Below are 72089 nucleotides of genomic sequence, written 5' to 3'. Positions count from 1 at the left end.
GAACAGAACCAGTTCTGTTCGAAGAGATCCATCATGGCATTCTGTAAAAGGAAAAAGTTAAGTATGTGGAGGACAGAACAAGCTTGCTCTCTGCCCTCCCAAAGTTTACCGCTGCGCATGTGTGGCATTGTTTCTTTCTGCCACTACAATAACCCATCTCAGGATAGTTAGCCAAAATCATCCATGGCCGTTAATTTATTGGGCATATTTTCTTCTCCTCCTGTCGGGTCATATTTTACCCTGTGGTCATATTTTAACCTGTGGGCCCACTTAATAAATTTAGATACAGCTGTTTTGATTGACATTTTATTGTCTTTGTGTTTCTCAGAACACCTTTCACACAACCCTCTCTGGCCAGAGAATCATACCTTTTTGTCTGCCATAGTAGTTTATGAACTGAATGGGGAATATATATATATATACACAGTAGATACTCAACCAGAATACCTATTACCGCTGTGCCAGCTGCCGTGGCAAATCCACTGCGATAAAAATAAACCGGTCGCATTTCAAAGTCGTTCGCGAAATGACCGCCAGATGACGCAAAGGGACATTTAGCAAAACAGCAGCAATTGCGCATTTTGAAACTTAAGTGGGGCTAATGTCAATTAAAAGTAAGGATGAAACATTACAACTATGGTAATTTCCAAATAAGCCTACAACAAACATGAAAAATTAAAACAAGAGATATTGACATTTGCTGTACAATAATGAAACAAAGATTTGGTGGAGTTGAAACTGCATGTAATAATTGTATTATTAATTAAAGAAAGACAATTTGGTTAATGTTATTTAAACAAACGATCTTACAATTTATAGTATACATAGTATACATGTAATATACTTTTATTTGTACAAACAGTAAACTACTATATATCTCTGTTTGTAGGCTATCTGTTTATTAAAAAACACAGCAAAAAGGTCTTGTAAAAAAAAACAAGTCATGGTCGAGTGGTAGAACTTAGGTTTCAATAATTTCGATGACATGGGTTCAAATTCCGAATAAACATGGAATTAATAAAATAAAATGACCATGTATTTCCATTTTACACTAAGGAACAAATCTTATCCAACAGATTGACTGAATTTACGTCTTCAAAAGCAGTTATGTTAAAAAAAAATAGAAAATAAAACTTTATGGGGTTCCATATAGGCTACAGAAAGAGTTTTTAAAAACATGGTTGTAACCTAAGCAAGGTTATTTGCCGGTGGGGGATTTCCCCTCTCCACAGTAATCAATGCTATAGCCTAAATAGACCATATCAAATATATATATATTTTTGAATATGCAAATCGTATTCGAGCTTTGTGACATGGTGCATTATCCTGCTGGAAGTAGCCATCAGAGGATGGGCCCATGGTGGCCATAAAGGGAAGGACATGGTCAGAAACAATGCTCAGGTAGGCCGTGGCATTTAAAAGATGCCCAATTGGCACTAAGGGGCCTAAAGTGTGCCAAGAAAACATCCCCCACACCATTACACCAGCACCACCAGCCTGCACAGTGGTAACAAGGCATGATGGATCCATGTTCTCATTTTTGCACTGTTTACGCCAAATTCTGACTCCACCATCTGAATGTCTCAACAGAAATCGAGACTCATCAGACCAGGCAACATTTTTCCAGTCTTCAACTGTCCAATTTTGGTGAGCTCTTGCAAATTGTAGCCTCTTTTCCCTATTTGTAGTGGAGATGAGTGGTACCCGGTGGGGTCTTCTGCTGTTGTAGCTGTCGTGGAAATTCTTTTATAGACCTTAAATAACAATTGAAAGACAACTGGAGATCTCGAAAATCATAAGTACTTTATTTCTTGCAAGAAAGGCAGTTCACACACAGACAGAGTCTGACATGAGAAGGGCAAAGGTCTTCTCACTTTGCACAGTTTATATACAAAAGAACATCCCCAAAAACATACTCCTCCCTTGCTTATCTTTGTTCAAGAGCTCATCTTTTCTCCTAGCCTGACGCCGCTTGCACGTACACATTTCTTAGTTCCCCATATTCTAACACTTCTTATCTAAGTATATACACACACATGTCATTTCAAAAACAATCTCTTAAAATCAACTAAATACGAATATGTTTTGCTCTTGGTGCAAGCAGGCTTATCTATTTTTGAGAAGAACAGAACTTACTGTTCTTCTGCACACGTCCTTTTGACCCGTTTTTCTACTGTATAGAAGATGATGCAACTTGCAGTTTCTTTAAACACATCTATATTCTTAAGAACACATCTAATATTATATCTAAAATAAAAATTTCTCTTACATAGCCCATCCAAGGTTGTGCGTGTTGTGGCTTCACAAATGCTTTGCTGCATACCTCTGTTGTAACGATTGGTTATTTCAGTCAAAGTTGCTCTTCTATCAGCTTGAATCAGTCGGCTCATTCTCCTCTGACCTCTAGCATCAATAAGGCATTTTCGCCCACAGGACTGCCGCATACTGGACGTTTTTCCCTTTTCACACCATTCTTTGTAAACCCTAGAAATGGTTGTGCGTGAAAATCCCAGTAACTGAGCAGACTGTGAAATACTCAAACCGGCCCGTCTGGCACCAACAACCATGCCACGCTCAAAATTGCTTAAATCGCCTTTCTTTCCCATTCTGAAATTCAGTTTGGAGTTCAGGAGATTGTCTTGACCAGGACCACACCCCTAAATGCATTGAAGCAACTGCCATGTGATTGGTTAATTAGATAATTGCATTAATGAGAAATTGAACAGGTGTTCCTAATAATCCTTTAGGTGAGTGTATACACACATATATATATATATATATATATATAAATAAATATCTTCTCTTTCTTTGACACCAAATAACTGATGTCTTGTTCCATTGCTGCATCAATGGGATGAGAATTACAATGAAGTAAATGTGTGCATCCAAGTGCCCAACCAAAGGGATCACTAATCGCTATAATGGTGACTTAAAATATTTTAGGAAATCAACATCAATTTATGAAGTCAACTTATGTGATTTTCTCTCAAATCTTTCAGTTGTATTGACAATTCAACATTCAAGATGACTTTGGGAAATGAGTGAATGCAAACAGAGAAAAATAACTGCAGAAGTGGAGGAAATGAGTGAAAAGGGAAAAAAAGCACTCAAACCAATCAATTAATCTTAACTTGGGTTTTCTGAGTAAACAAAGCATAGTAAGTGAATAGTACAGATTACTAGATTTTTACAATTAAATTAAGACATTAAGTAAAGTTAACTAAAAAGTTTTAGTAAGAATCACTGTTGGATTTTACAGTGTAAATGCTAATTTTCATTAGCATTTTCATTTGATTTATTATACTGATTTATTTATTTCATCTGTAGTCAAACTTTTATTGCTAACAAACTACGCTGAACCACCAAATGCTAATGTTGCTTTTACAACCAATATGAGGGCAGAAAAAATAATTAATGTACATCAGTTGGGAATCATTTCAATGTTAAGAAATAACTTATTCATATAATAAAAAAATATCAACGTTTATAAACGTTGCTATTTAAGTTTTGAGTGTGTACGTTTTGGGAAGCGGGCAAAATGTTCAGAAACGGCCTGGTCTCTTTGAAGACTTGAGTAGATTCAATCAGGAAAAGCAGTTCAAAAACTACGAGCAGATTGAACATTATTTATAACTTTTGAGCAGTTAGTGGCACTGAAATTCCCAAGGACTCTTTGGACACGATCCCAAGGTCATGTTTTGTGTGGTTTCAGTATGTTGAAGCATTGCTAATACACAGACTTCATGTTTAAGGTCTTCATGGTCAAATTCATCGATGTGTTAAAGGCAAACAGTTATGAAAATATGGTCAATTCTGTCAAGTTTGAAGATCATCTGATGCAACTTTGCTAAATATTAATCAAATTGCTACCATCAAGTTCACTGATTTCACCATTATGTAAGAAATCAGAAGGAAAAAATTATGTAAAAAAGTTGAAATCTGAGTGAATATGATCAGATTAGAGTCTGACTGATGATTATATAATAACTGAACACACAGATCAACATTCTGCTCTCATCAAATGTTTCTCTGTGAGTCTTTTGCTCTTGTCCACTATGATCCTGGGCCCATATATATAAAACTTCTCCGAAATGCTCTTAAGAATAGTCTTAAGCTTTGACTTAAGTGTAAAAAAATTCTTAGCATAAAGCAGGACTTTAAGGACTCTAAGATTTGGAGACTTTTATGATGAAGCTAAAGGCAACTTTCAGCAAAGTCTAAGACTGATTCTTAAGTGCTTTCTGAAGTGGGAATTAAGTGTTGTAAACTAAGGACTACAATGAGGTCAACCCAAAATGGCCGCCCTCAGCCACTGAATCAGCCAATAGTGTCTAATCCAATAGTAAATCTTTGCATTGTGCAAAATTATCACAAATTAGTGTAGCCAAGTCAATAGAGGGCGCTGCTGAGGGTATCTGCAGAGGGTGTCATTTCCCTCTAAATATGCCACTTCCTATGAGTGGAATGGTTGCAGTATCTGAATTGTTTGGCATGGTTGCTGGAAGAACAAGATCTGCTAGGTTTATTTTAATAGGTGTTATGAGAAGAGTGTTTTTAATGTTCATTTATGATGTTTTGTGAACATTTTTGATGTGTTGGCCAAGAGCCAGTGATTTTTAGAATCAATTCATTGTCTCTTTATGTAGCTGGTTTGTTTTAGATGTGAGGTCTAAATGTCCTAATGCTGATAAGGTTTGGCTGGATGAATGGTGGACACAGAATTACCATTACAGCACGTGAGTGACATTGTCAGGCGGGTTTGTGTTTTTGTGTGAAGTGATCAGTGAAAACCCTTTGTTTTATGTATTAAGACAAATTACTGTCTTTGTAGAGAAGTTGCTTTAAAGGCCTTCACGTTGGCTATGTTGAGCTGGATGAGCGATGGATGCTAACTGCTGTTGTATTTCCTGTGGCTTCTGAAGTCAGCCAAAAGACAACTAAGGTTTTTATTCTTACTGATGTAATGCTGGAATAGCTAGCATATTTTAACTCAGCACTCGAGTTTTTCTCACAAAAGCACGTCTTTTTAAAGATGCCTCGCCCGTGCACTTCTGGTTGCGGTCGACTTGTATCTGACTCTGATGGGCACGAGCGCTGTCTAGTGTGTTTGGGCATTGATCACGCTAGAGCAGCGCTCGTGGATGAGTCATGTTCTCTCTGTGGGAACATGACCATCGAAACACCATGATCGAGACTCAATGACCTCGTACGAGTGAGAGTCCCTTCATCCACACCCCGATCTAGCGCCTCCACGAGAGGCTCTACTTCGGCTGGTGGCCAGGGTGATCCGAGGGTGACTGTGTGGAACAAAGCGCCGACTATCTGTCCGTGCCCCACAGCACCTTCCTCAGTGTTGCAACCCGCGAGTGTTCAGGGGATTGCCGCAGGACCATCTTGGGGTGCCCCGCGGGTTTCCTTTGGCGCTCCAAAGGAAGACGCATGTCGATTGCAGCATCACAAGGCGGGTCTGACTCATCTGGAAGTGACGACTCGTCACAGCTGCCACCTTCGGGTGTGAATACTGCTGTGGTTCAGTCTGATCCAGAGATGACGGCCATGCTTTCCCGGGCGAGGTTAGAGTGGACCCCTCCGCCCTGTCCCGAGCACTCGCGGCTGGACGATTGGTTTTTGGGTGCAGCTGCTGGTTCCCGTCCGCAGCCTGCCCCAATACCTTTCTTCCCGGACGTGCATGATGAAATCTCGAAGTCCTGGAAGACTCCCATGTCTTCTTGCGACCGCTCGTTGATTTCATCTGCCTTTCCTCCCCCGATGGGGCAACTGTCCGTGGGTACACTGGGCTCCCCCCAGTTGAACCCTCTGTTGCGATGCAACTGTGTCCTCAGAGTGGTTTTTCTCGCAGCGAGCCTAAGCACCCATGCAAAGCACGTTTAAACAACAAACAATAAAATCTGAACCAGCGCTTCTGCTCCTGTATTGAGAGATAACATGCAGCGCGTTTCAGTTACGATCCTGGTTCCAGTGGCCTTAATACATTCACGGCTTTTTAAAATGTCACAAAGCGTTTTGAGATGGTTTTAAATGAAATATTGAAGTTTATAATTAAGTATTTTTGCACACCACGCCAAGTGGCGCTACACATTATTCTAAAATCAGGTTTTATTCAGGCATGTTGAATTAGTGTTCGACAAACGCGGCAGCGCGTTCACTTGAATAAATTTTTCTCATAACAGCTAAAATAACTTAGGCTATAGCCTACTCCGTAATTTTTGCTCATACAGATAAGATATCATCTTTTAAAACTGTAAAAGGTCTACTTTTATTCATGTAAAGTAGGCCTACACTCACAATAGGCTAACGACAAAACGTTTTCTCGCTCATGCGAGCGAACACACACTGGAGGAACAAATGTTTGGGCATTTCTCAATGAGTTAAGACTTGGCCGAGTGGTAGAACTTACGGATTGAACATTAAGATGACACGGGTTCAAATCCTGAACAAACATGGACTACTGTTAATATTATATTTATTAATGCAGAGTGATTTACACCATATCGTTTTTTGCTTATATTTATAAAATAAAATTACCATGCATTTCCATTTTACACTAAGGAACAAATAGTATCCAACAGAACGACTTAACATCTGTATTCTGTCCTCAGTGTGTGTGACTGTACACAAATCGACAGATAGCTAACAGGCTTCAAGAGAAAGTCAGAGGCTGGAGTAAAGTTTAAGGCTCTTTACTGATGTCGTAATTTCTCATGAAGGAATTTTTGTAAAACTGAAATGATACAGAAAGATAGCACCAATCACTGAATGCTATTCAAACACGTCATACATTAACAGACATAAAACAATATACCATTAAGCTACAAAGTTGTAACATATATATATATATATATATATATATATTACATTCAGCTGGTATGCTTATAGCTGTAAATAACTTGTAAATATAGTATATGCGGCTTAACAGCTAAACTAACGAACTATTGGCAAACTCTTAGCTGAAAGGATATGCAATAGTAGTTTTCACATGTTAACAAATAAATATTCAAGTAACATCACAGAATGTCTTACATGATACTTGTGTATCAAAGTGATTAACTATAAATTCAAATACAACTTACAAGCGATGCTTTCCCAAGGCACAAACAGTGTGAGCAGAGAGGGAACAGGATAAGGTGACTGTAGCTGCAAGTTGACCGCATGGAATATAACTACTAATGTGCTTCCTGATCAAACTGCATCATGTGATAAAATCAACCAATGAAAGCAATGTAAGAATTATATATGAACACAATGAATTACTCCCAGATGACCACTAGGGGGAGAAAATAACAAACTAAATGCAAAGGTCTTTAATGAACATAAGAATCTGTATAATAATACCAATTGTAATTTCAAAAGCAGTTCTGTAAAAAAAAAAGTAAAAAAATTATATATATATATATATATATATATATATATATATATTTTTTTTTTTTTTTTTTTTTTTTTTATTCCCTATAGCCTACATAGAGTTTTTAAAAACATGGTTTTAAGTAAGGTGCGATTTGCCAGAGGGGACGGGGATTTCCTTCTGGTCTAAACATCCCTCTGCTGAATTATTTTAACCCCGCACCCCCTCCCTCCACAGTAATCAATGCTAAAGGCTACTTCATCAATAGACCATATAAAATATATAAAATAGAGATATGCAACAGGCACGTTTAAACGACAAACAATAAAATCAAAACCAGCGTTTCCGTTCTTCATTAGTTCCCGTGGCCTTACTGCATGCACGGCTTTTCAAAATGTCACAAAGCGTTTTGAGATTATTTTGAATGAAATATTGAAGTTTATAATTAAGTGTTTTGGCACACCACGCCGAGTGGCCATATGCATTTTCCTAAAGTCGGGTTTTATTCTGGCATGTTGAATTAGTGTTCGACGAACGCGACGAACGCTTCCCAATGAGGAAATGACAAGGGTGAAAATCTCGCTCTAATTAAATGTAGGCTAAATTGCCCTGAATTAAAATGTAAAAACCGATCAAATAATGTATTTGTCGAAATGATGCGATATTGTTTCATTTAAGTTCATAATTATTCTATAAATGTTATTTAGTTTAGCAGCAGTACCACAAAGCACTGTGGTTCGAGATTTATTTGAATAATAATAAAAAAAAAAACTTAATTCACAAATTGCATGCACCCTGGTTGTAAGGATCCAAAGATCCCTGTGGAATTTAATATTGAGTTGAACATTTTGTTCATGACAGCAAATGAACATGCGTTTGAAGAGCGATTTAAGTGTGAATTGCGACTTCTCTTTATTTTAAGTCAGTCTCAAACTCAGATAGCCTGTGGGGGTTTGGAGGGACAGTTCAGTGCTTTATCGTGTGTGCAGGACAATAGGTGTTAATGTTCCTCTTTCATATGGAGGTGTATGATAGCCTGATGAGAAGGCAAAGGCAAAATTATTTTAAGGATAAATCTTTCGATGTGTCCAAATGTAGGCCCCATATCTTATGAAATTATAAATATTGTAGTTTATTTATTGTACCCTATTTAAAGTTTTTTCACACAAAATTTCAATTGAAGACCCGGCACGCGCAGTGAGGGAGACTAAATAAACTTGCTAAAAAGAGATCCAGCTCGAGAAAGGCAAAGAAAAACGCATGTTTTTAATTGATGTTGCTTTGGACTATTTTTGTTTTGTACTGTTTTATTTGTTTAATTTAGCTGCAATTTCTTCAGCAATACAAATTTAAAATGTCGCAAGAATAAAATTTTGTGTTTCTTATTTTGCATCGCAAAGGAAATAAACTCTAAACTTGATGCAGCTGTTTTAAATAAAAAAACTGTCCCCACACTTTATTTAAACCTTGAAATGTTCGACGGGGTTTCAAACATTTTCATTTGTTTTTATATTGAAAGCAATACTATTTAGTAAGTCTGACATTTTGAGTAGCCAAGTTAAGCTTCTTCATTTTCATTTTCTGACGCGATCGGCTGACAATCTTCCTTCATCAGTTTTGTTGTCTGTGCAGCGGCTCTACTGGAATGTTGCAAATTTGTTGAAATGTGCCATTGCTAATTAAACAAAACGCTTGACTTTAAATAAATAAACAGTTAATAAACTCGCTAATAAACAGTTACCTATTTAAGCATCAAGAACGGTAAAACATAAATGCTGTCATTGGTTACATGCTGTAGGCTACAATGAGATTTGATCTCGGATCGCTTGAAGCTCCGCGAGGCTTATGTTGTTGCGTTAATCACAGAGCTACCATCTGAACGTTGTTAAGTTAACATCTTATGCTCTTGCAAAGCCTCACTGATGTAGCCTAATATGTTTCTATTGCAATGTTTTATGTTGAAATGTTTTTATTATTTATTCAATTTAATTTCAGTATTGTGATTATGAATTATTTTAACTGCAATGTTTCACTTGAATTCATCTGCTACCAGCTTTCAATCGCTCTGAAATGAGCCGCGGCGGCAGATTACGCAATAGATAGAATAAACTGACACTTTTCAAAGTCTGTGATTGTATGTTTTATATTTATGTTTTATTGAAAGGATCCCCATTAGCTACAGCCATGCTGCAGCTATTCTTCCTGGGGTCCTGAAAAATATGTACATTTAAAATACAACAAATAAATGGAAAAGGTAAATACACAAACACATACACACATACACATGTATATACACATATCAACGTACATATATACCCTCATATGGGCATGAAATATACACACAATATAAAAACACATTCTACACATACGCCCTACACATGTGCATGTACATACATATTCACACACATATATAAATAAATATAAACAGTCAGATGTATTATTTTGATAGATGCTGTTTTACATATAATTTAAATTTGTTGGCATTATTAGTAAGCATGATATGTTTTGGCAGTTTATTCCATTCCTTCATACCTCTAAACATAACAGTGTTTTTTATGGCATTTGTTCTTGCTATGGGTAAGGTGAAGTTGCCTTTAATTGCATGTCTGGTACTGTACTGATGATTGTCTACACTAAAAGAAAGATGCTTGAACAAAACAGAAGGCAATTTTGAGATGGAAATGTTACTTATGAAAATTAACAGTGAATACAACAGTCTATCTTCGACCAACAGCCAATTAAGATCTTTGTGCATTAATATAATATTTCTCCTATAGCTGCACCTAAGTACTACACGAGCAGCTCTATTCTGTATAAGTTGTAATTTATCATATATTCACCAGTGGCATTTGACCAAACTGCTGGGCAATAGTCGAGGTATGTCAATATTAGTGCTTTCATCGCATAATTCATAATATTTGAAGTTAAAAAATTTACATGTCTTCTCATAATAGATATGCCTCTTCCCATTTTTTAATAATATTATTAATATGTTTTTTCCATGATAATCTAGAGTCAACTATTACACCCAGCAGTCTGGTCTCATGCACCTGTTCAATAATTGCGTTATTAATTTTAATATTAATTACAGGATTTTGATTAATGTTATAATTTGAACCTAAAATCATGCAGTTATTTTTTACTGTGTTTAATGCCAGTTTATTTGATTTGATCCAATCTACTACATATTGTAATTCTATATTTAAAACAGTTTCTGATTCCATTTGTGTACTTGCTGATGTATATATAGTTGAATCATCAGCGTACATGACAATGTTAGCCTTATGTAAAATATATGGTAAATCATTAGTAAAGATATTAAATAATAAAGGACCCAGACAACTGCCTTGGGGTACTCCACATGTAATATTTCTGATACCTGAGAGACTGCCATTAAAAAACACTGTCTGTGTTCTGTTTGACAAGTTACTGTGCATCCATGTGATTGCTGATTGCTCAAAACCATAACAAGATAATTTTGTTAATAACAAGTCGTGATCTATGATGTCAAAGGCAGCAGAAAAATCTAAAAATACAACACCTGTAATATTTCTCTTATCAGTTTCTCTAAGCCAATCATCAGACATATGAGTCAGTGCAGTGGCAGTGGAATGACTTTTTCTGTATGCATGCTGAAAATCTGTTAATAAATCATTTGTATAAAAATAGTTATTAATTTGATCGTATACTATAGATTCCATTATTTTAGATAATACAGGTATATACTTATCGGGCGACTATTGGGACCAGAGAAAGGCAGTTTTTTATCTTTGGGCAGAGGAACTATTTTAGCCTGCTTCCATGCCTGTGGGCAGGTACAGCAGATAAAACTAAGGTTAATGATGTGGGTTAGAACAGGGGCAATAAAGTCAGCAGTATAGTTTAAGAAGCCTGCTGCCAAGACCGTCAACACCCGGTGGTTTGTTTTTACAGGATTTTAAAAGATTCTTTTCTTGATCTGTATTTACACTTTCTAATTTGAACCTTAAGTTTTTATTTTTCATCAGTTCATTTCTTATTAATCGGTAAGATATATCATTACTTAGATTAGGCATATTTTCTCTTAGTTTATCTAATTTTCTTATAAAATAATCATTAAGATAATTTGCAATATCAATTGGCTTAATTATAAATTTATCCTGTTTCCAAAAAAGATGGATTTATTTTATTTTTCTTACCAGTCAATTGATTTAAAACATTCCATAACTTCCTACTATCATTACCTATATTTTTAACATGAATATCAAAATAGATTTTCTTCTTCCTTTTATTTTAGTAACAGAATTTCTCATTTTACAAAATATAGGTCCCAATCACATTTATTTCCTGTAATAACTGCTGTTCTTTTCATTTTATCTCTTATTTTCATAGATTTTTTCAGTTCATCATCCAACCAAGGTGTAACGGTGTTCCTGACTGTAAACTTCTTTAAAGGCGCATGTTTCTCAATCAATGACAAGAATAGATTGTTAAATTTAGAGAGAGCAGTTTCCGGATTACCAGCAGCCAACACATCAGACCAGCATATAGCTTGAACATTTTCAATAAACTTGTCATTTTTAAACAATTTATAAGATATTTTAAATAAGACTGCAGTTCCAGATCCACTCAACTTGGTTGTTAACGCAGAAATGATCAAATTATGATCACTACTACCAGTGGGAATAGACAGTACCTTTTTACACAGTTCAGGACGATTTGTGAAAATATGATCTATACAGGTAGATGTTCTGGAGCCATCGCTCTTGAAACATGTTCTTGTAGGCTTATTTATCAGTTGAGTAAGTCCACATGCTATGCAGTAGTTAACAGTTTTCTTTTCAAGTGGCAGTCTTTAGAAAACAAGTCAATATTTAAGTCACCCATGAAATATATGTCCTGACTTACATTAGTATTTATTTCCAACATTTTACAAATAGTGTCAAGATATTCACAATTGGCACTTGGTGACCGGTAACAGCAACACAGAAGTATCGACTTTCGATGAGGTAGATGCATTTGCAACCATAATATTTCGATGTTAAAACTCATTAAATCAGTTCTTATTTTTACTGGTAAGTGATTCTGTATATAAAAAGCAACTCCACCACCAAAACCATTTCTGTCATTTCTATATACACTCACCTAAAGGATTATTAGGAACACCATACTAATACTGTGTTTGACCCCCTTTCGCCTTCAGAACTGCCTTAATTCTACGTGGCATTGATTCAACAAGGTGCTGAAAGCATTCTTTAGAAATGTTGGCCCATATTGATAGGATAGCATCTTGCAGTTGATGGAGATTTGTGGGATGCACATCCAGGGCACGAAGCTCCCGTTCCACCACATCCCAAAGATGCTCTATTGGGTTGAGATCTGGTGACTGTGGGGGCCATTTTAGTACAGTGAACTCATTGTCATGTTCAAGAAACCAATTTGAAATGATTCGAGCTTTGTGACATGGTGCATTATCCTGCTGGAAGTAGCCATCAGAGGATGGGCCCATGGTGGCCATAAAGGGATGGACATGGTCAGAAACAATGCTCAGGTAGGCCGTGGCATTTAAACGATGCCCAATTGGCACTAAGGGGCCTAAAAGTGTGCAAAGAAAACATCCCCCACACCATTACAACACCAGCCTGCACAGTGGTAACAAGGCATGATGGATCCATGTTCTCATTCTGTTTACGCCAAATTCTGACTCTACCATCTGAATGTCTCAACAGAAATCGAGACTCATAAGACCAGGCAACATTTTTCCAGTCTTCAACTGTCCAATTTTGGTAAGCTCTTGCAAATTGTAGCCTCTTTTTCCTATTTGTAGTGGAGATGAGTGGTACCCGGTGGGGTCTTCTGCTGTTGTAGCCCATCCGCCTCAAGGTTGTGCGTGTTGTGGCTTCACAAATGCTTTGCTGCATACCTCGGTTGTAACGAGTGGTTATCTCAGTCAAAGTTGCTCTTCTATCAGCTTGAATCAGTCGGCCTATTCTCCTCTGACCTCTAGCATCAACAAGGCATTTTCGCCCACAGGACTGCCGCATACTGGATGTTTTTCCCTTTTCACACCATTCTTTGTAAACCCTAGAAATGGTTGTGCGTGAAAATCCCAGTAACTGAGCAGATTGTGAAATACTCAGACCGGCCCGTCTGGCACCAACAACCATGCCACGCTCAAAATTGCTTAAATCACCTTTCTTTCCCATTCTGACATTCAGTTTGGAGTTCAGGAGATTGTCTTGACCAGGACCACACCCCTAAATGCATTGAAGCAACTGCCATGCAACTGATTGGTTGATTAGATAATTGCATTAATGAGAAATTGAACAGGTGTTCCTAATAATCCTTTAGGTGAGTGTATATTGTAACCTTCAATAAATAGTTCTGTGTCATCAAAGGAGGAGTCCAAGTGGGTCTCCTAGATAGCAAGAATGTGTATTTTATACTCATTTAGCAGTTCAGCAACTTCATTGATTTTATTCCTGAGACTGTTTATATTAATATGTGCTAGTCTTAAGCCTTTTCTTGGTAATGAGTACATGAGTTTTATGTGCTATCATACCTTCAGAGTTGCGCAGAGATTACTCAGGGGTGCTAGTGCGGGAATGGATGATGAGTTTGTCGTATCTGAGGTAGGCAATGTCTCCTTTGTCACATGCTTCTTTCAACTTTGGCATCAGTTCCTTTCTTTTTAACCCGCACAGCATCTGTGTAATCGTCATTAATGAAATTTTTTGTGCCCTTGAGGTTCTTTGCTCTTTGCATAACAGCAGCTTTGTCCTTGAAATTCAGAAATTTAACAACCATAGATCTCGGTCTATTTCTAGCAGTTTCAGGTTTTCCTATTCGGTGTACACGCTCCATGTCCATGTCTCTTTGTAGTTGTAGTTTTTGCTTAAAAATGTCCTTCACTTTTTCTTCAGAATCTGTCCAGGATTCGCCAGTGGATTCAGGAACTCCATCAATCACAATATTATTTCTCCTTGATTGACTTTCAAGATGTTCTTGTTTTTCACACATAACTTGCAGATTTTCACAGATTTTCTCTATATCATTTTCTGTGATTTTTCCATACTCAGACTGTTTAGCTTGAGTGACTTTAAGTTAATCTACGTCCTTCTGTGTGTATTGTGTGTATCTGTGTGTATTGCTTTTAGCTCTTGTAATTCTTTGGAAACGTTATCCATTCTGGTGTTCACTGAGTCCATAATAATTTTAACAAAATCCTTGAACATTTCCAGCTGTTGCTGTAACAGAGCCATGAACATATCTTTTTGCTGTTGTAACAGTTGATTTACATGAATGATGGTTGCATATTCCTCCTCTGTGTTCCTCAACTTTGGAGGAGCCATGTTCACTAACCCTGGAAGCTGAAAGCCTGGAACCGGACAGATGATGGTGGCTAAAAGCCTCAAACCGGCCTGGTGGTGGTGGCTGGAAACCTGAAACCGGCCTAGTGGTAGTGACTGAAAGCCTGGAGCCGGCCTGGTGGTGGTGGCGAAAGCCTGGAGCTGGTTAGGAAGATGGCTCCACTACCACCGGCAGGCCCAATCTCAATCCACCAAATATCACCCTTCAGTTCCTCAATCCACTGCTTAAAACCATCCAAATGACTACACATCAATCACAAAATCTGTTCAGAAGGTTCCTTTTTGGAGGATGATAGGCAGATCTAGATGCAAATCAACCAGCTGCAGCATGGCAGACAGGAGCAATCGAGACAGATTGCTGACAGAAGCACTGAGGAAAGCACCTCATTGTAGCGCCTATTAGCGGTAAAAGGCAGCAAATACACACCCGAATTTTACCGCCACGGGAACGGCGGCGGTAAAAGTATTATTCTGGTTGAATACCAACTGTATATTATGGAGTGGAATACCACCAAATCAGAACGGTAACAACATTTACAACAGAAGCTACTGAACGTAGACACACTGTGGCATTCCCCTTGCAACAGTGTCTAAACGTTAGAATATCAATTGTCCGATGGAGTCACCATGTGGCCAAGTTTACACCTAACTTTTCAAAATCAAATAGATTAAACACTTTAAAATAATAACCATATAGACCTACAGTTGCAGTTGAGAGAGCCCGTTCTAATTTCTCAAATGCAATTTGTCATTCATTGCACAATTTCAATTTTCAAATTTTTTGTTGCTGCTCATAAGCTATTTAAAAGAAGATTTGGAGATCTTTCTTACAATCTCGGATCCATGGACAAAAATAAAAACATTTCTATCTCGTACCCCTCAAAAAGTTTATAATTAGATTCATTGTTTTTATTGAATCCAGAAAATTACCTTTAAATGAAATGGAGTGACCAATATTTTTGCTTTTCTAGCCATAATGTCTCTTTGGGACACCTTGTGCTCTATATTTCCTTTTCCAGAGAATTCTGCATAGTCAATAATCCAATCTCAACAAATACATGCTTTTACCACTATTGTTTAAGTAAAAACCCTCACTATCAAGCCTCAGTATTTTAACTGATTAGTGAGTCAATCTCTCATTTCTGCTATTGAACTTCCTGTGGTAGAGCGGCTGGACTGGTCCTTATTGAAAGCAGATTCAAAGTGTTAGTTTAAGATATGAAGAATTGCAGAAAAAACAGTGGATAATCCAAAACAATCAAGTCAGTGTAATAATTAACTAAATTTGAAATGTTCTCTGTAGTGATCATTGAAAATGCAGCACCTGGCCCACAAGTTTGGGGATGGAAGTCTTTCTGTGTGGATTGTCGTTCAGTTGATCTTGTTGGGCTGATATGTTTGATCATCAGGCTGTGATGGCACTCTCGGTCTGGCTTTTGATCCACCCTGCCACAAAATTCCATAATGCATGGCAAAATTGTCTTTAGGAAAAGTCTCAAGTGAATTTGTCACCTTTTCCTGCACTGTCTCAGTTGACCCCTCAGAAGTGTCCACTTCCTCTTTCAGGAGCTAGGGAGCTGAAGGCACCACTTCCTCTTTCTCTCTCTGCAGTCATCCAACTTTTAAAGGCAGGTGTCTGAAATTCTGAACATTTAGAGAACTGCAAAACTCAAATTAAACTTACAATTTAATAACTAAAAATCTCATCTGGTTATCAACACAGCAGTTCCTCATTTTATTAAAAAGCGTTCTTCATTGCGGGAAAAATAGCAAGCATTTCTCCGTTGCAAGACGCAGGAAAAAGCAGGAAAAACTTTTTTAATGTCCTTATTTTGTCTTTTCTTTTTTCGCCAAGAAACCAAACTAAAATGACTGTAAGATATATGTTATGTGCTTTTACAAATCACAATTTATATTTAAATTGGTCACCCAACCTCATTCTCATACTATGCATAATTTAGAATCTCTGCAATGGATCTTTTTTTTTTCACACTGTCTCCCAGGGATAACGGGATACAAATTATAGACACCTTCAGATAGAAAGTATAATATTTAAACACGTGCAGTTAATATCTTATTATTTATTTATTACTTTAAGAGCACCTAATTGCTCAATCTTATATATCTCATCTACATAAATAAATCAAAGTTTAACTCATAAAAGTTTCTTTATGATTAAAAATTTCCTAATTATCTCAGAATTCATATTCTTATTATTATGATTTATAACTTTAACAATTTCTGTAATTTTTAAATTGATTTCAAAATGTAAAAATTCATACATCTCATGTTAACAATATTGATCTATGTATCTTGTCTCAACTCTTTCAATTGTATCTTTATATTCTCTCAGAACTAAACTTTTATTCAAACAAAAAGCAAATTGCAGCATTACAGCATCTCGGGGTATTCCCCCCCCTTCTCTGAAATTCAGAATGATAAGTTTCTCTTTGCAGGAAGTTTTATTGACAGCTTTCTATGCGCACTCTCAAACACAACAAATAAAATACTCAACAAATTCTTTTGGTTGAATTTAACCATAATCATTGCTCATTGCCCTTAGACAAGGTAAAAAAAAAAGTGTTCTTTTTTCAAAATCCTTAAATCTTTTAAATGTGACAACCAGTTTTCTTCACATTTTACTTAACTGAACAGCCAATTTTCAGTTAAACCTTTTAATTAATTTAGAAGCATTTTAAGGAAAAGTGCTGAGGTCTCTCATCCTACCTTAATACTTCAAGTCCTTTTAGCCCGTCGGAAATGGGTCCCTCTGTCGAACAGGGTTCTGCAGTCTGGCAGAGTGAAGACAACGTCGTTCCTCGTCCCCGTCCATCCGACAGAGGGAGATTCCGAAAACTCCTGGCTGGCTCGCCAAAATTGTTGTAGATTTTTCCCTAAACCTAACTGCATACCTGGAACCTAATTATTTTCCAGTTATTATGAATACAACAGTTTTTATAGGATGACATGATGCATTACCACGAGTTCCCTTTCGAGGAAAACGACTCTTTGGGGACGCTCCCTTAGCGTGCGTCTCTGAAGTATGAATTAAACTATTCCAATCCTGATTGGTGTTGCGTCATGACGTAACATGTGACGGCATAACCGGATGCATAAAAGCGACGTCGGCACAAACACACACTAAATTTCGCTCTTCAGCAAGCGCTCTCTGTTGTTCTGTTCTATTTGGTGTTGTTTGTCTGTCAAAAAGTGATATATATATATAAAGAGATATGGCGAGTGAACAGTTTAAACGATGTGTTCACCCCTGCCCTCGCTATATCACGGGTGGGGACACGCATCAGTTGTGTTTAAACTGTTTGGGAACGCAGCACGCCCAGGCAGCTCTTGAGGGGGCTGCTTGCGGCGATTGTGAATCACTACCTATGAGAGTGCTGCGCTCCCGTCTGGCTGTGTTAGATGAAACTGTTCAGGCTTGGTGTTCCCTACGGTTCTGGTCCCGCGTCTGTTGAGGCTGCGCTGCGATTAAGATCATGGGGATCGCAAAGGGATCTTGCAAATGAGAATAAGACTGCTGCGGCACTTTCTCATTCTTCATCTGAAGATCCTGAGGCTCCTGTTTGTGGTGCAGAAGCCCGCGCTGCGGCTTCTTCTGCCCATGATCCGGGCCCGATGCTTGAGCTGTCTGCTCCCGAGGAAGTGGACGTGCTCAGCATCGAGGCGGATGATTGTGAACAAGACTCGCCGGTTCACGGTCATGCGTATGAGGAGCTCATCGAGGTTGTGACTCGTGCTGTGGTCAGACTCAACATCAGCTGGCCACATGATGAGCAGGGAATGCAAGTAAAAAGCAAATTAGATGAGCGTTTCCTGCAGCACAGGTCACAGCCTCAGCGCCGGTTTGCCTTTTTTCCCGGGGGGAGGGGCCGACACCCCAAGATATATCTGAACCGCTTAAAGCCACAGACCTGTCTCTCCGTGCTACTAAAGAGACGGCCCGCGCTATCGGCCGCTCTATGGCAGCCTTGGTAGCCACGGAGAGATATCTGTGGCTGAATTTATCAGGCATCAAGGAGAAAGATAAATCGTTTCTCCTTGATGCACCGCTCTCGTCTTCTGGCCTGTTCGGTGACGCAGTTACATCTGTCGTTGACAGGTTTCAGGAGACAAAGAAACAATCTGCGGCGTTCCAGCAGTTCCTCCCCCGGAAATCCAAGTCCAAATCGAGTAGGGTGGGGCAAAGCGATCAGCCCCAGCCGTCATCGAGCTCCTCATATCGCCAGGAGCAAAAAGAGAGCGTTGCCTCAAGAGCCCCGCCTCCTGGGGCTTGGCAACGGAGGAAACGCTGTCAGCCGAAATAACTGTGGTAGTAGGCCCTCTGAGGGCTCGCAGCGGAGCCCTCAGGGAATCGATGTTGGGTTCCCGCTGTCTCTGATGCTTCAGGCCGCATCAATTTCCAGCAAATGCACACCATGTCGTTCGTGTCAAAGAATAAAAAACAAGCATCAATTATGGTCACAAAATCCGTATCGACTAAATCCTGCCGGTCTCTCGCTTCAGGAGTTCGAGAACAGTGCTCGGAAAACACCCGAGGCCAGCCCCGAGAGTCTGGTTCCCTTAGTAGATTTTGTAGAGGCATGGTGTCATCTTCCCGACATATCTGCATGGGTCCTGCGTATAATAAAATTAGGATACAGCAGTGGTTCCAGAGCAGGCTCAGGTGATGGAACAAGAAGTGCAATCTCTGCTGATGAAGGAAGCCATAGAATATGTTCCTCCTTCAGACAGAATGTCCGGGTTTTACAACCGGTACTTTATAGTTCCAAAAAAGGATGGAGGGCTGAGGCCAATTTTAGATCTAAGATATTTGAACCGTTCTCTGAGGAGGTTCAGGTTCAAAATGCTCACTATTCCCATCATCGTGAATCAAATCAGATCCGAGGACTGGTTTGTCACGATAGATCTAAAAGACGCTTATTTTCATGTCTCCATCCTTCCATGTCACAGGAGGTTCCTGAGGTTCGCTTTCGGGGGCGAAGCTTACCAATATCGTGTTCTTCCGTTCGGCCCGTAGCATTCCGTCGCATACTGAATTGTATCGACGACTGGCTCATTCTGGCCCAGTCTCGAGAAATGGCGGTTCGGCATCAAGATGTCGTCCTTGGCCACATTCAGAGCTTGGGGTTGACACTCAACACAAAGAGCGTGTTGGAACCATCCCAGAGCACAACGTTTCTGGGCGTGGTGTGGAATTCGGTTACAATGCAGGCACTTATGTCTCCCGCACGTATCGAGTCCATTCTGGCGATGGTATCCGGTATAAAGCTAGGCCAGGCCATCACTGTAAAGCAATTTCAGAGACTGCTGGGCCTCATGGCAGCGGCATCCAACATTATACCTTTGGGCCTTCTACACATGAGGCCCCTTCAGTGGTGGCTGAAAGCGAAAGGGTTTTCCCCCAAGGGGAATCCGTTTCGTATGATCAGAGTAACACGCAGATGCCTTCGTTCTCTAGTAATATGGAAGAAACCTTGGTTCTTGTCCCAAGGGTCAGTGTTAGGAGCGTCATGTCGCCGGAAGTCCGTTTCGACAGATGCCTCACTCACTGGCTGGGGCGCGGTCATGGACGTCCGCTTTGCCAGGGGTCTGTGGCAGGACCATCATCTTTCCCGGCATATAAATTGCCTAAAGATGTTGGCTGTGTTCAGGGCTCTGAGGAGCTTCCTCCCAGACATCAAGGGTTACCATGTCCTAGTACGATCGGACAATACATCAGTGGTCGCTTATCTGAACCGACAAGGGGGACTCAGATCGCGCCCTCTATACAGATTGGCGCATCAGTTTATCCTGTGGTCCCAAGGGAAACTTCTGTCTATAAGGGCAATGTACGTTCCGGGGGTTCAGAATCAGGGAGCAGACATCCTGTCGAGGCAGGGGCTGAGGCCCGGGGTATGGAGACTTCATCCAGATGTGGTGAAGTTGATATGGGAGAGGTTTGGACCGATGGAAGTGTATCTGTTTGCGTCTCGAGAGACGTCCCACTGTCCACTTTGGTTCTCCCTCACACATCCGGCCCCACTGGGATTGGATGCCATGGTACAGGCCTGGCCGAGGCTACGTCTGTACGCTTTTCCCCCGATCTCTCTGCTCCTGGGAGTTCTGGAGAGGGTCCGTCAGGAGGGCATCAGTCTACTTCTGGTTGCCCCAATGTGGCCGGCCCGAGTGTGGTTTTCAGACGTAATATCACTCTTGATTGGTCCACCATGGCAGATTCCTCTGAGGAGGGATCTGTTGTCTCAGGCGGAAGGAACAATATTTCACCCTCGCCCGGAGCTGTGGAAGTTGTGGGTCTGGCCCCTGAGGGGGTTCAGTGCCTAGATGCTGGACTATCAGCTGGGGTGGTTGAGACCATACTTAGCTCTAGGGCTCCGTCCACTAGGAGATTATAAGGCCTCAAATGGAATGTTTTTTTCCACTTGGTGTAGGGAACATGAGTTAGATCCAGTTAATTGCCCAGTGGCTTCAGTTCTGGAGTTTCTTCAAGATCGTTTCTCTGCGGGTCTCTCCCCTTCGACACTTAAAGTGTACGTGGCTGCCATTGCGGCTTTCCATGCACCACTGAGTGATGGGCCTCTGGGGAGGCACCAGCTTGTCATTCGTTTTCTCTGTGGTACTTGGAGGATGAGACCGACAACCAGATCCAGGGTTCCTGCCTGGGACCTGACGGTGGTTCTCGAAGGGTTATCCCTGGCCCCCTTCGAACCCCTTCAGTCGGCTTCGCTCAAGGACCTGACATTTAAGATGGCTTTTCTCTTAGCTATTACCTCTTTAAAGAGGGTTGGGAGATCTCCCAGCCCTGGCAGTAACACCAGCCTGCTTGGAGTTTGCCCCTGGAGGAGTTAAGGCTATCTTGCATCCTAGGCCTGGTTATGTGCCTAAGGTGCCTTCCAACATGGCACAGTCTGCGGTCCTGCAGGCATTTCATCCTCCACCTCATGTGTCGGCAGAAGAAGAGAGGCTCCATTTGCTCTGCCCGGTCAGAGCTTTGAGTGTTTACCTTGAGAGGTCCTCTTCTTGGAGGAGGTCGGATCAACTGTTGGTGTGTTTTGGGTCACCTAAGAAGGGGCTCCCTGCATCCAAACAAACTATTAGTAATTGGATTGTTCAGGCAATTGCTTCGGCTTACAAGGTGTGCAGCTTGCCTTCACCTTTGGCTGTTAGGGCTCACTGTACTAGAGGCATGGCATCCTCTAGGGCCCTTCTTTCCGGAGTGCCCCTCCAAGAGATCTGTGAGGCAGCCAAGTGGGCTTCCCCGCACACCTTTATCAGATTTTACAGTTTGCACCTCCCTAGTACGCCTGGCGCACTTGTGCTCTCGTCCTAGCTGAGTGCCTGAGGTCAGCTTCACTCTAGGGCAGGCCTCTTTCGGTGCGTGGCCTAGTGGGCATTAGTTCCCCAAAGAGTCGTTTTCAACGACGCAGTGCGAGTTCCCTCGAAAGGGAACGTCTCGGGTTATGACTGTAACCCTTGTTCCCTGAGAAGGGAACGAGACACTGCGTCGTCCTGCCATGCCCCTCAGGGCCTGAGAGCGTCTTGCTTCATCGCTAGGCTAGTGTGTGTGTGTGCCGGCGTCGCTTTTATGCATCATGTTATGCCGTCACATGTTACGTCATGACGCAACACCAATCAGGATTGGAATAGTTTCATTCATACTTCAGAGACGCACGCTAAGGGAGCGTCCCCAAAGAGTCCTTTTCAATGACGCAGTGTCTCGTTCCCTTCTCAGGGAATAAGGGTTATAGTCATAACCCGAGACATTTTCAAACCCAGACATATCAAAACATGTCTGTTAGTAACATTAGCAAAAATATCCTGTATCATCAAAAGCATTGTGAGGGGTTAATATTTTAATCAATCATTTCATAATATAACAGTTAGTCTAATTTCAAAGTTCCTTTGACCAAAGTTATACTAAGTCAAAAGTTTTAGGAGGTTAGAGTTTGTCTAATGGCTACATCCTAGAGAAAAAGGAAGTAAGATTGATTTAGATTTATTGTTAAAATCAGGAATGGAAATTTTAGTCATCTTCAGACATAGGGAGAAAAGGAAGTGTTAAAGTTTATCATGAAATGTTAATATACTTCAGATCTTTATGGTTAGTAACATTATTAATCTTCATCTATTAAAAAAGCCACCACAAGATCATCAAGAGCTGCACAAATCTGACTGTAGAGCAGGTTATTAATAAAGTGTGGAGGTGATGAGCTTTGATTTTGGTTTTTTGTAGAGTTTCCAGTCTCTCTCAGCTCTTCCTGAATCTACAGACGTAAATGACAATCCCTTCAGTTCTCTCTTCTCTTTTGTTGGCGTGAGAGAATCTGTCCGTCAGCTGAGAGACAAACTGGAGGATTTCTGCAAAGAAAAGAAGATCTCTGACAGAGGTAAAGTCCTGGAGATTCTGCTCTCAGAAATCATCCTCCATCATCTCAGATCATGTAGAAGATCATATTAGAAATGTCTTGGGGAACGGATGCAGAGATCATTTTCTCTTGACATGATAATCACACTCTTCATGTCTGTTGATTTCCACAGTCACTTTCTCCAACATTGTTCCCAGAACCAGGAACGACTTCCTACAATGTAAGTCACTAAGAAAACAAGTAGAAAAGTGTGTTCATGTTCTTCTGGAGAAGTGAAAGAAAACATGACAGAAGAGGTTTATAGTTAATCATGTAAATGATGATTTGCACAGGATATCTGGTGAACTGTACTGAGATTTATACAAATTTGAAACATATATACAAATTTTATTTATAGAGCTGTAGGCTTCATAAAGTGCATAATGCACAAATCTGTATATAAGTCTTCTGTTTCAGATGTATACCACATTATTATTATTATTACTATTATTTTTTATTTTATTTAGTTATGTTTTTTCCTTAGTCTCATTTAAGTGTCTGATCTCATGTCATATTTGAATGTATATATGTATTTATGCATGTACTAAGAGCTCCTGTAAAATCCACAACAAATTCCTTGTTTGTTTGCGCACACTTGGCAAATAAAGCTCATTCTGACTCTGAGACACTGATGATATATTGAAAATGAAGAGATCATCTTCATTAAAAGATCAGACAGATTCATAATTCCTGATTCTGATGTGTTTTATCTCCATCAGATTCCCATCAGCTCAATCTGGATCTGAACACAGTGAATAAACTCCTCTGTCTGTCTGAGAGGAACAGAGTGATTACTGACAGTTTCACTTTCCGACAGTTGCTAAAGCTTCAGCTAGGGTTTCAGTCGTATCCTGATCATCCAGACAGATTTGATCATTATGCTCAGGTGTTGTGTAGAGAGAGTGTGTGTGGACTATGTTACTGGGAGATTGAGTGGAGTGGGAGATGTGTGTGTATATCAGTGTCATATAAGAGCATCAGCAGGAAGGGACGGGGTAAAGAGTGTGAGTTTGGATGTAATGATCAGTCCTGGAGTTTGATCTGCTCTCCCTCCAGTTACTCATTCAGACACAATAACATAGAGACTAAACTCCCTGTAAAGCCCATCAGCAGTAGAACAGGAGTGTGTGTGGATTACAGTAGAATAGGAGTGTATGTGGATCACAGTGCAGGAACTCTGTCCTTCTACAGCGTCTCTGACACAATGAGCCTCATCCACACAGTCCAGACCACATTCACTCAACCGCTCTATCCTGGGTTTATGGTTTATAATATTGGATCATCAGTGAAACTGTGTTGATGAATCAGAATAGACTGTAGAGAGATTCTACCCATAATGCTTTGAGCTGCATGATAAATCATAAACACTGAGGTGTTATAGAGTCTCTTACTTTCTCTTTATTACATTAATAACATGTTCAGATTATGGTTGAGTAAGTGTGAGCTTGAAGCTGATATAATATTCCCCGCTAAACTCAATCATTTAAATTTTGTTTTGTCTCATTATCTCTTATGTGTGCCTTGTGTGAATGTGTATGTATATGCGCATATGTATATATGAGAGAATGTGTGTCTATTTCTTTGCTCTTTTGTTCACGAAAAGTAAAATAAAAAGTTATATGAAAGGAAACTCCCTGTTTCCACACATCAATTTCTCTTCAGAATGAATGTACAATGATAGTAGAAATCACTCACACAATGTCAGGACTGTCTGATGTTGAACTCCAAAAAGTCATATATATATATATAACCTGTTTTGTCTATAAATTTAGATAGATATAAAAAGGAAACTGTTTTCACACGATTCTTAGTTGTGTAAGTTTATATGTCATTGCTATATGCAACATTTCTAAAAACACATTTTATGTAATGTGTCTGAGAAGAAAAAAAAGTTCAAATGATCAAATTATGTTTTTTAAATTCTAAGTAGCCACAGTCAGACAAATGTCCCTAAACTAAATTTCTGCAAATTAATAATCATTAGTTTAAACTATGAAATGAAATGGTTTCACATATCAAATATCTGGTCCAAACAAACATCAACTACTATTTGCTTTATATTTCTATCAGTCAATCTGAAATATGACATTTTGTAAGGCTTTTATTTTGAAATTCAACATCAGACATTCCTGACTTTGAGTGATTGACCATAGCCAATAAAATGTATATAATGGTTAAATATTTTCATCTTCTACAGTTGGTTTGAATCATTAAGAGCACGGACAACTGCTGGCCACATAAACAGAAACACAACATAAAATCAGGCCTGTTCATCTCTCGATCTTCAGCGTCATCGCTCCTCCTTTTATGCTTCCGCTTCTCCGTGAGAGATGCAAGACCGGTGCGTCTCACAGGTGACGTTCATTATCACTCACACCACCGGCCTCGCTCCGTTCTCTCACGTCCCTCGGCCTCGTCAGGCTCGCCACAAGGTTATTAGTAAACCAAGAGTAAGAAAAGTCTAATATGCCAAAGCACCTTTATCTGGATACCAGAACAATCCTGAACAGCTCTTTTACATAGAACAGTTCAATAACTGCCATAAAATCAGTTGATATATACATCATATAGACTCACCTAAAGGATTATTAGGAACACCATACTAATACTGTGTTTGACCCCCTTTCGCCTTCAGAACTGGCTTAATTCTACGTGGCATTGATTCAACAAGGTGCTGAAAGCATTCTTTAGAAATGTTGGCCCATATTGATAGGATAGCATTTTGCAGTTGATGGAGATTTGTGGGATGCACATCCAGGGCACAAAGCTCCCGTTCCACCACATCCCAAAGATGCTCTATTGGGTTGAGATCTGGTGACTGTGGGGGCCGTTTTAGTACAGTGAACTCATTGTCATGTTCAAGAAACCAATTTGAAATGATTTGAGCTTTGTGACATGGTGCATTATCCTGGTGGAAGTAGCCATCAGAGGATGGGTACATGTTGGCCATAAAGGGATGGACATGGTCAGAAACAATGCTCAGGTAGGCCGTGGCATTTAAACGATGCCCAAAGTGTGCCAAGAAAACATCCCCCACACCATTACACCACCACCACCACCAGCCTGCACAGTGGTAACAAGGCATGATGGATCCATGTTCTCATTCTGTTTACGCCCATTTCTGACTCTACCATCTGAATGTCTCAACAGAAATCGAGACTCAATAGACCAGGCAACATTTTTCCAGTCGTCAACTGTCCAATTTTGGTGAGCTCTTGCAAATTGTAGCCTCTTTTTCCTATTTGTAGTGGAGATGAGTGGTACCCGGTGGGGTCTTCTGCTGTTGTAGCCCATCCAAGGTTGTGCGTGTTGTGGCTTCACAAATGCTTTGCTGCATACCTCGGTTGTAACGAGTGGTTATTTCAGTCAAAGTTGCTCTTCTATCAGCTTGAATCAGTCGGCCCATTCTCCTCTGACCTCTAGCATCAACAAGGCATTTTCTACTTTGCATACAAATATGTGAACCGTATTTGGTCTCTATAAATTCCAATCTTCGTTCCCCATTTGTTAATTTACATTACATTTTGTTAACTCTGTGACGCATGGGTATTATAAGAATCTTGAAGATTCTTTCTTTTAAACACCCAATGAAATTACAGATTCAAATGTGCTGTCTGAACACAAAGAGTCATAAAATATCCCTCCAAAGGGACAACTTCGGATTGGCTCAGATACCCCCAGAGGGTGTGACATCTTCACCCTTTTAAATCACTGATCAAGATCAGTCCCTCTCTCTCTCTTGGCTTTTGGACTCTCTGGACGCTCTTGGCTCTCTGAGCCCCCGTTGACTACTCTCTTGGTCCTTCCTGAGAAGTCCTAATGTGAAGATGATGCTGAACTAGAAGTCCCTCAAGGACTCCCAAGCTTGTGCCAGGCTGCGGCCTTGTCTTTCCATTCACCAAAGATCCTCTGACTCCAACTGGTTCTCTCTTTCATCAAGACAACATCAGCAAAGATCAACTGGAGCCTCAACAAATTGCATCAGGACAGTTTAATTCAAATGGGCGAGACATGCAAGTATCAAACTTAGTCTCATTATTCGATACATTACGTATCCTTACCCCTTTTTAAAAGGGTGTGTTAGAACTAAACTGATGGTTTGCTCAAGGCTGTTGATCTGCTGAATTTCAAACAATGCTATAACTTCTTGCTTTCCTGTATTCTGCTTCGGCTCTCTTTCCCTTGGGAAACTGTATGCATGTATGTATTCTGATCACCTTCATCTCATCATCACACATCCTTTATATTCCAATAATCCCTTCTCCTCAGTGTCTGGTCTCATCTATGACAACCGCCACAGACTGCTCACTCGAGTTACCTCATCTCGATTCTACTTACCTGAAGTCCCGATCTTCTCATCATCGCTGATCATCATCATCCTGGTTCTTCTCATCCTCATCTAACTGCTAAGTTATTCTTTATTACTGTCAACTAAGTCTTCACCAGATCTACTATCAGTATCCATCGCATCTGCCATCCTTCCCTGCATTGCTCTTCCCTCTCCACTTCTAATAAACTTGTTATATTCATCAATACCTTGTCTGTCCTCTTCTGATTGTGACAGAAGACCAGACCATCAACATACAGAGCATAAGCACGAGCGGGGAATGCACTGAAGATCCCTTCACTGAACTGGTTCACACAGTACGACAGTCACTCCTTCCGTCAACATCTACTTCTTCACCTGCTGCCTCTGCCGGTCCCATGGCCCGACCAGTGACATAAAGCGTTGAGGCGAGGATTTTAGTGGGTTTATATTGCAGTGCAATGTCCATTTCGAGATGCAACCTCATCTCTTTACTACAGATCAAGCATGCGTCGCCTTTGTGATCTCTCTTCTCTCCAGACGCGCTCTTCAGTGGGCTCAATCGTTATGGCAAGCTAACGCTCCAGTCACAAATTCCTTGTCTGCCTTCCTGCTTCACTTCAAAGAAGTCTTTGGCCAAACCACATCTGCCCACTTTTTCAACTTCGTCAAGGTAATCAATCAGTCAGTTCCTACTCATTACAATTCCGTACTGTCGCAGCTGCAAGCGGATGAAATGAAACTGCCCTCCTCACTGCCTATCGTCAAGGTTTAGGATGCCGATGATTGTATGGGATTAGAGAATTTCAGCCAAAAGACCATTAGAGTCTCCCAACTCCTCTCAGCATGCTCACTGCCTCAACCCGCTCTGCATCCTCCACCTTCAGTATCATCTGTCGCCCTTCCAGAACCTATGCAGGTAGACTCATACACTGTCAGAAATAGGGGTACAGTAGGAGTCCATTTCTGTCCCCCAAGGTACAATCTACACTAACGTACCCCATAGGGCTTATTAGCTCCTTGCACGTAACTACTTCCTTACCGGAAATGCGGCCTCGTCTTTTCAGGTCTAAACATGGCGCTATTCTACACTAGATGTTTACAAGAGTTGCCGAAACTTACAATAACGGGCGTACATCGCCTTTGTAAGTCCTCCTCCAAATCACATACCAGCAAATTAGAGAAGGGCTTTAAAATGTATGCCTCTTCATATATCCACGGATATGAAGGTAAGTCTATATATCTCAAACTGTATGGCTTACGTTAGTTTGCTAGCTTAATGTAGGGGAGACGGTGAATAAGCCCTGTGGCATCATGAGAGGGTATGTCATAGACGCAAGGTATGTGCCATCTAGGTGGTTACAGCATGGGGACTACAAACCAAGATGGCCACCTCGTCCCGGACTACAGTTACCAGGTTCCTCAGCGGTGGGGACACAGCTGTTGTGAGTGAAGGAGAAAAGCTGTTAATGAGCTGAGAACAGAGAGAGACTGGCTGTTTTGTTTGAGAGCATAAAGTGAAGCTGGAAGAGTTTTTGGTTATGAAAAAGAACGCTCTGGAGTTTTGAGTTGATTTATTAAAAGAAACCAGTGACTTGATCTCTGCCTGGACTCAATTTGTGAACCAACCCACACTTTGGTGATACCCTACCTCTCACGATGCCACATATGGTGGAGAATGCTGTTCCAATGGTGTGACTGCTGATGTCCAACAGAGACTGGGAAGATCTGACGGTGAAATTTGCTAAGCTAAGTACAAAAGAACACAACATTACAATGGAGGAGTTGTTGAAAGCGTTTCTAGAATCTAACCAAATCCAACAACAAACTAATGCTGCGTTAGTAGAAGAACAAAGACGGGCGAATGACTTGAAAACAAGAGAGCTTCAATTAAGAATGAACCAAGAAAGCAACAAAGTCAGAGCTAGTGACTTCATTCCTAAAATGGGGGTCACCGATGACGTGGAGGCATACTTGTATGCTTTTGAGACAACAGCGCATAGAGAAAAGTGGCCAAAAGAACAGTGGGCCAGGATATTGGCACCATTTTTATCAGGTGAATCACAAAAAGCTTTTTTGGATTTGGACCCTACAAATGCAAATGATTATGATAGTTTAAAAAAAGAGATTCTCAGCAGAAATGGTCTCACCACATTTGGAATGGCCCAGCGAGTACATGAATGGGTTATTCAGAAAGACCAACCTCCTCGTGCACAGTTTCATGAACTGATGCGCCTGACGAAGAAATGGCTACAACCTGAAAAGAGCACGGCAGCAGCTGTGGTCGAGAAAGTGGTGGTAGATAAGTATTTAAGAGCCCTTCCATATGAAGCAAAAAAAGTAGTCAGCCAGAGTAACCCAATAACGGCAGAGGAGTTAATAGAGTCAGTTGAAAGATATCAAGCTAATGTAAATATGTTAAGTTACCGGACACCAGTTAACTCCCCTCCACAGACGAGGAAGACACCCAAAGGTCGGTCGACACAGTGGTTTAGCCAGAAGAAGGGGAACAATAGTCCCTATGAACAACAAAAAGCATTGCCAGATTACAGTCCTCGAACATGTTACAAATGTGGGGAACTTGGTCATATTTCTTGGCAGTGTGACAAACCAGATGAACCCATGCCAACAGCAGATTCTTCAGGGAGCAAGCAGACTAATTTCTTTGCTGCGTTGATGGGAGCCACAAACTTCCCAGCCATGGCCTGCCCTGTGACGATAAATAGCCAGGATGTGGAGGCTTTGTTAGACTCAGGGAGCATGATTACCTTGGTCCACAAGTCACTAGTCAACCCAGCTGAGATCTCTCAGGAAGATACCGTGCCTGTGTCTTGTGTGCATGGAGACACTCAGAAGTACCCAACAGCTGCATTAACCCTCATCACCACCAAAGGGAGATGTGATGTTAAAGCAGGAGTAGTGGACTCGTTGCCAGTAAGTGTGCTCATTGGCAGGGATTGCTCAGTGTTCCATGCTTTGTGGCAAGACATATCGGAAAAAAAGATGAGAGATACCGAAAGGCCTAGAGGTAAAACCAAATCTAGGGGAGACTCTGCCCAAGGGATTCAGGATGTAAAATATATGACCAAATATTGTTTTCCAGTTCAGACTCGTGCAGAAACAAGGGATGTTCCAGAGGAGACTGAGACCACTTCTGAGAAGGAGTCATCACAAGAGAGCATGGGTGAACCTGGAATCAAAGCAGAGGCTGTGCCGTTAAGAGGACAATATGGTACGTCACAGTTAAATGACCAAACATTGACTAATGCACTGAGAAATGTCAGAATGGTGGAAGGGGTAGATAAGAAACAGGGACACCTTACATACCCTTACTTTGCAGTAAAAAACGGTCTGCTTTATCGAGTAAACAAAAGTGGAGAGGACATCCAGGAACAGCTTCTAGTTCCTAAGTCTCATAGATCAACATTGTTGCATCTATCTCACACCCACCAACTTGGAGCCCACTTAGGGGTCAATAAAACTAAGGAGAGGATTCTTCAGCGTTTCTTTTGGCCCGGCATTCATAAAGAGGTAGAAAACTACTGCCGTAGCTGTCCAGAATGTCAACAAGTAGCACCAAAACCCTCAGAGCGGAACCCCCTAATTCCCCTTCCAATAATTGAGACCCCGTTTGATAGAATTGGAATGGATATTGTGGGACCCCTTCCCAAGAGTTCTAGGGGACATCAATACATTTTAGTGATGCTGGATTATGCTACTCGGTATCCTGAAGCTGTTCCCCTGCGAAAAGCCACAGCCAAACAGGTGGCCAAAGAGCTTTTCTCCTCAGTAGTAGGGTAGGGATCCCAAAAGAGATCCTAACAGATCAGGGGACCCCCTTCATGTCAAGTGTTGTTAAGGAAATGAGTAGCCTGTTGAAAATCAAACAACTCAGAACCTCAGTTTACCATCCCCAAACAGATGAACTTGTAGAGCGCTTCAATAGAACGCTCAAGCAGATGCTACGCAAAGTCATTGATAAAGATGGACGAAACTGGGACCAGCTTCTACCCTACCTTCTGTTTTCACTGAGAGAGGTACCCCAGGCCTCTACGGGATTCTCCCCTTTTGAGTTGCTCTTAGACATTGCCAAAGAATCTTGGGAAGAACAGCCCTGTCCACATAGGACTCTAATCGAGCATGTGGAAACTATGAGAGAGAGGATGGCAGCAGTGTTCCCCATTGTCAGAGAGCACATGGAAAAGGCCCAAAGGGAACAACAAGCCACCTACAACCGGGCTGCACAACCTAGGGAGTTCCAAACAGGAGATAAGGTGTTGGTGCTCATACCCACTGCGGAAAGCAAGTTCCTCGCCACCTGGCAAGGGCCATTTGAAATAGCAGAGCGAGTTGGAGAAGTAAATTATAAAGTGAACCAGCCAGGTAAGAGGAAGTTACAACAAATTTACCACGTTAACCTCCTGAAAAAGTGGCATGCAAGAGATGCATTGTTTGGTGGAGGCCTAACCACAGAGAAGGTCAATGGTCCAAGAGAAGAAGTCCAAGTCAGTCCAGACCTGACACCACAACAGTTACAGGAAACATCGGAGTTAGTAGAGCAGAATAGAGATGTTTTTTCTTCTGAGCCTGGTCACACCCACATGATCCAACATGAAATCCGCACGATACCTGGCAAAGTCATACACCAACGTCCATACAGAGTCCCTGAAGCCCGGCGGGAAGCTATCAAAGAGGAGGTAAGAAAAATGCTAAAACTAGGGGTCATTGAAGAATCTCAGAGTGCCTGGTCAAGCCCTATTGTGCTGGTTCCCAAGCCAGATGGAACAATAAGATTCTGTAATGACTTCAGGAAACTAAATGAAGTGTCACAGTTTGATTCTTATCCAATGCCTCATGTAGATGAGTTGATTGATCGGCTGGGCAAGGCCAGATTTGTTACCACCCTTGATTTAACCAAAGGATATTTGCAGGTTCCTCTTTCTCCAGCATCCAAAGAAAAGACAGCCTTTGCTACCCCAGAGGGGCTGTACCATAATGTTTGTCTACCTTTCGGCCTGCATGGGGCACCAGCGACTTTTCAGAGGCTGATGGACCGCGTCCTCCGGCCTCATCAAAGGTATGCTGCAGCATATTTAGATGACGTTGTGGTGTATAGCCGGGATTGGGAAACCCACTTAATGCAAGTACAGAAAGTGTTGGATTCAGTAAGAGAGGCGGGCCTCACTGCTAACCCTAAAAAGTGTAAACTAGCCTTCTGTGAAACAAACTACCTGGGATACACCATAGGACGAGGCCTCGTTAAACCACAAGAGCCCAAAATCAAAGCCATACAAGACTGGCCAAGGCCATCCACGAAGACCCAAGTTAAGTCCTTCCTGGGCCTTGCAAATTACTACAGAAGGTTTGTCCCTAACTTTGCTAGTCTGGTTGCTCCCCTTACAGAAATGACCACGAAACAACACTCCAGGATGGTGAAATGGTCCGAAAAGGCAGAGGAATCATTTGCACAACTAAAGAGGGCCCTGACATCTCATCCTGTCCTGGTGGCACCTGATTTTAAGAAGTCTTTTATAGTACACACGGATGCATCAGAGGTGGGTCTTGGGGCAGTATTATCCCAAACGCAAGAGGGAGCAGAACATCCGGTTTTGTATATAAGTAGGAAGTTAGCAAAGCATGAGAAAAATTATTCCACATTGGAAAAAGAATGTTTAGGAGTCAAATGGGCGTTGGAGACCCTTCGGTACTACCTTCTAGGGCGGACGTTTGTCCTGGTAACAGACCATGCCCCGTTACAGTGGATGGCAAGGAATAAAGAGACCAATAGGAGGGTAACTCGATGGTTCCTGAGTCTCCAAGCATTTAATTTCTCTGTCATTCACAGACCCGGACCTTGCCATGGCAACGCTGATGCCCTCTCACGACGAGATGCCCTCTACACCTTCTCCCCGCAACCAAGAGCCACAGAGCAGAGAAGGGGGGTGTGTGGCATCATGAGAGGGTATGTCATAGACGCAAGGTATGTGCCATCTAGGTGGTTACAGCATGGGGACTACAAACCAAGATGGCCACCTCGTCCCGGACTACAGTTACCAGATTCCTCAGCGGTGGGGACACAGCTGTTGTGAGTGAAGGAGAAAAGCTGTTAATGAGCTGAGAACAGAGAGAGACTGGCTGTTTTGTTTGAGAGCATAAAGTGAAGCTGGAAGAGTTTTTGGTTATGAAAAAGAACGCTTTGGAGTTTTGAGTTGATTTATTAAAAGAAACCAGTGACTTGATCTCTGCCTGGACTCAATTTGTGAACCAACCCACACTTTGGTGATACCCTACCTCTCATGATGCCACAGCCCTATTTCAAAAAACGGTGGAGTGTTCCTTTAACTACAGTACAATCGAAAAAGAAGCTCCTGCCTTAATTCTCGGTGTCCAACATTTTGAAGTCAACATTGGTTCGAGTTCACAGCCTGTTACTGTTTACACTGACCATAACCCTCTTATATTTCTTCAACGCATGTCAAATGCTAATCATTGTCTTATGAGATGGTCACTAATCTGCCAAAGTTACAACTTGAAGATATGTCATAAAAAGGGTATCGACAATGTCACTACTGATTCACTATCCCGTGTCAATCAGTAAAACGGTGTATGTTTTATTTTGTGGGTGGGGGTGTTATGAGCTTGAGTCATTTTAATGTTTGCTCATTGATTCCATTCTGTCCTGTGTATTATTGTCTGTGTATGTGCATGTGCTTGTTTGTGTTACAGGTGGGCGGATCTGGTGATAATTTGTTGGAGGCTCCGATTGGTTCTCCTCCACACCTGATCCACATATAAGGACCGCCCCAAACACTATACCAGAGGTCCCACTATTGTGCCATTGTTGATCATTACCTTTTTGCTATTGTCTTGTATCATCGTCAATTCTAGAGTGTAGTATCAGAGAGTTTGTGAGTGTTTATTTGAGATTGTGTTGAGAGTAATTTTGGAGATTGTGATTTTGAACCTTTGTTTATCCTTGTTAACTGACCCACGCCTGTCTGACTACGATTTTGGATTACGTCTTGCTTTGTTTGCTACAGTCTTGTACATTTAACTACTGTAAATATTTTTGTATATATTTTTGCCAAAATAAGGGAGGTAGGGGGTTTGACGCCATTTTATTTTGTATCTTTTCACATTGTTTTTGGTTTAGGGAGGTAGGTAAGTCTAAATTGTATTTTGTTTTCTTTTGTTTTAGGAATTGTAGAGGTTTAACAAAAGATTGTTTTTGTTTGTTATTTTGGCCTTGTCTGCCCCTGACGCCAAAACCCTTTTGGAAATAAACGCATGTTATTTTTGATCTCTCTCTGGTAGTGAGACTTCTTCCTTTTCCTGCTGCGGCCGACCCCTAGCGGTCGTAACAGATATATTAGCTAAATACATCAAACAATGAGGCAGGGTAATTGTATTCTTATGCATAGAATACATATATTAGGGGTGTAACGGTTCACAAAATTCATGGTTCGGTTCAATCCGACACAGTGGTGTCACAGTTCGGTACAGCTTTTGATACAGCAAAAAGTAAGAAATGCAGAGAAATTTCCTTGAATTTCAAATAAAAATTATTTATAAAAAAAAATATTTTGTGTGAGTTTTCCAACATCTTGAAACTTTTAGTTTTATAAATGGGGCATCTTTGAAGTATGAACAAATAATGTTTTGGTCATCAAATTAAAAATAACATTATATGATAATATTTGAGTTTTGAAGTGCTGGAAAAAGATGTGTGATGACTTGAAAGCATTTGACTATTCCTGCCAAACTTCCATCGTTCCCTTTCGAATGGTCAGTCGTATTGCGTAGCTAAACGCTATGGGAAAAACTCCTTTTACCCTACGGACCTCGCAGAACTGCTCGACTACAAGCCTTCAACCTTCTTCGCTGAGAAAAGCAGAACTAGCAGTGGAACAGAGAGCAAGCCAGCGGACTGCAATCAGATCCAGTACGCTCAATCAGCCGGCGGATCTTCACAGCGAGCTGTCGCATTGTGCTGAGCCCCTCTGCATCACGAGGACAGACACATCAAGTGTGTCGCCTGCCTGGGAAAGGCCCAGGTGGATGCCGCTGCATCCAAACCCTGCAGGACGACTTCATCCCTCGCTGGCAGAGCTTACACGTCCTCTGGCCAGGCAGGCTCCGCCCTCCATTCAATGGCGGTCCTCCAGGTGTTCCAAGCTAAGCTCCTCCGATCCATGGACCAGTCTGGACCAGACCCAGAAGCTTTTTGCGACCTCCGTAGCGTCACAGACCTGGCTCTACGCGCCATGAAAGCCACCGCCCAGGCCATTGGGAGGGCCATGGCCAGTTTAGTGGTGCTGGAGCGCCACTTATGGCTTAACTTGACAGAGATTAAGGACGCAGATAGAACCACCTACCTCGACTCACCTATTTCCTTCACTGGTCTCTTCGGCCCTGCTGTGGGTGGTTTTGCTGAGTGCTTAAACGACCACACAGAAAGCATCGCAGGCTATGCAACACTTTCTGCCTAAGCTGGAGCGCTTAGGCAGGAAGTGTCGCATAGCCTACAATGCTTTCTGTGTGGTTGTGAGGCTGTGTCTGTCCTCATCCAATGCCTGAGCAGCGGCAGCGGTAGTGCCCCCATCAGGCAAAACGCTTCCCGCCTAAGCATCAGGGACCCTGGTCTAGGAATACGCTGGACCCTGAACCCAAGAACTAGTCCTGAAGAGCAACGTTTCTCATGTCCTCCGCACCAAAGTGATGAGCTAACTGGAAAAAGGGGCGATGATGAAGCCCACAGCGAGTCAGGCTTTTACAGTTGCTACTTCTTCGTTCCCAAAAAGGGTGGTGGCCTCAGGCCCATCCTAGATCTCAGACATCTAAACAAAGCCCTTATGAAACAGCCTTTCAAGATGTTAACCCTGAAACAAATCCTCACGTTAGTTCGCACAGGGGATTGTTTTTTCTCAGTGGATCGGAAAGATTGCTTACTTTCATATCCAAATAGCCCCCCGTCACAGACTGTTTTTGAGATTCGCGTTCAAAGGGGTAGCCTACCAGTATACAGTCCTGCCGTTCGGGCTGTCCCTGGCCCCACGCACTCCTCCCCCCCTTGAGACAGAAGGGAATGCGCATCTTGAACTACCTGGACGACTGGCTCATTCTGGCCCAGTCGGAGACAGAACTGAACTCTCACAAATCGCAGGTTCCTCTCCAGGCATGGCGATCAGGCCATCTTCATATCAGGATGGACCACGGCTGCACCAGAGCCCTGGCCCCTTGGATAAAACCCAACCTCTTCGAGTCAGGGGTAAGCTTGGGGATAGTCTCAAGATGGATGGTGTTCATCGCAGATGCCTCCAACACAGGGTGGGGTGCTCTGTGTGAGGGAAAACCGGCATCCGGCTCTTGGATGAGCACTTAGGGACGGTTGCATATCAACTGCCTAGAAATGCTGGTGGTTTTGCTGGCCCTCAAAACCTTCCTACCACACCTGGCAGGTCACCACGTCCTGGTCCGGACGGAAGGCTGAAGCGCTTCAGACCTGTCTGTTATTGGCTGAAGCACTTCAGACCTGTCTGTTATTGGCTGAAGCGCTTCAGACCTGTCTGTTTTAGGCTGAAGTGCTTCAGACCTTTCAGTTATTGGCTGAAGCGCTTCAGACCTGTCTGTTATTGGCTAAAGCACTTCAAACCTGTCTGGTATTAGCTTAAGTGCTTCAGACCTGTCAGTTATAGGCTGAAGCACTTCAAACCTGTCTGGTATTAGCTAAAGCGCTTCAGGCCTGTCAGTTATTAGCTGAAGCACTTCAAACCTGTCAGTTATTGGCTGAAGCGCATCAGACCTGTCTGTTATTAGCTGAAGCACTTCAAACCTGTCTGTTATTAGCTAAAGCGCTTCAGACCTGTCTGTTTTAGGCTGAAGTGCTTCAGACCTTTCAGTTATTGGCTGAAGCGCTTCAGACCTGTCTGTTATTGGCTAAAGCACTTCAAACCTGTCTGGTATTAGCTAAAGCGCTTCAGACCTGTCTGTTTTAGGCTGAAGCGCATCAGACCTGTCTGTTATTAGCTGAAGCACTTCAGACCTGTCAGTTATTAGCTGAAGTGCTTCAAACCTGTCTGCTATTGGCTGAAGCGCTTCAAACCTGTCTGTTATACACAAGTTTACGCGGCAAATCGTGGGCGGCGCCATAACTCTACACATATGCACTTCATTTCCGCCGGAAGTGGTTTGCACAGCGTCTGCCGGTGTAAACACAGCTATTAAGATGCTAGCTTGGGAACACGGTTCCACTACTTTAACTGGAGATGGCGTTACTATCCCCCACCCGAATTCAGTACAGAACTGGGAGGATAACACGATGACGTGGCCCAGGATAACGTACAGTAATATTTGCTCCTACTTTATACAATCCATGGCAATAGACGGAAAAGCAATGGACAATCTGAAAGCCTCCGAGGCGTACCAATATCTGCACAGCAACAAAGTCGGTTGTGTTATTTCATACAAACATGATCACTTTATTTATCTTAAAGCAAATGTAGAGCCTAGCCAGTGTTTGAGCAATGCGTGGCATAATGCTTGGGTGCTGGTAACTGAAGCTGGAGAAGTTAAAACTACGGGATGTACGTGTGTTGCTGGACCAGGTAGATCTTGTTCCCACTCAGCTGCGATTCTGTGGAAGGTAACTAGATTATTTGACCATTGTAGCCTAAGCCTTTTTTATTGTTGGTATCCGAACTACATCATAGGCGACTTGGCTAGAGTGCAAAGTGTGTGTGCCATGATGATAATAATTAGGCGGTTGAGATGTGCGGGCGCGAACGTAACTGTGTGTGTGTGTGTGTGTGAGAGAGAGAGAGAGAAAGAGAGAGAGAAAGAGAGAGAGAGAGAGAGAGAGAGAGAGAGAGAGAGAAAGAGAGAGAGAGAAAACTTTACAGGCATGTTATTTTTTATTGTAACAAATACTTTTTATTAATGTGAATACATTTTTATTCATGTGATGCAATAACGGTGTTTTTAATTGATTTTAATTGTATGCATTTTCATTGTAAATGTATTTTAATTAATTGTGTATAGTGTTTAGTGTATATCTGAAGTTAATTCAATAAATACGTGTTTCATACACCTCAATGTAGTCCATTGTTGATTATTATGATTATTATCCTATGCCCCGATTCTGTAAACCCTACAATATAGGCCTGTCTTTTTAGCGCAGGGGATTAGCTACTGTGAACGCGCAGCTAAAACAACAGGAAAAAAATTGTGATAGAGGGTCCTTTGAGATAATTGGCCCCGGGGATTATCCTTGGTTGGTTTTTGGTCAACAAAGTGATAGGAACAAACAAAAACGGTGCGGGGTGGTTTCTTTAGATTCAATGCCTTCAGCCAGGTCCTTGATTCTGAGTCGGTATCAGGCTTGCGAAAAAATGTAAACAATGGAGCGCATGGACATTGCCTCTTCGTAGCTGGTTTGTGGTCGTAACACTCTCTATCTAACCACTCGTTCAGGTGCTTTCGCGAGTTTTTGCACCCCACTACCGCACACGTTGTTCCCGAACCACTTTTATTCATGTTGTAAGTTAATTGTTATCCTCTTTGTCACTGCGATATCAGTGCTTTGTCGGCACAACGGAGCTAGGTAGCATTACCAACCCGCCAGAACGGAAGTGGATTGCATAAACGGGAGGAGTTTAGGATGTAGAGCGGAAACGGCTCAAAAACTTGTGTATAGGCTGAAGCACTTCAGACCTGTCAGTTATTAGCTGGAGCGCTTCAAACCTGTCTGCTATTGGCTGAAGCGCTTCTGACCTGTCAGTTATTAGCTGAAGCGCTTCAAACCTGTCAGTTATTAGCTAAAGCGCTTCAGACCTGCCAGTTATTAGCTGAAGCGCTTCAGACCTGTCTGTTATTTGCTGAAGCGCTTCAGACCTGTCAGTTATTGGCTGAAGCGCTTCAGACCTGTCTGTTATAGGCTGAAGCGCTTCAGACCTGTCAGTTATTGGCTGAAGCGCTTCAGACCTGTCAGTTATTGGCTGAAGCACTGTAGACCTGTCTGTTATTAGCTGAAGCGCTTCTGACCTGTCAGTTATTGGCTGAAGCGCTTCAGACCTGTCAGTTATTGGCTGAAGCGCTTCAGACCTGTCAGTTATTGGCTGAAAGCGCAGGGCTTCACCGCAGTAGTTTGAAAAGCTCCAGCTCGCCCTATCGCTCCGTCTGTACTGTTGGTTATTTTTATTCATCTCAGGTAAAAGTAAAAGTATCACCATTTAATTATATAATTATAATAAGAATTGGAAAATGTAATCAAGTAATGTAATGGAAGTATTTATAATTACTTACTTTTCACCTCTGGAACTAGGCACACTTTTAATCCCGTACAAGTGTAGTCATTAGGATGCAGTCTTCCTGATTCTCAGTAACTTTTTTAGTGTTTTGAGTGTCTGAGACTGACATCTAGTGGATGTTTTATGCTTTACAGCAGGGTTCCTCTTTCTATTCCTGGAGAGACACAACATAGTTTTGTTCCAGCTGTTATTGAACAGACCCAAATCAACTAAGAAAGGTTTTTGCATTTAAAATAACATCCAGGTGTGTGGGAGTATGGTTGAAACTGAACTCCACAGGAATAAGGCTCTCCAGGACCAGGAATAAGGGACCTGCTTTATAGACTTGTAGATAAACATGTTTTGCACACGTCACTCAAACACAGATCCAGGAATCAGGAATCACATGAGTTCAATGAAACTGAAGTGCAGTTGAGCTGTTTTGCGTTTGTGTGTCTCATGCAGTAAAATGGCAGAAGCCAGAATTTCAGTGGATCAGAATGAGTTCCTGTGTCCAGTGTGTCTGGATCTCCTGAAGGATCCGGTGGCCATTCCCTGTGGACACAGTTACTGTAAGATCTGTATTACAGGCTGCTGGGATCATGAGGATCAGAAGAGAGTCTACAGCTGCCCTCAGTGCAGACAGACCTTCAGTCCAAAACCTGCTTTAGCTAAAAACACCATGCTGGCTGAACTGGTGGAGAAACTGAAGACTAAACTTCCTGCTGACTGTTACGCTGGAGCTGGAGATGTGCAGTGTGACGTCTGTACTGGAAGAAAACACAAAGCCGTCAAGTCCTGTCTGGTGTGTCTGATCTCTTACTGTGAAAGTCACCTTGAACAACATGAGAGTTTGTTTAAAGGAAAGAGACACAATTTGACTGATGACACTGGACGACTGCAGGAGATGATCTACCAAACACATAATAAACTCCTTGAGGTTTTCTGTCGCACTGACCAGAAGTTTATAAGTGTGCTGTGTACGATGGACGAACATAAAAACCACGACACTGTATCAGCTGCAGCACAGAGGACAGAGAAACAGGTATGAAACTAAACACTGACGAAATAATGTTGACACTGTTTATAATGGCACCATATGATCAGGAAACATCATTCACACTGCAGACGTCACAGAAGTGAAGAGTAGCTGTTAGTGGACTTTCACTGCTGAGCGTATTTGTGCTTCGCATTTAACTTAACAGAAAATGTTGAAATTAACCTTAAACATTTACTAACACAAACTTTGTTAAATAGGCTTTAAAGGGGTCAGTCACTGAGAAATCAAAATTTTCTTGAGCCTCTTACATATAAGATGTCATCATACTGTAAGAATGTCCTGTAGGTTTCAGAACTGAATACTTCCTTTGTTAGTCTAAAAACAGCTTTTATTGTACCCAAGCCCAGCGAACAACTGGTTGTGGAATGTGCCTCTTTATGACGTACTAGTGCAACTAAAGACGCCTCTGCAGAAGAAAATCAATGCCTACTTCATCATCATAACGCCTACTTCATCATCGTAACGTTGGCCCACTGGCGTGTTAGTGAGATCAGATCACGAGGAGAGACGATTCAGGATCACTTGACTAAAAACAACATTACCTTCCAAAGGATCCTAATGCTAGGAATGTGGTTATTTATGTGAATGTCTCAGTTGAGCATTATTTATTTGTATTCACTACAGTTCACTGTGGATTCTTTAGTAAATTACTAGCAATTTCGGCACAGGCTTTGCAAACAGACTTTTACGATATGGACTCCACAGTAATGCCACAACATGTAAGTAACTGTTAATTCTAATTCCTGATCTGTGACCAGTAATTTCTGATATAAGGATTCATGTACAGTCAGATGTTCTTTGTCTATGTGTGAGTCAATCAAACCAGTGACTAAACGATCAACTTCACATAGTTCCTCTTAGTAGGATGAAAATATTCTGTTATTTAAACTGTGAATAAATTATATATATATATAAAGTGATCAAAGGATGCTCCCTTCAATCGCTGGAACTGTCAATCAAACAGCGTGAGTTTATTAGTGACTTACTCTAGCTAGTCCATGAAAATAAAAAGCGTCCATTCGGTCATTGGGCCGATGGGAATTGGACGGTGGTTGGCGGACGAGCGCGCCGACCCCCCCGAAATTTTTGGGGGGTCGGCCGACGCCGCAGGCCGACCCTCCCCGAGCCCCCGACCCACGTGGGCGGGGTCGGGGTGCCCCGACCCCCTCAGGGTCCCGACGGGAGTGCCCCGAAGCCCGAGGCCACCCAAAGCAGTTCTGCCTTCGTCCTTGGTGGGGCGCCACACTTGCCCCGTCCCACTAACCCACTATTTGTCCGATTGGCCACTAGAGTGACCAGACCCCCCCCCCGTCCCACTAACCCACTATTTGTCCAATAACCCACTATATTGGGCAAACTTCCCGGGACCACTCCCCCCCCCCACTCCCGGGCCACGCCCCCGTCCCACGAACCCACTATTTGTCCAATAACCCACTATATTGGGCAAACTTCCCGGGACCACTCCCCCCCCACTCCCGGGCCACGCCCCCATCCCACGAACCCACTATTTGTCCAATAACCCACTATATTGGGCAAATGCCCCCCCACCCACCCCACGGACCCACTATTTGTCCAATAACCCACTATATTGGGCAAACATCCCGTTGACCCATTGACCCGTTGAAAAGTACTAACCGCGGCCTTCATGCAATAAGCTGCAATCGGACACAATCCCACCTGCCATCGATTGAATGGGGATATTCAGACAGTTTCTTTGATAGACATTTGAATTAAAGTTGCTGTCATGATGAAAACCATTTTACTGCACTCTGCAGGCCACCCAGAGTCCATAGCACCCAGTGCCATCCCATAATTCCACTGTCCACGAAGCCACTATTTGTCCAATAACCCACTATTTTTTTAAAGTACTAACCCCGGCCTTCATGCAATAAGCTGCAATCGGACACAATCCCACCTGCCATCGATTGAATGGGGATATTCAGACAGTTTCTTTGATAGACATTTGAATTAAAGTTCCTGTCATGATGGTAACTATTTGACTGCACTCAGCAGGCCACCCAGAGTCCATAGCACCCAGTGCCATCCCATAATTCCACTGTCCACGAAGCCACTATTTGTCCAATAACCCACTATTTTTGAAAAGTACTAACCGCGGCCTTCATGCAATAAGCTGCAATCGGACACAATCCCACCTGCCATCGATTGAATGGGGATATTCAGACAGTTTCTTTGATAGACATTTGAATTAAAGTTCCTGTCATGATGGTAACTATTTGACTGCACTCAGCAGGCCACCCGGAGTCCATAGCACCCAGTGCCATCCCATAATTCCACTGTCCACGAAGCCACTATTTGTCCAATAACCCACTATTTTTGAAAAGTACTAACCGCGGCCTTCATGCAATAAGCTGCAATCGGACACAATCCCACCTGCCATCGATTGAATGGGGATATTCAGACAGTTTCTTTGATAGACATTTGAATTAAAGTTCCTGTCATGATGGTAACTATTTGACTGCACTCAGCAGGCCACCCAGAGTCCATAGCACCCTGTACCATCCCATAATTCCACTGTCCACAAAGCCACTATTTGTCCAATAACCCACTATTTTTGAAAAGTACTAACCCCGGCCTTCATGCAATAAGCTGCAATTGGACACAATCCCACCTGCCATCGATTGAATGGGGATATTCAGACAGTTTCTTTGATAGTTTCTTTGCTGTCATGATGAAAACCATTTTACTGCACTCTGCAGGCCACCCAGAGTCCATAGCACCCAGTGCCATCCCATAATTCCACTGTCCACGAAGCCACTATTTGTCCAATAACCCACTATTTTTGAAAAGTACTAACCGCGGCCTTCATGCAATAAGCTGCAATCGGACACAATCCCACCTGCCATCGATTGAATGGGGATATTCAGACAGTTTCTTTGAAAGACATTTGAATTAAAGTTCCTGTCATGATGGTAACTATTTGACTGCACTCAGCAGGCCACCCAGAGTCCATAGCACCCAGTGCCATCCCATAATTCCACTGTCCACGAAGCCACTTTTTGTCCAATAACCCACTATTTTTGAAAAGTACTAACCCCGTCCTACATGCAATAAGCTGCAATCGGACACAATCCCACCTGCCATCGATTGAATGGGGATTGGGACAGTTTCTCTGATAGACATTTAAATTAAAGTTGCTGTCATGATGAAAACCATTTTACTGCACTCAGGGGCCTCCCCTGAGTCCGTAGCACCAAGTCCCATCCCATAATTCCACTGACCGCGAAACCACTATTTTTACAATGGAACAAATGCTACGTGGGATCTGACAGTTTCTGTGATAGGCAATTTTTTAAAAGTTTTTTTCTTGATAAAAACTATTTTACTGCACCCAGGGGGCCCCCCAGAGTCCGTAGCACCAAGTCCCATCCCAGAATTCCACTGTCCACGAACCGATTTTTTATAATGTAATAAATGCTACGTGGGATGTCCATAGCTCTGGTCAGGAAGGGTCTAGAGCCTCCATTTTTGCACTCAGGTCTAAGTCTCATCACCCTCTATCAGAATCCAGAGTTTCAAGAAGATTGGAGAAACTCAAAATCTTGACCCGAAAAAACCGACAGGGGTAAGTACGTACTTACCCCTTTTTTTACTTACTCGGTTTTTTCGAGTCGGAAAAAAAAGTTTCTCCGATCTTCTCGAAACTCTGGGCCACCAAACTTCTCCGCCCGCACCAGGGGGCCGTGGCGAGTCGGAAAATGGCGCCCCCTAGTCGGTCGGCCCTTTCGAATCGGCGTCCGCGAAACCACTGTGTCAATACATTCATTTAATGGGCGAGTGGGATTTTCTTGGAAAGCTCCCAGGGGCCCCAAATTCGGCACGGTGACCCCTGGGCCCGCCCCGAGCGACGTACCGAAAGCACCGGGCCCTCGAGTAAAGGCAAGTATTTTTTAGCCTCTATGCAAAATCTCTCCCTCGAGGCTGTTTTTCACTCTCACACTGAAAGAGCCTTTCAGGCCTTTGAATGATTTGATGGCGGGGGAGGGGCGATTTTATGCAAAGGTCCTCGAGTCCCAGGATTCGGGGCCCCGCGTCAGGGGCCCCTGGAGAGTCGGAATCTGAAGTCCCGGGGTTCCACGACCCTCCGTCTGCGTACAGGGCCCGTCCCACGAGCCATTCAAAAGGCATAGCGGTTTCGCGGACGAGCGTCCCTTTTTCGACCTTTCGGCCCCTGAACGAGGCCCCAGGGCAACCAAACTTTCCCGCCCGCACCAGGGGGCCGTGGCGAGTCGGAAAACGGCGCCCCCTAGTCGGTCGGCCCTTCCGAAGCGGCGTCCGCGAAACCACTATGGCAAAATACATTCATTTAATGGGCGAGTGGGATTTTTACAGAAAACGTCCCAGGGGCCCCAAATTCGGCAAGCTGACCCCTTGGCCCTCCCCGACCGACGTACCCAAAGCAGGGGGCGCTAGAGCAGAGTCAAATTTTTCTCAGCCTCTGTGCAGAAATCCTCTCTCAGGGCTGTTTCCCTCTCAGACTGAAAAGGCACTTTCAGGCTTTTCATTTTTTTTCGGGGGAGGGGCGATTTTTTTAAGGCCCCAGGGCCTCACGCTTCGGGGCCCCGCGTCAGGGGCCCCTGGAGAGTCGGAATCTGAAGCATCGGGGTACCGCGACCCTCCGTCTGCGTACGGGGGCCGTCCCACGAGCCATTCAAAAGGCACAGCGGGTTCGCGGACGAGCGTCCCTTTTTCGACCTTTCGGCCCCTGAACGAGGCCCCAGGGCCACCAATCTTTCCCGCCCGCACCAGGGGGCCGTGGCGAGTCAGAAAACGGCGCCCCCTAGTCGGTCGGCCCTTCCGAAGCGGCGTCCGCGAAACCACGGCGGCGAATACATTCATTTAATGGGCGAGTGGGATTTTTTTCAAAATGTCCCCGGGGCCCCAAATTCGGCATGCTGACCCCTGGGCCCGCCCCGAGCGACGTACCGAAGGCGCAAGGCTCTAAAGCGAAGGCAACACTTTCCCACCCTTTTAACACTAATCTCGGCCTTGTGTGTCTTTCACTCATGTACTCTAAGAGCCTTTTGAGTGAAAGTTGGTTATAAGTGGCAAACTTTTTTTAGGAAGGTCCCAGATTTTCAAGCTTCGGGGCCGTGACTCGGGGGCCCCTGGAGGGTCAGAATCTCAAATCTCAATGCGCCACGACCCCGCGTCTCCGTACGGGGGCCGTCCCACGGGCCATTTAACGGCGCAGCGGGTTCGCGGACGACCGTCCCTTTTTCGACCTTTCGGCCCCTGAACGAGGCCCCTGGGCCACCAATCTTTTCCGCCCGCACCAGGGCGCCGTGGCGAGTCGGAAAACGGCGCCCCCTAGTCGGTCGGCCCTTCCGAAGCGGCGTCCGCGAAACCACTGCGGCGAATACATTCATTTAATGGGCGAGTGGGATTTTTTTCAAAATGTCCCCGGGGCCCCAAATTCGGCATGCTGACCCCTGGGCCCGCCCCGAGCGACGTACCGAAAGCACCGGGCCCTTGAGCGAAGGCAAAACATTTTCAGCCTCTAACCCTAACCGTCACGCTAACCCTGACTCACGGTCCCTTTTTTGACCTTTCGGCCCCTGAACGAGGCCCTAGGGCCGCCGAGCTTTCCCGCCCGCACCAGGGGGCCGTGGCGAGTCGGAAAACGGCGCCCCCTAGTCGGTCGGCCCTTCCGAAGCGGCGTCCGCGAAACCACTGCGGCGAATACATTCATTTAATGGGCGAGTGGGATTTTTGTAGAAATGTCCCAGGGGCCCCAAACTCTGCACGGTGAACCCTGGGCCCGCCCCGAGCGACGTACCGAAAGGGCCCGGGCCTAGGGCCTGAGAAAGTATTTTTTATCAGCTTTGATCCATCTCTCTGTCTGTCTGTCTGTTCAACGGGAAGTTTGCGCCATATAGTGGGTTATTGGACAAATAGTGGGTCCGTGGGACGGGGGGGGGGGTGTGTGGGGGGTGGGTGGGGGGGTGTGGGGGGGCATTTGCCCAATATAGTGGGTTATTGGACAAATAGTGGGTTCGTGGGATGGGGGGGGGGGGGGGGATATGCTCTCTGTCGCCCACTAGAGGTGTCCGAAAACCACCTATTCCGTGGCAAGTAGGTAAGAAACCGCGAATAGGGGGGTTAGTAATAAAGGCCCACTTCTCTACAAGTCTGTGGGCAATTGTCATCCAAATTCACCCTACGATCCCTCCGACCCACAGTGCGCCCAATGGCAGCTTATTTGTATGGGCGTTTTTCCACGAACCCACGGTTTGGACTAACTCTGAGACTAAAATCAGGGTAGCAAAAATATCTTTTATTTCTAAATTATGAAAATCATACTAACATTAAAAGTTCACATACCAGGAAACATTATAAAATGATCAAACAATGCAGTTCATGACCTCTTTAATAAATAAATAATGGAAAATAAATCTCTGTCAAGAATAACGCAAGTTAAATGCAGCGACATACTCAAAGAGTTCTCTTACAAGAGGTTCTCTCGTATTGCGTAAGCTAGCTTACGCTACGGGTAAAGTCATCTTTGCTCAAGATATTGAAGCCAAAAATTGTCTTTAATTTTGTATTTATTGTCAACGCAGTGCAGCAGCCAGCAGACCTAGAGCAGGCCATCTTGCGTGCTCATTGGCTGCCTTGCGGCAACTGCTGCAGCCTACCACTGAGATTCGCGCGTAACGTCACGTCCAATGAGGGTGCTTCGCGCCCTTATGCGTCATACCCTGCCAAAATGGGGGTGGCTTAGCGTATAAAAGCCAGGCTCGTAGGCTGCGTCACTGATATCATCATCTTCAGCGAAGCTCTCCGCATCGCTGGACTCTGAGAGAAGGCGCCGCCGTTGAAACCAGCGACCAGCAAGCAGAGGAAAGAGCCTGAGGAAGCCGGCCGTCTTCGCCGCCTTCAGCCTTCCGTGCCTGCTACGCCATCCGGTGACGAATATCCTTTTAATGCTATTGCTTTCTGTGTTCTTTCTAAAAGAGCCGAGGCGTTTTTCTAAAAATGCCTCGCATTTCCTGTGGCTCGTGCAGAGCCCCGCCCAGCGCCGGAGACCGCCATGTGATCTGTGCTCTCTGCCTGGGCCCGGAACATGGGAAGCGCTTCCGCAGTCGACCCTGCGGGCTCGACTCGAGGCCTTCGCTGTGAATACTGTCACCCCGGAGCTCGCCGGATTACGTTACATCCTGCTAGCTTCTCTCTCTCCTTCTCCGCCCCTCTCGGACGCGCAGCTGCCGGCTTCGGCCCGCACTGCCGCCGCCTCAGGGGACGAAGCTGAAGGAACGGACCTAGGTGACAGCTGTTCCATCCTAACATCGGACAGTGAGGAGTGGTCGAGTTCTTATCACTCCGCCTCCTCCTCAATCCAGGGAGGCTACAAAAGCTAATGCAGCGGCGTATTCGGCAGCCAACGAGCTGGTAAAACAACCCGCTCGCCTGCACACAACCGCCGTTGCTACGGCGACCCAGACGAATCTCTCAAAAGATGGTTGAGTCCCGCCGTGGCCGGACCACTATTGAAACATCTCGCCCTGTCAGTCCCCTAAGAAAAGGCTACTGCAGCAATGTATTCGGCAGCCAACGAGCCGGTAATGCAACCCGTTAATCTGCAAAATCTCAAGAGTATAACGTCTGGTTATCCGGCTCATGCCGTGGTGCTCTAAGTGTAGCAATGTGCCCACATCTCATTGTTCACCCCTACACGCAAGCACGTTACCCCCGTGTCTCTCACACTCACAGAGCCCACTCTCATAAAGCTGGCAAATGCCGCTCGAGTGTAGAGATGTAGAGAATGTGCCCACAAATCTGTGCTCACACATACTCGCTACCCGCTCTGTTACACGGCAACAGCCTCACAGAGGCCATGTTATTAATGTAAGTCACGTGCCCGCCCACGAGCGCTCACGCTTACTGACAAACACTTGGCCCCAGGCTCCGCTCGCGATAAATATCACCATCTCGTCGTGGGCTTGGTCCAGCGGAATTTACATGCATGACATTTGTGAGGCAGCAGGCTGGGCCTCTCCGTCCACATTTGTTAGGTTTTATAACCTGGAAGTTCCCGCCTTGCAGGCTAGACTTCTGTCAGTGTGAGCAGTGTGTTTGTCCTGCCCAGATAATCATGCGCTGACTTCGACGTTAGCTTTCCTGGTTGAGCTGCACTATATGGTGAATAGTTATATGGACCGGCGACGCCACTCTGTATACCCTGTATGTGCTTATAACATGTGCTGGCCCGCTTTGCCGGCCACCTGTTCCCACTTATCTATGTTCCCCGGGAATCCCTGGGACTCATGAAGTGGAGGCTGGGCGCCAGCCTGCAAGCCTGGCTTTTATACGCTAAGCCACCCCATTTTGGCGGGCTATGACGCGTAAGGGCGAGAAAGGCCCTCATTGGACGTGATGTCACGTGCGAGGCTCAGTGGTAGGCTACAGCAGTTGCCGCAGGGCAGCCACTGAGCACCCAAGATGGCCTGCACTAGGCCTGCTGGCTGCTGCAATGCGTTGACAATAAATACAAAATTAAAGATAATTTTTGGCTTCAATATCTCGAGCAAAGATGACTTTACCCGTAGTGTAAGCTAGCTTACGAAATACTAGACAACCTCCTCTAGAGAGAACCGAGGTTACGTTAGTAACCGAGTATCGTTTCTGTTCAGTAAATCTGATTCAGTCCATTTGAACTATATAGAGCCGCAAGTCTGTTATTCAGCAGAAACTCTGTCATTGTGAAGCTTTACATCTGTGTCAGCTTCATTTTTATGATGCTTATGCTTGCAGTGTGAAACAGGCGTTATGCTTCATGTAAATTCATGTGCAATGGTGGTCACTGATCAATCATCCCTTCAGGAGTTTGAACCTCCAGCCATTGGTTATTAATTCTACTGTCACTGGATTCAACTCTTCACATGATGATATAGTGACAGTATAAAGTGCCATCTCTGTTATTGGTTTGTGCTGCAGAAGCAGCTGAAGGAGACGCAGAGGTCGTTCCAGCAGAGGATCCAGCAGAGAGAGAAAGATCTTCAGCAGCTAAGAGAGACTGTAGAGTCTCATAAGGTGAGTCTAAGAGAAGTTAGATAAGTCTCAGTCAGGACTCACTGAAGCTCACTGTGTGGTTGTGATGTGTGTCCTAACAGCGCTCTGCACACACAGCAGTGGAGGACAGCGAGAGGATCTTCACTGAGCTCATCCGCTCCATTGAGAGAAGCCGCTCTGAGGCGACACAGCGGATCAGAAATCAGGAAAAGACTGCAGTGAGTCGAGCTGAAGAACGACTGGAGCGACTGGAGCAGGAGATCAATGATCTGAGGAGGAGAGACGCTGAGCTGGAGCAGCTTTCACACACACAGGATCACATACATTTCCTACAGGTAACAGAGATCCAGAAGAACACGATCATAGTGAACTTGAGCAAGAGACTCTCACAGAAACATTTAATGAGAGCAGAATGAGCCGCTAACTGAAGTGTTGATCTGTGTGTTCGGTTATTCTTTTTTCTTACATCATGGTGAAATCAGTGAACTTGATGGTAGCAATTTGAGTAATAATCATCAAAGTTGCATCAGATGATCTTCAAACTTGACAGAATTGACAGTATTTTCAGTATTGTTTGCCTTTAATACATTGATGAATTTGACCATGAAGACCCTAAACATGAAGTCTGTAAAATAAAAATAAACACTTTTCTAAATTTACTGAAACAATTATTTTAGTTTTAGATTAACCCTAACGTGTCAAAGTTAAAAAAAAAAATCAATAGACGCCTTATACTCACGAGGTCATAGACATTAGCCAATTAGTCAATGGTCATAGGTCATTTTCACCCCCTGGAGGATACCCAAGGTCATTGCTAATGCACGGGGCGGGGCAAGGTCAAGATGTTAATCAATTATACGGTCATCAATCATTTTGGCAGCTGCTATGGCATATATACTACTCCCAACTGATGTACATTTTTTTTCTGCTCTCATATTGGTTCTAAGAACAACATTAGCGTTCGGTGGTTCAGCGTAATTTGTTAGCAATGGAAGTTTGACAGGTTAGTGCACAGTATCCAAATCTAAACTCATTTATAGTAAATTGATTGTCCAGTTTATTTTCTATAGAGATTTCTAGTGGATCATTTCCCTCTCCTCATCACTCGCTGCCCGATCACTAATAAAAAACCTTGCTCTGTATTCACTCCATGTCAAAATTAATTCAGTGTGCTTTTAAATAATGCCAATCTCTGGACACATAATGTATTCAATGAAAAATTAAGTGGACAATGCTTAGAATAAAATGAGAAATGTTATATTATTTCCTTTAATACAACAGTATTGTTTCTACACTTTCAATAACGCAACAGTAGCCTATTATATTTTCAATAAAACTCAAAGGGCTTTATTAAAAGTTAAATTACCCCAAATTCAAGCATATATTAAATTATTGTATAATAATACTACTTTACGTTCCATAGTAAATTAAAGAAAACAAAAATATCACATAATCATGCCTTCTCATCACACAAATATGAATTTAGCAAACTTTGCCTTTTAATTCTGTCCAGATATAGGTCTACAGATGTAATCGCAGCACGGTTCGGGAGCAACCGAACTCAGACCACCTACTCCAGGTAGTCTCGGGTTCGGGACCCAGTGCGCACCCGGGTCCCATGACAGCGTTCACATTAGCGATTTTTCATGCGAACCGTGCCCCGTTCCGAACTAAACTGCCAGTGTGAAAGCCCCCTTAGACCAAATATCATCTTGGCTGCCCTTACGAAAAAGAAGTTTATTCAAGTGTTATATTAGTATACTTCTTTTAAACTAAAAAATAAGAAAGTATACTTTCAGATTACGTTTTATATACTTCTCAAAAATATACTTTATGTACTTCTCAGAAATATACTTAAAACTACACTTCAGAATACAACCCCAAATCAGAAAAAGTTGGGATATTTTGTAAAATGCATTAAAATCAAGAATCTGTGATTTGTTAATTCTATTTAAACTTTTTTTAACTGACAAAAGTACAAAGAAAAGTTTTCCAATGTTTTCACTGACCAACATAATTGTATTTTGTAAATATGAACAAATTTTGATTTTGATGGCTGCAATACACCCCAAAAAAGTTGGTACAGAGACATGTTTACCACTGTGTCACTTCACCTTTCCTTTTAATTACACATTTTAATCATTTGGGAGTTGAGGAAACTAATTGTTGGAGTTTTGCTAGTGGAATATTTGCCCAATCTTGTCTGATACAAGACAGCCGCTCAACAGTCTGTGGTCATCGTTGCCTGATTCTCCTTTTCATGATGGGTCATACATTTTCCATAAGAGACATATCTGGACTGCAGTAAACAGGCAGGCACATCCCTTCTATGGTGCAGAGTGTCTAGAAACCACTCAGTTTTAGCATGGGCAGAATGAGGCCTGGCATTGTCTTGCTTCCCAGGAAAGATGTCATCTTGATGGCAGTTTATGTCTCTGTACAATCCAAATATATGCCTCCATGTCAGTGATACCTTCACAATAATGCAAGTTACCCATACCGTTTGCAGTGATGCACCTCAATATCAGCACAGGTGTTTGCTTTTGCACCTGTCGCTGGTGAAAGTCTGGTTGGTCCCTTTCGTCTTTGGGACTGAGAACTCCATTTTTTTCCAAAAACAAGTTGAAACATGGAGTCATCTGACCACAGCACACATTTCCACTCACTGTCTTCTAGACCAGGGGTAGGCATGTTTGGTCCTAGAGAGCCACTGTCCTGCAGAGTTTGGCTCCAACACTGAGAAAAACCTCACCTGCCTATAGCCTTAGTAATCCTGAAGACATTGATTAGCTTGTTCAGGTGTGTTTGATTAGGGTTGGAACTAAATTCTGCAGGACAGTGGCTCTCTAGGACCGAACTTGCCTACCCCTGTTCTAGACCAGTGGTTCCCAAACCTGTCCTGGCGACCCACCAACACTGCACGTTTTCTCTATCTCCCTAATCAAACACACCTGATTCAACTCATCAGCTCATAATCACATGGGCTAATGAGCTGATGAGTTGAATCAGGTGTGTTTGATTAGGGAGACAGAGAAAACGTGCAGTGTTGGTGGGTCGCCAGGACAGGTTTGGGAACCACTGTTCTAGACCATCTGAGATGAGCTCAGGCCCAGAGAACTCGCCGGCATCTCCACATAGAGCTGATGTAAAGCTTTCTCCTTGCGTAACAGAGATTCAAGTGGCATTTCTTAATGCAGAGTCAGACTGTGTTCAGTGAAAACGGTTTTTAACGGATTAGCATGATGGTATCTTGTGCAATGCCATCTGAGGGCTCAAAGGTCACACACATTCAACAGAGGTCTACTGCCTAGATTCCCTGAATCTTGTGACAATATTATGTATGGAAGACGATAAAATACATAAATTCTTTGCAATCTTGCATTGAGAAATGTGATTTTTGTAATTGTTTGACAATTCTCTCATGCTATTTGGCAAAGTGATGAGCCATGACCCATCTTTGCTTAAAAAGACTGAGAAGCACTTTTACACCCAAACACGATACCCTCAACTATTACCAATTCACCTGCTCATTGTGGACTGTTTCAAAAGAGTTGGATAATCTAATTTGGATAATCTTTTCCATTTTATTTTGTCTCTGTCCCAACTTTGTTGGGGTGTATTGCAGCAATCAAAATCAAAATTTGTTCATATTTACAAAATACAATTATGTTGGTCAGTGAAAACATTGGAAAACTTTTCTTTGTACTTTTGTCAGTTAAAAAACGTTTAAATAGAATTAACAAATCACAGATTCTTGATTTTAATGCATTTTATACTTTTTCTGATTTGGGGTTGTACTTGACTTATACTAAGTCCAAGTACATTTGGTCTGTACATTAACTCAATCTTTTAATCGAGATATACTTAAAAGTATAATTAAGTATTCAAAGTATACTTGGCTTGTAGTTGTTTTTTTCATAAACAGTCTTATGAAACTTACATTGTTTGAAAATATTGATAAGAATATTAATATAAAACACATATGTTTCTAATTCTGCGTATCTGAATTTTTGTGTAGGCTAGTCCACTGAAAGTGTACATAGGAATTTACTTTAAATCTGCTTTACTCTTTCCTCACCATTGACTGAATTTTCCAGCTATCCATGTTTTCACTGTTATACAATAGGGGGCTAGCCTGGTTAAAACCAGACCCTTCTCAGTCATAACTGAGTTAGGGTCTGGGGAAGGTTCATTCACAGGTCACTTACAAAGGGGCGTCCCCAACGGACATCGCTCAAATGCCTCTGGGCGCAATTGGATAGACCTTAAAACCAATCAGATCGATCGTCATCTTTTAAAGCCCGCCTCAACGTTTGCCGGAAGTTCCTCTGGGTTTTCCCAGGCTAGTAGGGGGCGCTATGACACATCTTCTTGTACAGAATCTCCGGATCAAAACACAGGAGAAGAAGAAGCTGAAACAAGTGAGAGAAGATTAATCACGCAAATGTAAAATAATGTGATCATCAAACATTAAACAGCATGTAAATCAAAACTGCTTAATGTTACCAAATAAAATGAACAGTAACCCATGAAGAGAAAACGACTGTGAAGCTTTGGGGGAGTTAGACTCGATCTACTCCATCTGTGTTTTGATCATCGTTCTGATTCTGATCAAGGCGTTGTCTTTGACAAAAATGTGATTTTCTCAACTTTTTTGTTTAAAATGTTGCCTTTCTTTATGAAACTTACCGACATTCAAGTGTTGATTAAAAATAATGCATGAAGCCAATAATATGTTTTTAAAATTAAAGTACAGTTAAAAGTATTTTTCAAGTATAAAAAATAATATCGACATTTGAACATAGTGCAAGTGCAAAAATAATATATAAATAGTATATATTGTAAATAATAATATATAAACTATAAGTATAATGTTATGTTCACTTAAAGAAAGCTTACAAGTATACTTGCAGTATAAACTACTAAACTAGTAGTTTACTGAGAGTACACTTTCAGTGTGTACTTTCATAAACTAAAAAATGTACTACTTGTATTAAAACAGTAAACTGCTAGTATACTTATAAGTTAACTTGTAGTGCAGATGCATTACAAATGTGAAACCTAGTTGTGTACTTAAAGTTTACTACTGTTACACTTATAGTACACTTAAACGTATACTTTTATATACTAAAAGTGGGCTAATTTAGTCCCAAGCGGTATTGAAATAGTACACTTACAAGTTTACTACAAGTACACATTGATATTAGTATATGTGATGAGGTTCAAGGATGAAGGAAGAAGACAAGGGTCGGCGTGACTGGGACTCTTAAATGTATTAACTCAAAAGGGTAAACAAAAGTCGCGCACACGGCGCATTCACCGTAGCTGTGCTACAGCACAAAAATAACAGTTCTCTGTCACCAAATACTCTTCCCGCTGAATCAGCTCGTAAGCAATCACTCTTCCCGCTTGTATCAGCTCTCAGTCCACTTTCCAGCGCTCACTCTTTCCGCTTGTGGTGTACGAGTCCCAAGTCCTTCTCTCAGTCACTCTCTCTTGTTCCAGCCGGCTTTATATGCGGTCTCTCCACGCCAATTACTGCAATCAGACACAGGTGTTCGTCATTTGCACTTGACTCACTTACTTACTTAATTTTTATCTCCCTGCACTTTGTTAAATTGGTCTTCAAATGCCTAAATAACGCTGCTCATCCACCACTTTGCAAAACAAGAACAAGACAGCAAAGTGTTACCAGACCCACCACCCGAGCAGCGTTAAAAGGCAATTGTAGTTTCCCTTTCTGTAGAACATCATTTGCCCAAACTGCCTTTTCAGTAAAAGTGTCATGAACCAGGGTTAATCTCTCCTCTTTTCTCTTTCTCTCCTGATCACACACACTCACACACACACACTCAGCGACACAATCACACGCTCATTCACTTGCTCTTTCAGCTGTTCCTCATTTCTATCAGCAATTGCGCTGATCATCTCCACACCTGTTCTCTCTTTCCCTTTGATTATGTTAGCTACTTCTAGTTACCTCTTTGCCTGCTTCCTTGCCAGATTATTGTGGTATTGGTTAAGTACAGCTTTGTGAGGTCATACTCTCCCGGTTTTCCTACCGTCTCCTGTCTTGTCTCGTCTGGTACGCTCTGGCTGTGTGTATGCTTACTCTGTGTTCTGCCCAGTTACCCTGCTGCTGAAGGCTATCTTCGGTCCTGCTACCTGCCACTCGGCTGCTGATGTTTATCGACTGTGACCACTCGCAACCTCCTCTACTCAGCCCAGGGAATCCCTGCTGTTTTCTTTGCATATCTATTCAAGAGAATGTTTCTGTTTACTGCCTTTTGCCCATTTGGTGGCCATTGCTTTTGTTTCGTTAAAGACTGTTATTTTACCTGCATTCGGTCTTGGGTCCTCTGTTCTCTCCGTGACAGAATTATCTGGCCAGGATGGACCCAGTGAACGAGTCTCCCTTTCATACGGCTGTCGAACTTCAAGAAGCCATGCTGGGCAGACACGAAGAGGAGTTGTCAGCGGCTAGACAAGCAGTAGAGGGTTTAGCTACCCAGATGTCCGACTTGTCAAGACAGTTCCATCACTTTCGGCTGGATCCACCATCCTCCCCGGAGACTCGCGACGTCTCCGAGCCCAGGGTCAATAATCTGCCCTGCTATGCTGGAGAGCCCACGGAATGTTGTTCATTCTTAACACAATGTGTTAAGTGGTGCAAGTGGTGTTTTCTCTTCAGCCCGTCACCTACGCTGAGGATCGTGCCAGAGTAGCCTTTGTGGTTTCCCTCCTGACCGGACGGGCTCGTGAGTGGGGAATGTCTATCTGGGTTTCTGAGGTGGAATGTTGTTACCATTATACGCTGTTCAAGGAGGAGATGATTCGGGTCTTTGACCGTTCCGCCTACGGACGCGAGGCTTCACGCCTTCTCTCTACTGTTCGCCAGGGGAAGCGCTCTGTCGCTGATTTCCCTATTGAGTTCCGCTCCCTGGCTATTACATACGGCTGGAACGAACCGGCCTTAGTCGCACGTTTCCTGGAAGAACTTAACGTGGATATTAAAGACGAGATATTCTCCCGTGAACCCCCAGCTCTTCTGGACCCTCTTATCGACCTGGCAATCTGCATTGATAAACACTCTGATCTGTGTCGTCGAGCTCAGAGCCTGGAAACTACACTTCTTGTAGCTCCACCCACTGTCTCTTCTCCCGAGACTGGTGGTTCGGAGTCGGAACCTATGCAGCTGGGGGGATCGCATCTCCACCGCGGAGTGTCAGCGACAGATAGTCAATCGTCTCTGCCTCTACTCCAGCTCTGCTAATCATTTTGTATCTACCTGTCAGTTAAAAGCCAAGGCTCGCCAGTAGAGAAGGGATTACTGGTGAGCGCTACTGCTCTAGTCCCTCCACCTAGAATCCGCATTACTTTTTCTACCGTACTCCGCTAGCCTGGTTCCTCAGCATCTTCTATGGCCTTAATCGATTCAGGAGCCGAGGGAAGCTTCATTGACGAGTCATGGGCTCTTGAACAGGGAATCCCTCTGATTGATTTTAAGGAGCCCACTTCCGTTTTTGCTCTTGATTGTAGTGTTCTTGCTAAGGTTCGTCGAGCGACCATTCCGGTGAGTCTCACCGGTTTGGGCAATCATCAAGAGACTATTTCCTTTTTAATTTTTCATTCTCCTTTTACCCCGGTTGTTTTGGGCCATCCTTGGTTAGTGCAACATAATCCCCAGAATAATTGGTCCAAAGGAACCATACTTTCGTGGAAATTGGCTTGTCATGTAAAATGTTTAGTGTCTGCTGTCCCTCCCATTTTCTCTGTCTCTGTTTTTCAGGAGGAACCTGGCGATTTGTCTGGGGTGCCAGAGGAATACCACGATCTGCGAGCTGTGTTCAGTCGATCCCGGGCCACTTCTCTCCCTCCTCATCGACCTTATGACTGCGGTATCGATCTCCTCCCGGGTACCACTCCACTCAGTGGAAGGCTATATTCCTTATCTACACCTGAGCGCGAGGCTCTCGAAAGATATCTCTCAGAGTCTCTCGCCGCCAGTACTATTGTTTCCTCCTCCTCTCCTGCCGGTGCTGTTTTTTTCTTCGTTAAGAAGAAAGATGGTTCTTTGCGTCCCTGCATTGATTACAGAGGTCTTAAAGATATAACTGTCAAGAACCGGTATCCCTCGCCACTTATGTCCTCAGCCTTTGAGATCTTGTAAAGAGAAAAGATTTTCACTAAATTGGATCTCTGCAATGCGTATCATCTTGTCCGTATCAGAGAGGAGGATGAATGGAAGACGGCGTTTAACACTCCCCTTGGGCACTTCGAATATCGGGTTTTACCTTTCAGTCTCGTAAATGCCCTTGCCGTTTTTCAAGCGCTCGTTAACGACGTGTTAAGAGACATGCTTAATATCTTCGTTTTTATTTATCTGGATGAAATTTAGATTTTTTTCACCCTCTCTCCAGGTGCACGTGCAGCACGTCCGGCGCGTCCTCCAGCGCCTTTTTGAGAATCAGCTTTTTGTCAAAGCAGAGAAATGCACTTTCCATGCCCAGTCTGTCACGTTCCTCGGTTCGGTCATTTCGGCGGAGCGGATCAGCGTGGACCCCTCTAAAGTCCAAGCGGTTTCTAATTGGCCAGTACCAGATTCTCGAATCGCGCTCCAGCGGTTTCTAGCATTCGCTAACTTTTATCGTCGCTTCATACGTAATTTTAGCCAGGTAGCCGCCCCTCTGACAGCACTCACTTCTGTCAAGACTTGTTTTGTGTGGTCCGAATTCACCCAGACCGCTTTTGATCACCTAAAAGCTCTTTCTGCCTATAAAGGTTCTCCTGTTTACAAGGTCTGGAGATTGTTGGATGTCCGTCCTCAGGGTCGTGGTCACCAGTTCCTGTTCGATTGGGATGGGTACAGTCCCGATGAGAGAAGTTGGATTCCCTCCCCGGACGTCCTGGACCGCTCGCTCATCGAGGATTTCTTTCGCACTCGCCTGGCTCCACCCTTGGGAGCGCCAGGAGGCGCTCGTCGAGGGAGGGGTACTGTCATGAACCGGGGTTAATCTCTCCTCTTTTCTCTTTCTCTCCTGATTACACACACTCACGCACACACTCACACACACACTCACGCACACACTCACACGCTCATTCACTCGCTCTTTCAGCTGTTCCTCATTTCTATCAGCAATTGCGCTGATCATCTCCACACCTGTTCTCTCTTTCCCTTTGATTATGTTAGCTACTTCTAGTTACCTCTTTGCCTGCTTCCTTGCCAGATTATTGTGTTATTGGTTAGGTACAGCTTTGTGAGGTCATACTCTACCGGTTTTCCTACCGTCTCCTGTCTTGTCTCGTCTGGCTGTGTGTATGCTTACTCTGTGTTCTGCCCAGTTACCCTGCTGCTGAAGGCTGTCTCCGGTCCTGCTACCTGCCACTCGGCTCCTGATGTTTATCGACTGTGACCACTCGCAACCTCTTCTACTCAGCCCAGGGTATCCCTGCTGTTTTCGTTGCATATCTATTCAAGAGAACTTTTCTGTTTACTGCCTTTTGCCTGTTTGGTGGCGATTGCCTTTGTTTCATTAAAGACTGTTAATTTACCTGCATTCGCTCTTGGGTCCTCTGTTCTCTCCGTGACAAAAAGTGTGAAATTATGGAATTCTCTACCAGACCACTTGAAATGTTATTCCAACATTACCCACCTTCAAAAAAATACGAAATTGTGATTAATTCAGTTGTTAATGAATCACTTTCATGTTTTCTGGACAAATGTGAGTTTTTTGTGCTTTATTTCACTGTTGCTGTCATTTTTTATTTTTTAAATATATCATTTTAAAACACACTAAATATTTGGATTTATGATTGCAGTATTTCTAATAAAATCATGTATTTCTGAAGCTAATATTGAGCTTAAATTGATAGGAAGATCACATATAGTGTAAATGGCAAACGCTAGAACTTGTATCTCTAATGTCAAATAATGAAAATGAGCAGAATGAAGCTGATACTGTGAAAGTGCTGGATTGAGGAGAGTTACTAAAGATCAACACAAATCTGACAGTAGAGCAGGTTATTGATGAAGTGTGGAGGTGATGAGCTTTGATTTGTGTTTTCTGTAGAGTTTCCAGTCTCTCTCAGCTCCTTCTTAATCTACAGACGTAAATGACAATCCCTTCAGTTCTCTCTCCTCTTTTGATGGCGTGAGAGAATCTGTCCGTCAGCTGAGAGACAAACTGGAGGATTTCTGCAAAGAGAAGAAGATCTCTGGTAAAATCCTGGAGATTCTGCTCTCAGAAATCATCCTCCATCATCTCAGATCATGTAGAAGATCATATTAGAAATGTCTTAGGAATGGATGCAGGGATCATTTTCTCTTGACATGATAATCACACTCTTCATGTCTGTTGATTTCCACAGTCACTTTCTCCAACATTGTTCCCAGAACCAGGAACGACTTCCTACAATGTAAGTCACTAAGAAAACAAGCACTGTGTATGTTCTTCCTGGAGAAGTGAAAGAAGACATGACAGAAGAGGTTTACAGTTGATCATGAAAATGATGATTTGCACAGGATATCTGGTAAACTGTACTGAGATTTATACAAATTTTAAAGACATATACAAATTTTATACATATACAAATTTTACAAATTAAGGGTTAAGAAATTAAGGGTTAAGGATGTCAATGGCTTTTGGAAGGAGGTGAGAGCTCTGAACAGGGCCAATACATTGCTTCCATGTGTCATGGAGGGGGTGTCTGGGGCTGATAATATTGCTGAGATGTGGAGGCAACACTACTCTGCCTTATTTAACTGTGTTAAAAGTGACCCCTACAGAGTGACAAATATTGCTTACAGTAGTCCAGAGATAATCACCTGCAGTGAAGTCTGCCAGGCAGTAGCACATCTATCTGATAAGAAAGCATGTGGGTTAGACCACATTACAGCAGAGCACCCTAAGTTTGCTAGCCCTAAGGTGGCAGTACTGCTTGCCATTTGTTTTTCTGGATTCATGACCCATGGTCTGCTACCTGAATCTATGCTGTCTGTTACCCTTGTGCCTGTCGTCAAGGACAAGGTTGGCAAGGTTGGGAGTTTGGACAATTATAGGCCAATAGCCCTAGCCAGTGTGAAGTCTAAAGTACTGGAAAGGATTTTACGATAATCAATTTGGCTTGAAAGCTAAGTTTGGTACTGATTGGTGTATCTATGCTTTGAAGGAGGCAACACAGGGGTACATAATTCAGAACTCATCCATGATAATTGGGTTTATTGATGCTTCAAAGGCCTTTGACAGAGTCAATCATTATAAGCTATTTGAAAAACTGAGCCAAAGGGGTGTCCTTGACAGCATTATAAGAATCCTGGCTTACTGGTATGCCAACCAGAGTATGCGGGTTAAATGGGGTAATACAGTATCTGCCTCATTTGGGGTGAGTAATGGGGTATGTCAGGGGGGGCTACTTTCACCAGCTCTCTTCAACCTTTACATGGATGAGTTATCCAACTAATTATCAAGATGCAAAACGGGTTGTATAATTGGTAACACCTTGGTTAATCATTTTATGTATGCTGATGATTTGGCCATTTTCTCTCCCAGCAGTGCTGGTTTTCAGCAGCTACTGAATATCTGCTCTGAATATGGGGTGAAATTTGATGTGCTGTATAATGCCAAAAAGAGTGCTGTATTGATATGCAGGACAAAAGTGGACAAAGATCTTTGTTTTCCAGACTTTTATCTGTCAGGACAAGTGATGAGTGTTTGTAATAAAATTAAATACCTGAGTCATTACATTACAGATCAGTTATCTGATGATGAGGATTTATACAGGCAGTGTTGCATATTATATGCCTAAGCTAAAATGCTGGTAAGACAATTCCACAGGTGCACGGTTGATGTCAAAATTGTCCTGTTTAAAGCATATTGCACCCCTCTGTATACTGCTCCTTTATGGACTAAGTTTAAAAAGGCTAGTATGCAGAAGCTTAAGGTTGCTTATAATGACTGTATGAGGATACTGCTCAACAAACCCAGGTGCTCTAGTGCAAGTGACCTGTTTTGTAATGCAGGGGTCAGCACCTTTCAGGCATTACTGAGGAGACTCATCTACAAATTCATTTGTCACCTGAATGACTCCCAGAACAGCATTATGATGCTGCTAGTAAATCCTAGGTTTAGTGCCATACGATACCAATCATCACTATGGAAAGGCGGGTATAAGTGTATTTTATAGAAATGCTGTATTGTAGTTGTTTTTTTTTAATCTTTATCTTTTTGTATCTTTTTATCTCTTTGTATATGTATCCGATTTATGTATGTTGCATGTTATGTCTGTGCCTTCTGAATGGACCAAGAGTCTGGAAATAAAAGTTGATTTATTTATAGAGCTGTACATACAGTGCATAATGCACAAATCTATACACAAGTCTTCTGTTTCAGATGTATTCCACATTATTATTATTACTATTATTGTTTATTTTATTTTTGTTTTTTCCTTAGTCTCATTTAAACGTCTCGGTTACTATTGTAACCCTTGTTCCCTGAAGGAGGGAACAGAAGACGTAACGTCGACGTGACGACGTAATTGGGATCACTTCAGGGAGCCCTATCATCTTCGCGTGTCTACAGAACGAGCCAATGAACGTTGGCGTGCGTGGGTATAAAAAGGAAGCGGGCGCACACACTCATTGTTTTTCACTGAGGAGCCGAGAGGGTGACGGCCGAACAGCGATGGTCAGCAACTGTGGCGATGAGACGTAACGTCGGCGTGATGACGTAATTGGGATCCCATGGAAAACGCTACGGTTGCTGCCACATCCGGCGCCCTACGCAAGACTCTCAGGCCCCCAACTGGCTCGAGTGGAAGGCCTGCGTAAAGGGAGTTCGGACTGCTGTTCCGTTATACCCCACACAGTGGAACTCTTGGATAACACTGGGAAAGCCTGCCTTTCCATAGGAGAGGGATGCTGCAGAAGCCACATCCTGCCCGAAGGGAGGTAACATGTGGAGAATACCCCGGAGGGGCAGTGCAACATATGAAATGTCACTGGGGTGGCTCCAGCCTGAGAAGGGGGAGGCTACACCAGAAAGTGACGGCAGAGCTGACTCTGCCAAGGGAAAGACACGGGCTCACCGCAGGGAGCTGGTTGTTGAAGAATATGCAAATGGGATCGCCGCAGGGATCACCACATATGGAACCCAGCCTAGCACAAGTTACACAAGCATACAAGCACTAGGCCCGGTGTTGGACCCTTCGCAACGGGGTGCGGAGGAACTCTACAGGGTTCACCTGAGTGGGGAACTCGACTGGAGCTATGATCGAGCAAGTTCAGGGGTTCTCCTTGTGAGAAGAACACCAATCAACGAATAGGTTCCACTTCAACGCATAGAGGCGCCTCGTACAGGGGGCTCTAGCGGAAGTGATGGTGTCAACTTAGGTGTTACCGGCTGGTTGAAGCTAGCACTCAGGAAGAAACCTGAGAAAGGCATGCAGGTCCCCTACCCTCTTGATAGAAGCCAATGCAACCAGGAATACTGTTTTACAGGACAGAATTTTTAACTCAGCTGATTGCAGAGGCTCAAAGGGTGGTCTCTGAAGTGCCAAAAGGACCAGGCAACATACACTTTAAGGTTGGAGGGAGACAGCCTTCGCTCCAACCCATCTTGCAGGAAGGAAAGCACAGCTCTGATCGAGCAAGTACAGGGGTTCTCCTTGTGGGAAGAACACCAATCAACGAATAGGTTCCACTTCAACACATAGAGGCGCCTCGTACAGGGGGCTCTAGCGGAAGTGATGGTGTCAACTACCGCTGGGGGTAGGTCACCTAGAACCTCCAGGTCCTGTCCAGGGACCAGACATGGAGTTTCCAGAGGCCTGGACGCGGGTGCCATAGGGTGCCCCGAAGAAGAAGAAGAAGAATGGGCCAGTTAGGGGCTGTCGCAAGGAGCACTAGTTCCGGGAACCAGGTCCGGTTGGGCCAATATGGCGCAACTAACAAGACCTGCTCCTCGTCCTCCCTGAACTTGCACAAGGTCTGTGCAAGAAGGCTCACTGGGGGAAATGCATACTTGCATAGGCCCGGGGGCCAGCTGTGTGCCAGAGAACCAGGTCCGGTTGGGCCAATATGGCGCAACTAACAAGACCTGCTCCTCGTCCTCCCTGAACTTGCACAAGGTCTGTGCAAGAAGGCTCACTGGGGGAAATGCATACTTGCGTAGGCCCGGGGGCCAGCTGTGTGCCAGAGAACCAGGTCCGGTTGGGCCAATATGGCGCAACTAACAAGACCTGCTCCTCGTCCTCCCTGAACTTGCACAAGGTCTGTGCAAGAAGGCTCACTGGGGGAAATGCATACTTGCGTAGGCCCGGGGGCCAGCTGTGTGCCAGAACATCCGTGCCGAGGGTCCCCTCGGTCAGGGGATAGAACAACTGGTAATGAGAAGTGTCCAGGGCGGTAAATAGATCTACCTGTGCAGTCCCGAAGCGCTTGAAAATCAGCTGGACCACCTGGGGATGGAGTCGCCATTCTCCACCTGCTGCCGTGAGAGCTCATCAGCTGCACGGTTGAACAGGCCCGGAATATAAATGGCACGAAGCGACCTCAGATGCTTCTGAATCCAAAGGAGGAGATGGCAGGCGAGTTGTGACATGCGGCGGGAGCGTAGACCACCTTGACGGTTGATGTATGCAACGGTCGCAGTGCTGTCCATACGGACCAGTACATGCTTGCGTAGTAGCGGTGTTTTGAAGAGGCCCAGCGCAAGATGTACTGCTAACAACTCGAGGCAGTTGACATGCCAATGCAGTTGAGGCCCCATCCACAGACCTGAAGCTGCATGCCCATTGTACTTGGCCCCCCAGCCGCTGGCAGAGGCATCCGTGGTGACCACAGAATGCCTGGACACTTGTTCTAGGCGAACACCTGCCTGCAGAAACGAAGGGTCCGACCATAGGCTGAGAATTTGGCGACAGTGCGGGGTCACTTGGACCCAGCATGAGCCGCTCTGCCACGTCCATCTTGGGACTCGATCGTGAAGCCAGTGTTGGAGTGTTCTCATATGAAGCAATCCGAGCGGTGTAACCGCGGCTGCAGATGCCATATGCCCCAGGAGCCTCTGAAAAAGTTTCCGTGGTGTCGCTGTTCTGCGTCTGAGCGTAGTCACGCAGTTCAACACTGACTGGACGTGGGCCTCGGTGAGGCGCACTGTCATGTCGATCGAGCCCAGCTCCATACCGAGAAAAGAGGTCCTCTGCCCGGGGGTAAGTATGCTCTTTTCCCAGTTGACCCGAAACCCTAGGCGGCTGAGGTGACTGAGCAACATGTCCCTGTGTTCGCACAACTGCTCTCTCGACTGGGCCAGAATGAGCCAGTCGTCGAGATAATTGAGAATGCGAACACCATGCTCGCACATGGGAGCAATGGCCGCCTCCGCGACTTTCGTGAAGACACGAGGTGACAGGGCCAGCCCGAAGGGTAAGACTTTGTACTGATATGCCCGCCCCTCGACGCAAAGTGAAGAAACGGTCTGTGTCAAGGAAGAATCGAGACATGAAAGTACGCGTCCTTCAGGTCAATCGCTGCAAACCAATCTTGGGGACGGATGCATTTGAACATGTGTTTCTGCGTCAACATCTTGAAATGCAGCCTGTGCAGGGACCGGTTCAGGATACGCAGGTCCAAGATTGGTCGTAACCCACCGCATTTCTTGAGTACAATGAAGTACGGGCTGTAGAAGCCGGTCTTCATATCGGCTGGAGGGACCGGCTCGATCGCGTCCTTCGCCAGTAGGACAGCGATCTCTGCCCTAAACACAAGGGCATTGTCTGCCAGAACACGGGTGAACTGATTGCGGATTGCCCCGCCAGGAGGAAGTGGACGCCAGACACAGCTGCATTGCGACAGCACGCTCCACCGGCGGGACATCCACATACCCCTTAGCCGCTCCGCCTTCGAGGGTGGTGAGGAGGGAGGAGCCACTAGGATGGCCTCTGGCAGTATACGGCACCGTCCATGTCTTAGTGAGTTCCGGAAAGAATGGTACCGGGACGGCGCCTGATAACCAGCACGGCCCGCCCCGAGAAACCAATCGTCCAACCGGGAAGGTTGGGGACGTGGTGGAGGGTTCCACACAAGCCTGACCTTCTTGGCGGCATCTGATCGTCAGGCGGAGCTCCAAAGGACACGGCTCGTCGTCCATGAGAATGCGCCAGCAGCGCTTTCCTTTGAAGGCTCCAATGGCGGCAGCGCATGTGAGGCGTGAAGGACCCACGGAGATTGCATTGACGGGGAAGCTCTCACGGTAATCCTCAGATCACCCTGACCATGCACAGAAGTAGGTCTATTCTGAGGTCCAGAATAAATGCTAGATCGGGGCAGAGGCGAGGGGACTGCACCTCCCTTGAAGTAAGCGAGTCTTGATCTCAGCGCTGTCATAGTCATATTCCCGCAATGGGAACATGAACTGTTTACAAAGGCTGCCTCAGCGTGCTGAATGCCCAAACACCTGAGGCAACTTTTGTGGCTGTCTGCTGGCGCCAGGGAACGACCGCATCCAGAAACGCACAAGTGGAATGACATCCTGAAAAGGACGCAGGATCACGCTTGTGTTGCTCTTTTTTGTAAAAAAAAAAAAAAAAAAGCTCTCTTAGTGCCCTCTTACAGTGCTGAGGCACCCAGGGAATGGTCGCTGTGTACTATTACATTTTAGGGAAATGCCCACCGAACTGACACAACACTTTTAGTGCTGTTATAACAGCAGTTTGTTTGAGCTTTGAGCTTGCAGCCACTCGCTGTCCGCACCGTCACACCAACAATGGAACAGAAGAGGAGAAGAGAGATTTCTTCAACACAACTGGAGTCTGTATCTCAGAAGACCAACAGGAAACTCAGCTCCGAAGTGAAAGACAATGAGTGCGTGCGCCTGCTTCCTGTTTATATCCGTGCAGCGGTGCGGGGTGTGTAACGTGATTTTAGCACGCCAACGTTCATTGGCTCGTTCTGGATGATGATAGGGCTCCCTGAACGGACCCCAATTACATCGTCACGTCGGCGTTAGAACAGGAGTGTGTGTGGATCACAGTAGAATAGGAGTGTGTGTGGATCACAGTAGAACAGGAGTGTGTGTGGATCACAGTAGAATAGGAGTGTGTGTGGATCACAGTGCAGGAACTCTGTCCTTCTACAGCGTCTCTGACACAATGAGCCTCATCCACACAGTCCAGACCACATTCACTCAACCGCTCTATCCTGGGTTTATGGTTGGTTTTGGATCATCAGTGAAACTGTGTTGATGAATCAGAATAGACTTGAGAGATTCTACCCATAATGCTTTGAGCTGCATGATAAATCATAAACACTGAGATGTTATAGAGTCTCTTACTTTCTCTTTATTACATTAATGTTCAGATTATGGTTGAGTAAGTGTGAACTTGAAGCTGATATAATATTCCCCACTTAACTCTTTTGTTTTGTCTCATCTCTTATGTGTGCCTTGTGTATATGTGGATGTATATGCGCATATGTATATACACGAGTTCACAATTACGAATGATCAGAGAGTAAATGGTTATGCGTATTTGGCATGTTGTCTGGGGGAAATTGGGCCCGAACCCCGAGTACTCCCCCCCTATCTCTGGTTAGGAAGATAACCTGGCAAATGTGATGAAGGTGGTGGAGGGATGCTGAAAACTGCGTATATTTATAGGCCTTACTCACGCTGATTGACTGCACCTGTTGATTACTGATTGCTGACAGCTGGTTGGTATGATTTGATTGTTTGATAATTAGAACGTGTTCCTCCCGAACCTTGTTAATAAAACATCATTATGACAGAATGTGTGTCTATTTATTTGCTCTTTTGTTAACGTAAAGTAAAAAGTTATATAAAAGGAAACTCCCTGTTTCACACATCAATTTCATTTCAGAATGAATGTACAATGATAGTAAAAATCACTCACGCAATGTCAGGACTGTCTGATGTTGAACTCCAAAAACTCATATATAACCTCTTTTGTCAATACATTCAGATAGATATAAAAAGGAAACTGTTTTCACACGATTCTTAGTTGTGTAAATTTAAAAGTCATTGCTATATGCAACATTTCTAAAAACAAATTTTATGTAATGTGTCTAAGAAGAAAAATTAAAATGATCAAATTATGTTTTAAAGTAGCCACAGTCGGACAAATGGCCCTAAACTACATTTCTGCAAATTAATAATCATATGATTTTAAACTATGAAATGAAATGGTTTCACATATAAATATCTGGTCCAAACAATGATCAACTACTAGTTAGTCTATATTTCTATCAGTCAATCTGAAATATGACATTTTATGTTGAGGCTTTTATTTTGAAATTCAACATCAGACAGTCCTGACTTTGAGTGATTGACCATAGCCAGTAAAAGTATATAATGGTTAAATATTTTCATCGTCTACAGTTGGTTTGAATCATTAAGAGCAGCAGATTTGAAAACAGGTTATTAGTAAACCAAGAGTAAGAAAAGTCTAATATGCCAAAGCACCTTTATCTGGATACCAGAACAATCCAGAACAGCTCTTTTACATAGAGGCACAGTTCAATACTGTAGCGAATTAGCTCTATGAAATATTAATAACCAATCATAACTTGTTAAAATTGATTATGAATATTTGGGTCAGTTAATCAGATTAACTTGATGTAGCTACATTAACATTAACATCAGTTCATTCTGTGAACCCTCAATATTGGTTATTAATTAATTAATAGAAATGTACATTTCCGGGGCATGGGAAATATTTTTCTTACTAAGTACTACTAAGAGCAAATAGTCAGGATCTTATATGATTGGTGACTCCAGATATGAGCTTGAGACACGGACAACTTTACGTGTGATATGAACAAGACTTTATTAACAAGACTAAACATTTAAACTACTCTAACATACATGCATAAAGTTTATCAAGGGAAAGAGAGCTGAAGAAGAATACAGGAAAGCAAGAAGTTATAGCATTGTTTGAAATTCAGCAGATCAACAGCCTTGAGCAAACCATCAGTTTAGTTCTAACAAGTCCTTTAAAATGTGTAAGGATACTTAAAGGTCCCATGACATGAAATTTTCACTTTCTGAGGTTTTTTAACATTAATATGAGTTCCCCTAGCCTGTATACGGTCCCCCAGTGTCTAAAAATTTCATTCGGTGTAAACCGAGCTTTGGCTATCTTTTTCTGCCATTTGAGAAAATGAAAGCTCAAACGGACTGAACTTGAATCTTGAAGGTTACCTCCCCTTTCTATGCTTTGCCCGCAAAGAGAATTTGGCCCATCCATGAGAAAATGAGCTACGCGAGCGCGATATTGTTTTTTCCTCGAGAGACATCATGGCTTGAAAACGAGCGAAGCATGGTAGTTGCTCAGTGTTTGGATGTACAAATGAACACAAAGGTATTTTTTTAGTTCTATCATCCGAGCCTCTGAAGAACCAATGGGTTATGTGAATTTCTGATGTGTAATTGTTCAAGCTCAGACAGATAACCTTTCTCTCAAAATCGTTCAATACTGTTTATGAATCAGTAAATCAAGCCAGTGACTAAAATGTCAACTTCACATCGTTTCTCTTAGTAGGATGAAAATAATCGTATTTAAACTGTGATTAAAATACATACAGAAAGCGATCAAAGAACAATCTCTTTCCAATCGCACAACGTGAGTTTATCTGGAAACTTGCCAAAACTCGTTATGAAATCAATGACGCTGTTACACTGCACAACAAAGCTCTTACTGTATTTACATCATGTTTGCATTGGAGAAAGCATTAGTGAGAGTACAGAAACTGCGTTGCAATGATAAGATCTTTATTCACGCGATCAACAGTCTGTCATCTACTCAATCATCACTGCAACCTTTTATGTGATGGGAATAGGTCTAAATACTTTAAAAACTTCTCACAATTTGTTAATCCCGATAGCTGTAATAGTAAAAACGTATAATAGCTGTAATAGTAAAAGTTTACGAGAGAGTTCACATGTAATGCTAGCCATTTCATATGCAAGCATGTCAGCCAATCACAGCAGTGGGCGTTTACACTGAAGTCTCACAGCAGACTCGCCCCTTCAAACAGAGCTTTCAAATCAGAGGCTAAAATCAGGCTAGGAAAAATGCCTTTTATTTCTAAATGATGACAATTTTTGATCTAAAAAACATACTAACATCATAAGGACATACCAGGAAACATTATAAAATAATAAAAGAATCCATATCATGGGACCTTAAATGTATCAAATAATGAGACTAAGTTTGATACTTGCATGTCTCCCCCATTTGAATTAAACTGTCCTGATGCAATTTGTCGAGGCTCCTGTTGATCTTTGCTGATGTTGTTTTGATGAGAGAGAACCAGTGGAAGTCAGAGGATCTTTGGTGAATGGAAAGACAAGGCCAGAAGACAATCTGGCACAAGCTTGGGGGTCCTTAGAAAACTTCTAGTTTAGCATCATCTAGGGATGGGCGATATATTATCATTTGCGATATACCGGTAAAATTTTTCCTCACGATAAGAATTAGTCTTCCCGCGATAATAACGATAAAGCCTAGTTGATGATGGGACCCATTCGCAGCTCACGCCCATGGCGGAAGGCGGACGTGAAGCTGAGGTGAAGTTTATCGCTAAACAAGTAATGGTGTGTTCACACCGAACGCGAATTTAACTATTTGCGCGAGTAGATTACATACAAAGTCAATGCAAAGACGCGAATAGACGCATCATTCACACCGGGCGTCGCGAATGAAGCGAATTGGGCGACGCGTTTGCCGCGAACGTCTTCCGCACAAGTTGAAAAATTTGAACTCGAGCGCTATTGGAATGTTCAAGCGTCTAACTAGACGCGATAGACGCGAATTTGACGCTCTATTCGCGTTCGGTGTGAACACACCATTACTACCTCTACAATCTGCAACTGGTACTCACCCCGCCCATCTCGCCGAACACTGACTGAGCGCTTGAGAGTTTCGCTCTCCATCAAGTGATCCGTAAAGCCCACTATATCAGTTCATCTCAATGAATACACAGTGTATTTGACGCGCAGTAAACACTAGTGTGAGGCGCACGACTTGCTGTCACTTTGCTGAGAGCACTCAATGTTTATCACACACTCAATGAGAGAGAGAGTCTTACATACCACTCAGAATTGAAGTGTACATGACGAAATTATATTATTTGTTGTATTTTCCTGTAAAAATAATGGAGTTCATTTGGAATTATTCAGCTTTTATGAGCAAGCAGAAACTAATGCGCAAACGCAGACGTGATAATATTTCAAGAATAGGTTCTTGAAAGGGGCTATAAAAAATAAACATATTATTATTATTATTATTATTATTATAAAATGAATAATTTGGGTGTGTGATTGGTCCAGTCGCTACAATACCTACCATAAAATCAGTCCATATATACATCATATATATACATATTACAGGAGGCTCTGGTGTGATCTAGATGTAGTGCAGAATGTGGACTGTTTTTATGGAGCCTTTCTAGTGGTTTTAGTATTTGACCTTTCAGGAGCTTGACATCTCCTGTCATTTTAAGGAATAAGGGAAAGCTTAAATTGTGGAAAAGAGTGTAAATATTCTTATGATGAAAATTGTTAAATATCACTGTAAAATAACTTTTTTATCTCTCTCTTTTTAATTATATAGTAAAGTGTCATTTATTCCTGTGATCAAAGCTGAATTTTCAGCTTCATTACTCCAGTCTTCAGTGTCACATGATCCTTCAGAAATCATTCTAATATGATGATTTGATGCTCAAGAAACATTTATGATTATTATTAATGATTTTTATTTCAAATAAATGCTGTTCTTTAAATGCTGTTCTCTGTTTCCACAAAAATATTGATACGCAAAAATGTCTCAGGTTACGACTGTAACCCTAGTTCTACCAGAAAGACTCGGGAGAATAATTACTGTAACAATTATACATTTATTGACAGCCCAGCAAGCATAATTATGATATAAAGTTCTTTGGCGTAGGCCCCATCCATAACTCGCAATCCGAGGGTCCAGACTCTGCATTTCCTGCCTGAAGGATGGGACCATCCTGGTGGTGGTGGGGAGGATGGAGGGGAAGGAATCGTCTTGGTGGTGGTGGGGAGGATGGAGGTGAGTGGAAGCGCCAGCATCTGCGAAATGTGTAATGTGTAAGTACCGACCTTTTATACCACGAGTATTAGAACACGATTGGATAGATGAGAAGGTAATAAGTGATGTAGCAATTGAGTCTTCCTGGCAGAACTTGTGCTAAAGCTTCCATTTCTACCAGAAAGACTTAGGGAGAATAAATACTGTAACAA

At 43.2% G+C, this 72089-nt stretch overlaps 2 protein-coding genes across 2 annotated transcripts; both read left to right on the top strand.

Moving 5' to 3' along the window:
* The first annotated feature begins 18132 nt into the window (after positions 1-18132).
* Positions 18133-24762, top strand: LOC143747269 (E3 ubiquitin-protein ligase TRIM65-like). The gene is made up of 5 exons (XM_077239938.1): positions 18133-18554; positions 21508-21709; positions 22961-23114; positions 23266-23313; positions 23852-24762. The coding sequence occupies exons 1-5, from the start codon at positions 18133-18135 to the stop codon at positions 24430-24432; spliced, it is 1407 nt and encodes a 468-aa protein (XP_077096053.1). The 3' UTR covers positions 24433-24762.
* A 15364-nt stretch (positions 24763-40126) lies between these two features.
* Positions 40127-67590, top strand: LOC143746921 (E3 ubiquitin/ISG15 ligase TRIM25-like). Its single transcript, XM_077239202.1, has 6 exons — positions 40127-40767; positions 49738-49833; positions 49914-50147; positions 59883-60030; positions 60181-60342; positions 66650-67590. Exons 1-4 carry the CDS (start codon positions 40192-40194, stop codon positions 59910-59912), a joined length of 936 nt encoding a protein of 311 aa, XP_077095317.1. The 5' UTR covers positions 40127-40191; the 3' UTR covers positions 59913-60030; positions 60181-60342; positions 66650-67590.
* The last annotated feature ends 4499 nt before the right edge of the window (positions 67591-72089 follow it).

The sequence above is a fragment of the Siphateles boraxobius genome, unplaced genomic scaffold (assembly GCF_051911475.1).
Source record: "Siphateles boraxobius isolate OS27281-9 unplaced genomic scaffold, OSU_SipBor_1 100, whole genome shotgun sequence".
Lineage (NCBI taxonomy): Eukaryota > Metazoa > Chordata > Actinopteri > Cypriniformes > Leuciscidae > Siphateles > Siphateles boraxobius.
Note: the sequence above shows the minus strand (reverse complement) of the source record. Positions and strands in the feature narration are given on the sequence as shown.

Coding starts and splice junctions, on each gene's coding strand:
- LOC143747269 (XM_077239938.1), top strand. CDS start 18,133: ATGAAACTGTTCAGGCTTGGTGTTCCCTACGGTTCTGGTCCCGCGTCT. Junction 23,115..23,265: donor AAAGAAGATCTCTGACAGAG/GTAAAGTCCTGG, acceptor TGATTTCCACAG/TCACTTTCTCCAACATTGTT. Junction 23,314..23,851: donor CAGGAACGACTTCCTACAAT/GTAAGTCACTAA, acceptor TATCTCCATCAG/ATTCCCATCAGCTCAATCTG.
- LOC143746921 (XM_077239202.1), top strand. CDS start 40,192: ATGGCAGAAGCCAGAATTTCAGTGGATCAGAATGAGTTCCTGTGTCCA. Junction 49,834..49,913: donor AGACTGTAGAGTCTCATAAG/GTGAGTCTAAGA, acceptor GTGTCCTAACAG/CGCTCTGCACACACAGCAGT. Junction 50,148..59,882: donor ATCACATACATTTCCTACAG/GTAACAGAGATC, acceptor TGTTTTCTGTAG/AGTTTCCAGTCTCTCTCAGC.